Below are 60,948 nucleotides of genomic sequence, written 5' to 3'. Positions count from 1 at the left end.
TTCTCTTTTTTGTTGATGGCATTGTAAGGCTAAAACTGGAGGCATTCCTTTAGTCATTAACTTTTTTTGCCCCCGAAGTTAAACATTTAAATTAGTATTTCTGTATTCATGGCAGTGACAGGTGCTAAGCTTGAGAACAGTGGCTACTTTTGACAGCCAGCATGGGGACACAGACCCAGAAATCATTCGATGACTAAGCGTCCTGGTGCACAGTGAGCTAAAGAGGGGATTTACTGTTTAAACATTAAACATGTTGCTTAGCTATTAAACAATTAGATTGTTCTAAGCCTTAAGAGAAGGAGATCTGTTTGTCATCTAGAATTCTAGATTTCCAGCAAATGTGTCCACCAATGTAATTTGTCAGTGATACCCAGATGACCTCAAACTCAAGTAATAAGAGGAAAAACCGCACAACCCCTCTCTAGGAAGCTCCTCTTGATTTTGCCTGTCTTATGAACAGAGGGGCTCTTTACTTTGATGTAATAGCAGAAATTAACTTCATGGGTTATTAGTCTTCCTGGGTTATATATGCCCCTCTGGAGCTGATGATGGAAACATCACTTAGCCCTCCTGCACCAGTTTATGGCAGCTCCCTTTTTCATCCTTTGGGATTATATTTGATTCTGATGCCCTGCAGTGCCGCTATAACCTCTGTGTTATTTGGTATGAGGCACAAAAGGCTCTCCCAGAGCTTCTTGGCTGAATCTGCTAGAGATGCTTACTCATGGTGAGCAGAGTGCTGTGTACACACCTGCTGGCTGGGGAAAGCCTTAGGAAAAGTCTTTAGGAGAGTGTTCACATGGGTGCAATTACTCTGATACCCAGATTAGCCCTGGCTTTGGGGAGGTGGTTGCCTGTAATCCACAGAAGCAGCCACACATTGCTCCCTCAGGGCTTCACACCAGAATAACTGTGACTGGTGCTGAGTGTGGCCTAAGGAGACCCCAGAAAAGCAGAGTTCACCACTGTGAATTCAGCACTTCATTCACTGTTTTTTTGAAGATTAAAAAAACAGTTATGCTCCTTCCCTTATGTTCTGCTCCTTCCCTTATGTTCTGCATCTATAGCCAGGCAATCTGCTTCTTCTACCACTCCTGGAGTCCTGGAGTTAACATAGTAAGGGCCTTAAAACATCTAACCAAAGTTCAGACCTGCACAGCTAAATTGCTACCATTAAAGTGCCCATATGAGCAAGGTATAATGCCTCTGGTGGACCTGGTTTATGGTCCAGTTGCTAAGCCGTCCTGGAAAAGGTTGTGGAAAAACACATCCTCAATGGACTTTTGATTGCAGGTAATAAATCACTCGATAGATGACATATTCATTCACTAATTAATGGATTTAGAGACAGAGTTATTCAGCCAAGGCCCTGATGACACAACCCTTATAAAATGAGTCTAACCCCTAATGGAACAGATTTTGAGAAATGATTGTTAACATAATGCATGTAGGTGAATGACCAGCCCCCCTCTCAAAGAAAACATCTCTCAGTCAAGCATGTTTGTGTTTTATAATCCTTAAATCTTCAGTAAGGTTACTTGTAAATATGTTAAAAAAAAAAAATCTATGTCACCTCTTTGGTGTCTGTTTTCACTTAACTCTTGGAACATCATGGTTGCATGTACTACAGACAGAGGTTTTCCTTGTGTTGTTGTGATTCCCATACAGCTGCAGATGTCAAGATGAACCATCTCTTTGTCTGATATAGTCCAGAAACTTCTTCCTTTTTCTAATGGAAATACTAGGTGTTTTAACAAATTCAGTTTACTAACACACCAATGTATTTCAGCAAGGTGGTCTGTGTTTAAGTCTCCTGTGCTTTAGGGGAAAATACTTTTGGAGAAAACTGGAAAAAGTCTTTGGCTGATTTGGAGAAGTTACTAGGAAGAAAGGTGAAATTTACACTTTCCTTCTGAACCAGGGACACAGATGACACAATACTATTATATGGACTGTGTCAGGGAAAATATAAGAAGTATGCAAGAGTAAGCTTCTCTGCACAGGGCTAATTTCCATCAAAATAAAGCATCAGCAACAGAATATAACTTTTTTTTTACCTACTGAAAATGTATGTCAAACTAGAACAGCAATGAAAATTAAGGGCAAATATTTATTAATATATTTATGATTTTCCCCCCAATTATTTTGACTTTTTGATCATATTTACTACAGAAGTCCTATAATGTTTCTTGTAGGAGATCCAGTTACTGAAATAGTCACAGTAACAGTTTCTAAAAATGCTTGCTTGATGACAAAGACAGGTCAGAAAATCAAGTATAAAAATACAACTTCATTATTTTTAGGGAATCCTTAAAATATGGCGCTAAATTTATGATACAGAGAAAATTCTATTTTCAGATTGCCTTTTCTTTTCATTGTGAAAGTGAAGTTTTTATAACAGCAATAGATTGATCTTTCCTACTATAAAGATAAAGCTGGATTACTAATCAAAGACAATGTGCAAGCCCGTAACTCAAAGCCATGCCTACAATTAGAAAGTCCTAGCGCTTACTCCAACAAAAGTAAAACTAAACTGTCCTAATATCTGTATGAACCACTCAAGCTACTGTGAATTTGCATGGTGTGACTACCAATGCCTCTCTTCCCCAAAGCACTCTGTGGGTACCCTGGGCAGTCCCTTGCTCTGGCAGCAATTTCCAGTAGTAATCAATAAATGGATTAAAAGGTAAACAAACCGACTCACGTGAATTAGCATCTTGATGTATGAAATAACATGCACTCTGTCACGTGAAATGCTGTTAGCACTGTGTCTGGTAGAACAGACAATGCCTGCGAGCAGAATTAGGGAGATGAAAGTGCACCGGGCGCAGATGGCACAGCACAGCACGGGCAGGGAGGCATCGGTGGGGGCACTGCGGGAAGGTCCTCCACGGATCGGCTGGAATCAGGGAAGTGCGGCGTACGTGCTTTCTGTTTGTGCTGTCATTGAAATGGTGCGGAGCGACCCGACAGAAAATTGTTCTGAAGTGGAAGCAGATGCATTGAGCTGTCAGGTGCAAGGCCATGACGAGACACCACGGCGCCAGCAACACACCTTCACGTCTCCTCTATAGCTCTCCCTGACCCCTCTCCCTTCCTTTCTTGGGCAGTATTGAGGCTCAGAGATGTTTTTCTCCATATAGTGAGGTCCCCAGTCATGGCTTCAGGAGAAGCTGCTTCTTGCACAGATATCTGCAGGGCTGCACACAGTGCGAGCGGCAATGGAGGGGAGTGAAGCTGCTGCTGCTGTCTCATACAGCCTGCCTGGCTGAAGAAGAGATAATAGGAATATCATGTCCTATTCCACTGTCCCAGGCAAAGCTGTGCCTGGATTCAAAATCCTTCTACCCATGGTGAAATCCTCAGCATCTGTGGAACCATTGTGGGTGGCAGTGAAAACAGCATGTGTCAAAACATTGACAGAATCTTCACAAGCACTTCAGTACCTTATACCATGCTGAGCTTCACTGCATCTATTTCAGCTAGGTCCAAAGTCAAATAGGGTCCACTCCCCTGCTGCAGCATTCTATGCAGCAAAAGCAATTCCTGTTCAAATGGTGGATATTCTGATCTATACAATTCATCCATAAAATATGTTCTTTTGGTGTAATAATAGAATATCAACTCCAGTAATCAATCTCAATTCCCATTTCTTTATTCTCCCAGTGTTTTGGGGTCTGTGTCAATGTGTTATTTCCCTTTTTATTACTGGCATGTAAGTCTCCAGCCTCAAGATTGACGACATCTTTCCCTCATTGTTTTTATTTCCATTTACCAACTTCTCATTTTCTTAATAAAAAAAGTTAGCCTATTACCCAGACCCAAGCAGTGTCAGAACCAGAAGGATTTCTGTTGCTTGTGCCCTTTTATTTTTGGAGTGGAGGAGAGTAAGAGGACAATAATGGCAAATATCTGGATGGTGCCCAAGGAAGGGTCCTTTTTCCCAAGTCCAGGAGAAACTTTTTGACTAAAACCTCATGATCTGGGTGCTGAAGCATCTCTCTGTCTCTGCCAGCATGCAGCAGCTGTGTTGTCGTCCCTTAGTGCCTGTAATGAAAAGGGCAGCAATGATGAACATTTTCCATGAGAAGCGACCTTCATCCACTTTTGTGACTCAGCCTTTCCCCACTCAAAGTCTTCCTTCCCCTCTTACAACAAAGTGCAGTTCCTCAGTGTGTTGTTCATAAATTTTCAAACGCTGGTCTGGTGGCTGGTGCACCAGCAGGGCTGTTGCACAATGGTTCAGTTCCCTGCACTACAGTGTATTTCGGCTGTGACTGCTGAATGGGGGTATGAATTCCAGCATAGATCAGGATTCTGAGATGATATTAGAGAAAAAGTTGATGGGACAGCTTGCTCTTGCCAATGCTTTTCATTGACACTGCTGGAGATAATTCTCAGTCCAGTGCAGTATCCTGCAGGTAGATAACTAGAAGGGTTCCTAGGAGAGCAGGTGTTGATGCTTTCATAACTGTATTTCTCAGAAAGGTTTTCTTTATCTGCAGAAAAGGTCATAAAATGAGACATGCTAGTACCATTAATCATAAAATCTTAAGATTTTAAAATTTTAGACTGAATTAAATTTATTATTTATAATAAATAATGCTATGTCCTTCACCTGAGGGTTAGACTTCTCTTCTTATGAATGGTCTGACTGGGACAAGGAGATTCAAAAATGAAAGACCATTTTCTTTTTGTATTCCATTTCCATATAAAGGAAATGTCCTCAGAATTGGCAATATTTATGTGTTTCTCTTATTTCAGACAATCTAATTATGCAAATAAAGAAGATACGAAGATATTGCATTGAGCTAGAGAGTTGGATGGTGTATATACTGGTTTGATATTAAAACATGTTTTCCTGACTGAATTGTAGGTAAAGAACAATTTTTATTAATATCATGTAATAAAATTTGTCATTAAATCCACAGGCTTAGTGCCCTTTTTTCAGGTTCTGAAGGTTAATGACAACTACAGATATTCAGCTAATTGATTCTGAACTTTAACACCCTACAGAAACAGTAGCTACTGATAAATCTGTGGAAAAAATAACTCTTACTTCCTGCTTTAGCTTTATTGGAAGTCAAGAAAGCCATGCTATAGAGGCATGCAGAATGGTGTGCCCTAAAGATTTTATGAGTTTGAGCTTTAGAATACTGCCTTACTCATAAGTGGTGAAGTCATGAGTAAATCACAGGTGAGATTCCATTCTTTCAGGAAATACAGAAACCTGGTGCTCAGCAGTATCTGATGAAATCGGATCCCAGTGCCTTCAGAAACAAGATTTTGCCAATCACATGTTCAATATTTGCAACACACACTCACACATAAATATGTCACCATCATATATTTTTACACACATATATGAGGATATGTGTATGAGAAATCATATATGCTTATACAGTGTGCACTTTTAACTGCCTGAATTATTAGAATGTATATCTCTTAATTTAAAGAAATGGGATTGTGCCATAAAATGCTATCACAAGCTTGAGAGGTGAAAACATATAGACAATACACTATATATTATTTTATATATTAAATACATTATATGCTATATAACTCTATATCATAGATATAACTATATATCATATAGAATATAAAATATTTATATTCTATAATATGGATATACATATATTTGAACATATATATATGTACAGTGTGGGGTCGCTAACTCTACAATTTAAGAGGGTTTTACTCTTAATAATATGAACAGAATGCTGCTTATCATACATGTGATAGAAGCACCTTTTCTTCATTTGGTGATGGTAAAATACATAGGTTCATACACACACATACATATGTAAAAATTACTTTACCAATATATATATAAAAACGTTCGTATGCACACACATATGTACGTACACATTTACACACGTGTATAGATGGATACATGTGTATATATGCATACATATAAAGTCCCAAAATTGCTTTTAGATACATGTATGTAGAGACTATATATGTATCTATAGGCATATCCATGTAGAGTGTGCTAACACTTTAAATTAGTTTATATAAATATGTATATACGTGTATTTACATGACTGCATACACATTTCTTTTAGAGTAATCTGCTGGGAAAGGAACACCCCCCGGCTCTGCCCACACCTGTGCAGCCCCGTTCATCCCTGCAGGTGCCGGGGGCAGGAGCTGTGCCGGGGTGCCTGAGCACCTGGCGGCACTGGGACCTGGGACCTGGGACACGGGACACGGGACACGGGACACGGGACACGGGACACGGGACACGGGACACGGGACCAGCTCCCTCCAGGGCGCTGCACGGCGGCTGCGGGCGGCCGGCCGGACCCGGGGGCGGCGGGGGCGGCGGCCGGGCGGCTGCGGTGGGGCCATCCCACGGCTTGGCCATCCCACGGCTTGGCCATCCCACGGCTTGGCCATCCCACGGCTTGGCCCCGCGGGGGCGGCCCCGGGGGCGGCCCGGCCAGGGGGAGCGGAGCGGCGCGGGCGGCCGGCGGCGCCGGGCCGGGACTCGCCCAGTCACCGGGGAGGAGGCGGGGCCGGCGGGCCGCGGCGGCGGCAGGTGCCCGCGGCGGCGGGGATGGTGGCGGCGGCCGGCGCGGGGCTGTAGGGAGCGGAGCGGGGACGCCATGGGCAGCCGCGGCCGTGCCCCGCGCCCCGCCGCGCCTCGGCTGCCGGTGCCGCTGCTGCTGCCGCTGCTGGCGGCGCTGGCGGCCGGCGCGGCGGAGGCGCGGGCCACCTCGGAAGGGCAGCTGCCCGGCGCCGCGGCGATGGGCACCGGCACCCCTCCGAGCCCCAGCGGCACTGCTTTCGAGGAGACGCGGCTCCACGTCTTCACCCTGGACTACCCCCACGTGCAGATCCCCTTCGAGATCACCCTCTGGATCCTGCTGGCCTCCCTCGCCAAGATCGGTGAGCGGGGCGGTGGGGAGACCCTCCCTCCCCGGCCGTACCTGGCCGCCGCTCGCAGCCGGGCTGGCCGGTCCGTGCGGGGGGCGCGGGGCGAACGGAGGGAGGCGATGCTCCTCGCGGAGCGAGGTGCACGGGCGGGATTTGGCTGGCAGAAGTCGGGGTTCTCTCAGTTAGGAAAGGTGCGGAGGAGGAGAGAGGCGAGCGAACGAACCCCGGGCTACGAGGACCGTAAAGCACGGAGTTCACCCGCTGCGTGACTTTTTCTTGATCGCCCTGCTGTCATTTGAGCACGGTCCTCTTCTTAAAATAACGCCGGGTATAATGACAGTATCAGAACAGAACAACGGATCGATGGGAAGCAAATATTTATGAGGGTAGCGTATGCCTCCTCCTCACTCTGCTTTTCCACCATTCACTTATGTCCCGAGAAAGATATAAGAGACGGCACTGTAAGAGTAATGAAGGGCACCTCTTCCCTCATGTGGAAAACGTTTGCATTGCATAGTTTCACTGCGTTTTGTGCAGCTTATATGTAATTTTTTTAGTTTGCTTCTATGTCCCAAACTGAGAAAGGAGTACAGCATAATAATCTAAAGAATGTCAGGCAATGGTGTGCTAGACAGCTATTTAAAGTCCAGTAGATATCTGTGAATTATGAACTTTGTATCTTCTTACCCAGAAGAAAATGTAAGGAATAAAGCTCTGGGAACAAAATAAATTAGTTTACCTACACTACAGTTGTTTCATTCAGAACTCTCACTTTGCAGCTCAGATTTCCATTAAAAATATCATCGTGCTCATTCTGATATAGCATTTTTATCAAAGTTAAAACTTTTAACCTCTGCTTGTGACATTTAACTAGACTGTCACACTTTGGTTAGTGATCAGGTAATTAGGATTCTGAAAAAACAAAAATTTGTAATCACCTCCTGCCATGGCTAACACTGTAGTAAGGGGCCTGATCATTGACCCAAGTAACTTGGTCTGCCATCATTGCTTCCAGCAGAAATGCTGTGTGCTGTAGCCATAAGCAGGCATATATCCTGATGCATGTATCTTAATGCATTAAAGGCACATGCTTAGTCTTGAGTATGCATTTAGGTGTTTGCAGAATCAGGACAGAGTTAAAATATGATACACTCAAGTATATAATGAACTGTAATAACCAGAAAATAGGGAGTTTGGTAGAGAATTTAGCCCTCTGAGTACTGAAAATTCCTCAGACATCTGAATACAGCAAAATCTGAATACAGCAAAAACTCTTGAGTAAGATAAAACTACTGAAAAAAATGTCTGTTTTATTAAAAGTTACAGGAAAGCTATTTGAGACATTAAATACACATACAGACACAATAATATATAATTTCTGTAAGAATATACATTCTGACTATCATGATACTTTGCTAGTGCATAGGCATCTAAAAAGTTAAAAAAAAAAGAATTGCCTGACTAATTTTCCAGTCTGACTCCAGTAAGTAAGCAAGCAAACAGCATAGGTGAAGAAAGGTGCATATAACTTTTAAATCCTTTCAGTTACACGAAATGAAAGCAAGTGTGGCTAATCTAGGGCATGCTGTTGTCAGTGTGTGTGCGCAGAGCAATGAGGGCCAGATCCAGGAGTGGCCCTAGGTGTGGCAGTGCTCAGCTTCACCACACCTATCTGCAGGCGCCCTGACTCTGGGACTGGAATTAGGAACATCCAGTTCTTGCTCCTGGAGCTCTGTCTGTGCTTCTTTATCCAGTGAGTGCATCAGGTAAACCTTCCCAGGTCAGGCTCCCATCGCTCCTAAGTCACATTCCACATCAAATTTTCACTCATTTGTGCCTTCTTCTCTACTGAAGGTAGCCCAGATAGGCAATTTTGAACCACCAGGATGCTCTGCCATGTCCTACTGGTTACTAGGAGTGAGCCATGTGTCTTGATTCAAAAGGATGGAGATGGATTTCCCAGCCCATCTCACTGCCTGTAGTCCCAAGAGCAGCCCTGTGAGAGAGGAGGCTCTCTGATGCATTCCTCTCCTCATAATTTCCTTCTGGGCAGCACAGGCATCTTGCCCCTGACCTGCCAGGCAGCGTGAAATCCACCTCGAGACTCCCGCACTGCCCAGGAAACTTGGTGCTTAATCTGGCATCACAAATTCCTTTCTGGGGCTAGGCACTGAATGCTTACATTTGGCACTGCCAAGTCTCCAACCTTTATGAACAGAGCCCTAAGGTCTTTTCAGCTGTGAGGAGCTCAGAAGATAGGGTCTTGTGTTATAACAGCTGTCTCCATGCATGAAAGATTCCACAAAAATGCAACTGCAGCATCCAGTTATGAATCTTTTAGCAAATATATTTTCACAGATGTGCAGTCTCACCAGAGCTGAAACATTCCAGCATTTGGTAATTTTTACAGGGATTTACCTGAAAGGTTTGTCTGATCCTGCCTGTGACTATGTCAGTGTAGGTTTGGTTTAGAGGGGGCAAGAAAGACAGCTTGAGAAAGGAAAACTTGAAGTTGTCAAACAGCACTTGAACATTTTGACAAGGGACATTTTGACAAAGACGTTAGGAATATTGTGCTTTTTATTCCAGTATAGGACATGAGCACCATTTGAAATCTAATAAATTGCTTTGAATAGAGTTATGACTACTTATTTCTCACTTTGTGTGTTGATACCATAGAGGTATGTTACTCACATGCTTATGGACTCCATGAGTATATTAGATGGGACCCATTGCACCTGAATATGCTGGAGTCTCTAAGCAGTGAGACTAGTCTACTTAACCCTCATTTTTGCTTAATTTTTATGCTACTAAGCCCACAAAATGTTGAGTAACTGATCCAAGTTTCCATTACTTCTATGTTTAATCTCAAATGCACAATGAGAAGTGTTTCTTCTGGCAGTTAAGCTGATATCCTTCCAACTCTGCTCTCCTAAAAGAAGTACTCATCTCAGTGGCATTTCTAGTATCAGAAAGCACTGTAATTGACACAGAAAAAAAAAGGAAACATCCTGAACTTGCACTTTAAGCAAGCGTCCTACTGCTGTTTTTGCCATGATTTGTGAAGGGTGTTTACTCAATAAACACCTTCCATGCTGTTGAAGCTGAGTCACTGCATGGTCTGGAGCCCAAGAGCAGACTCAGAGGAGAAGAAAGTAGCTGTAGTCCTGCATTCAATGTGAAAGTCTGAGTATTCCTGTATTGCAGGGGATCTGCTTCTGTGGCTGTGAATCCATCGGAGCAGGCAAGATGTCCCTCATCCGGCAGGGCACCTGCAATGACTTGACCTGCAGTGGATTCTAAATCCTAGCTCTGCCTTCAAATCAGGAACTGTCCCTGGTAACCCTTGAATGCTTTTTGTTTAGGCATGATGTCTTCTAGGAATTTTGATGCTCTTCACATGAATAAAAAGCATATTTAACTTAGTGGGAGCCTTTCCATTACCTTTAAGAATGGAGTCCCAAATCTCTGAGAGGATATGAACTTTCCAGAGTGAATGGAAAAGAAGAAAATATTTTATTATTTGTATTTACAGAAGGCATTTCATTACCATTGCATTAAAACTGGTTGAGATTTTTTTTGTTTTCATCAAAAGCTGTAATTACAAAATTCCCCTCCTCTTGATTTTTTATTGAGGAAATTATTTAAAATTTACTTTTGAAGGGTTTAAAAAAACTTTTGGCAAAAGCTATTTACTTTGGGGAAACTTCCTGACCTTTTATTGGAATTGTATTTCTGCCACTGCAGAAATTAAGATAAATCATAAAATGTTTATATGGAAGCAGCTGAAAAGTGAAGAGTCAAGTCTCCAACTGCAAATTCTTGGTTTTTCCAGGATCATTACTTCTACCAGTGTAGAACATTGGTGATTCTGGTTTCGAAGAATGGCAGTGAATTTGGCAGTCCTTCCAATGAGTCACATAGGCTGTGTTTCTAATTATTTAAAGCAGTCTGTGTTCATTCAAAAAGGAAAAAAAAATGCAGCTTGAGCTGCTTGCTTTTAAAAATAGCTTTAATAGTTACAGAATATAGAAGTAAAAAGTCAGTAGATTAAAACAGCTTTCCTCTTGCTCCTTCTTAACCATTTGTTTTCCCTAACTATAGGATCAGACTTTCTTTTATCTGGAAAAAAAATCCATGGTGAAAGGAGCATTAACAAAATAGTTGTTACAAGGTACATAACCCTGAAATTGGGACACTGGATGTAAACTTTACCAAGATTACAGTAGTTTAACTGTTTCGACTACAGGTGTGATTTTTACTGAAATAGTTTTACTGAAATAGACCCCCGTTATTACCACACCCAGTGTTTCTGTGCAGCTCTCATTTAAAATAATTCAAATGCTTTTTAGTTAGGCAAGGATTGTGGGATCTTGTGGGTGTGGATTGATTTCTATATAATTATGTGGGCCAAATATAGATAAGGAGGAGTCTGGAAAAGATTGGCATCGCTGGGACCTGGAATGTGACCTTGGTGCGTAAGGTTGATCATTCCATTAGATTGGCCGGAATAAGTTCCTTCAAAACTTTTCCTATTCATTATCAAAATTATCCCTGCAACAGCCAACTTCTATAAGTAATTGAAATATTCAAATCAAAGCTGCATGGCTTTGAGAGTTTTAGTAGGCTAAGGAACATTTAACCAGTAAGTCCACATTTTGAACCTTTTGTAACTCATTTCTTTAGTACATTGCACAGATTTTAATGAGAGAATCCTGACTCTACCACAATTCATATAATACAGAAGAATGAACAGAATAATACAGGCTACAACCTGCTGTCACTTTGTGGAAAACATGTTGATTCTTGTGAAATTAATTTGGAGGCTCCACTAAAATTAACAATTGTATCTATAAATGCTTCTTTATGGTGGTAGGGAAGTGATAATGGGTGACTGGGTGCAGGTCACATGTGCTAGTTCCCCTCACTAGCTTTGAGATTCTGAAAGTAAAAATGAAATTAACGTACTCTTTAAACTCCTTTGTGAAGCTGTCCAGAGAGGAAGCAGCGGTTAGTTAGTATGACGGTTTTTTCTCTATCTAGATGTAATTTTTGCCCTAGAAAATTGTTTGGATTGAGTTTCTGGAGGATTCCATGTTTTAGAAAAATCCCCACAGTTTCAAGAGAGAACTCTTGCACACAGTTAGTCCATCCAGCCTAGCTGTTAAGTGGAATGTGTAGCTATTAATTTGTCTCTCCACCAAATTAACTGAATTAATTATGCTAGCCAATATATTTGCCTTGATGTAGTATGGGTGTCCAGTTAAGTCTTTGCAATGAAAATGAATTTGCCCTGCAATTGCGGTTTGTTTAGTATAGAAATGAAGATAACAGAATCCAGAATAATCTTATGGATTCTATACAAGTAATCATTTCCCTTTCTTGTGTTTGAATTTCCTTTGAAGGCTTTCATCTCTATCACAAGTTGCCCTCAATAGTACCTGAAAGCTGCCTCCTTATTCTGGTTGGATTGCTTCTTGGTGGGATTATTTTTGGAGCAGAGGAGAAGTCCCCACCTGTAATGAACAGTGATGTGTTTTTCTTGTATCTTTTACCGCCCATTGTACTCGACGCTGGATATTTTATGCCAACTCGTCTGTTCTTTGAGAACTTTGGTACCATATTCTGGTATGCTGTGGTGGGCACACTCTGGAATGCCATCGGCATTGGAATTTCCCTTTATGGAATTTGCCAAATCAGTGCTTTTGGTTTGACTGATATCACTTTGCTGCAGAATTTGCTCTTTGGCAGCCTCATTTCAGCTGTGGATCCTGTGGCTGTTTTAGCTGTCTTTGAAAATATCCATGTCAATGAGCAGCTTTATATCCTGGTGTTTGGAGAGTCTTTGCTGAATGATGCTATAACTGTGGTAAGTTACTTGATAAATGACTAATTGATAAAAATGATGAATGATTGTTTACATGCCACTCCATTGTATCTCTTAGTATCTGGTTATTACAGTTTGCTAGTAGAAGTCAAGGAGTGCTAATTTGTTTATCTAATTCTTTAAACTTTAGATCTAGAAACCACAGTAGTCTCACTCTAGTTTCTGTATCTTTGTAAATCTGTTACTTCTGTAATCTGAAACTGTAGGTTTTCCTCACCTGCAGAAATGTTGTTAGACAGGAAGGGGAAAGGGACCAGTGTGGGGTGTCACAGTTTGTTAATGGGGAGGATGGCAAATCACAGAGATGGTGCAGGACCTGGCTGAGGTTAACTTTTTGCATATGCCCATCCAGATGGAACTGCCCTGAAACCACCAATATGTATCCCAGGCTACAGGTGAGATAAGACAGCCACCTGGAGGCAGTAATTTCTAATCATTAACTAGCTGAATTGGAGTTGTGGTGCTGACCTGAGGACAGCAATCTGCAAATTCCATTATCCCCCCCAATGTCCCTCATTTGTACCTGATGACACTATGTCTGGGACATTACTTCCATTTACTAATGCCTTTAAATCCTGCCCATGCCAACCATGTCCTAGCCTGCTTTTGGTTCTGTGAGACATAGAGGTCCAGTTTTTCATATGCTAGAACGATCAGAAAGATTCATGAATTGGGTCTGCACTTTCCTGTCTCTGTCCCTGGCTTCTTATTCCTGTCTCTTTCTATGCACAATTGTCCCTCTGTTTTCCCCTTGTCTTGGACTTGGCCTCACCTGTTTTCCACTTTTCTTGGACTTTGTTTCACCTGCTTGTGAAACAATAACCCATGTATATGTCATCATTTAATCTGAGCCTTGATATTGATAAATTCCTGTGTGTCTGTGGGAAGACGGTATTATTTTTTCACTTAGGCTGCATGCTTTACCTGAATCTGTTGCTATCCAGCCAGTGGAATCGCATCTCCTCTTATGGACTTGCCTTAAAGCCTAGCTTTTCTCCTTAGCTTACAGCTGGAACTGCCTGCCAAAGTGGTGCTTAAGCCAGTCCTGTAAATGAATAGGTGCACATACTGAGTTTCAAAGGGCTTAGCAGTTCAGCCATGGCTGGGTCTGTCTCTAGTCACTCTTAATGGCCACTTATGTGATTAATGTATCCTCATACAAGTTTGGTTTTTTTTTTTTTTTGGTGGGGCAAAAGGATCTGTTTGTTTAAAACTTATTGTTTCATGGATTTTTCCAACCAAAATCACTTTTTTCAATCACAAAGTCAGCCACTGGAGCAGCAGTTAATGCAGCGTGATTTGCAAGGAAAACTGGATCCTGATCACTGGCATATTCACATGGGCTATTTCCCAAAGGCAAATTGCTCTAAACCACCATTTTTGTAGGGGCTGGCATGGCAATTTAATCTGTTGTTTTCCTGTAGGCATCGTTATTGCTTTCTCTGGAGGTTTCCTTATGGCATGCCTGCCCAGATGCCCTAACAGAGGGATGATAATCTGAGGAGTCTGTAGGACCAGTTCAATAATGCACTGGCCTTACATATATTTATGAAGGAGTGAAAGGAATTTAAAGTACCTTTGGTCTTACTTCCTATAGCTTAAAGGTAGCACTTGGACAGAGATCAAGTTGTTTCCACATGCACAGAACTGGTCTGCTAATGGCTCCTTGTTATGTTTTTGCACACCTGCAATCATGTGACTATACCTGAAATGTGACCCAGGCTGTCCCATGGATTCCTGGGGCTGTCCTTAGAGGACATGGCCTTCCCTGCCCTTAGCAGTACTGGTGGGGCAGCCCTTGCTGGGCTACTCAGCTGTGTGCTCTGAGGAGGTGATATTTTGTGCTCTCCCTTCCTCTGCCTCTGGTTTAGAGGGGGAGCTGATAAGACCAGCAACAGGCAGAGCTCAGAACCTTTCAGCTTTCATCTGCTGGAGCCCCTGAGTCCCTCCTGCCCTGGCAAGTGCCTCCAGTGAGATCTGAAGTAGGAAGGGAGTTGAATGCACCTTGCCCATCCATGGAAGCTGCCTAATTCCTTTGGCCACTGCAGTATCAAAAAAACTGGGGCTACACAAATAGGCAGTGCAAAACAGAGTGGCTTTATTAAATGTGCTTTTATTAGAATAGCACTCTCATCTATGCTTTCCTTTTCAGAGAATGTGCTGAACCACACCTTCATTTTGTATACAAAACAAGGTGTGTTTTCTCAGGAATATCAATTCTGCTGCATTTTTCAGATGGTCTTTCATGCCTAATAGTTTTTATGATATGTCTGTGCATTTGAGTTGTTCCTTTTTCCTCACTAGTGGAATTTTGGAGCTTGAATTTGGCTGATGTTTGCCAATTGGATTCTTGACCAGAGTTGGTGCTTTACCAAAAAACTGAGTCAAACATAACTAGCATGGTGATATTAAATTATAAGATCACAGCTGAGTGTTAGCAGTTCAGATTCCAATTCTGGGTTTAAAATCACAAAGAAGGAGTCAGTGTGATTATAATAATATTATTCCCATGTTAGAAAACATTTCAACAGTACTTTGTATTCTGCCTCTGCTGACACTATTATTTTAGAGTGCTTTAAAGTAATTTTGGAATTAAAAACTAATAGCTGAAAACTGATGAAAATAAGCAATTAGTGTTTCAGAGATACTCTGAGAAAAAATGGTTAGTGACTAATTTTGCTTGGTGTGACCTTCACTGAGTTCAGCTGAGGGCTATTGAGTAAATGCAAATCTTGAACTTCAAAAATCCCCCTGTTCTCATACCAAATGCATTAAAAATGTGACCAGAGTTGGTGTTTAACTCACCTGGAAGTTTAGAGAAAGCTCAGTTAAACTGAACTGCTGTAAAAGGAAAGCAAACCGGATTTTGATCTCATTTGCAACAGTGTAAATAAACAGTAGGAATGAGGTCAAAATCATAGTAATGAAATTCCATAGTTGTAGCTGCTGCTTTCACCATGGCTGAGGTATGAAGGAGAACATTGCTTTTCTTCTTTCAATTAATTTATGGCACCAGACTTGAGATTTTTGGGGGTGTCTCCATGTGGAGCAGCAGCCTCCATTCTATTTCCAGGGTGAATACCTTGCTGTGAGGATGAGGTAACATTATGGAAAGGCTTGGATAGAGGAAAATTCTGTGCTTTGTTACAAGCACCTTGCCGTTCCATTACTTTCGACACTTGCTTTGTATATATTTATATAGGTACTTTTTAAAATGTAAAAAGTACTAATTAAAACTCCAGTTAAAGAAAATAATCAGCTTCCCTAATATGTACCAAAAGTTAGTATTCTACCTGGGCAAATTCTGTCAGTGCCTTAGAGAAAAACAAAACTCTAGGATCATCCCAAGTTTCAACAAGTGACTCAGGGAAACTCCCTGCACACAACACAAGTCAACAGTATTTTTTCATCAGTCTGCGATTCATGGAGTCCTGGAAGTCTGTGGATTGAGAGGTCCTTGTAAAGTGACCAGCAAAGGCACTCCTGCTGTCAGTAGGTTTAATTCTTGTATACTTGTCTTCATGCAAATCCACAAGGTCCACAAATCAAAACAGGTACAAAAACAGCGGAGCCTATGACATTGCCTTCCTGTCCTGCACAGTACATAGTAACGAGGAATGGGGCAAAAAGCCTGGGAGTCTGCCCCAGAGCAGCAAGGTAAAGGGGTTTGCTCAGATGAAAAAGGACACTTCTCCCAAGTGGACTCATTCTGAGAGCATCATTTTTACCAAATAAATAGTTCATAATCCTTCTCTTATTGTATTTGCTGCTTTGTAATGAAAATTACTGGTGACTATTCTAGTTGTAGTTTAACCTTCTATTTTCTCGCTTGCTCTGGAATATATTTTTTCTTTTCTTCTTCAGTTCTTTCCTTTCACTTAGCCCAAAGGACCCATAATAAGCCGTGCCTTTGCATAAACTTTTAGTTCTGTAAGACCTATCCAGTTTTGACTAAGAAGTGCTGAACAACTTATATTCTGTCATGTGAGAGAGAACAAGACTGCAAACATGAGAAATCCTTCCACAGCCACTACTCAAACACCTACTTCGTTGGCACAATGCAAGTACTGATAAAACATTGTTCTCTCAAATAGCATTCCTGGTAGGGAAACCTGTTTCTCTAAAGAAAGAAAGCAGAGGTTTAACTCCTGCCTGCTGTCTAATAGGCCTGGTCTTCAATGGCTTAGCCTGTGAGCCCACTGTGATAGGAATTGGTGCCTGTGACCAAAGTTTGCTCTGTGCGAGGGGACAGTGTGGCTGTCATGGTACTGCAGGGCTGGGAGCACAAATGCAGCACCAGGGAATACTTAAATCTCCCAAGTAAGTCTGCAGATGAGGCAACCCTTTAAGGTTTCTTTAAGAGTAACTGAGTCAATTGGTTTCTGTTTTGGAGTAACTAGAACACTGGATACTAGAGAAATGTGGACTTTATATTGTACTGTTCCCTGTATATAACAAAAAGGGTCTCTGGCTAAGAAAATGTGATAATCTCATTGACCTGGTTTGTTTTGGATGGTGGTTATAAACACTTCAAAAATTAAACTGAGCAAACACATGGCAACAGGTTTTTTAATGACAATGAAATCCAAATCTCTAGAATTACTCAATATTTTGAACAGTCTTTAAACCGCTGGATTCCTAAGGGCCAATAATTTTGAGAAATAGTGCTGGCTTCAAGAATACCACGTTTCTTTTACTCCTTGAGGTGGTCACTGTCCATGCCCAGCCCCCTCTACACCCTCTCCTTCCCCAATAGTCTAGATGAATCTGTGGTCTATTTCAGTACTCTACCTCTCAGTGTCATGTAGATCAAACACATTTGAAAATAACCTGATTTTTCACTGATTATGAAACTGTTTTTTTTTTTTTTCTCCTTCCATTTTATTTCTTTTAATCTGGGGAAAATCTGAAATGGACATTTGTGGAGAAATTAGAAGCTCTGTAAATAAATTAATTTAAAGAAGAATTAGATAGACCTATAATTCCTGGTCCCCAGAATAGCAAGGGGTTAGGAAATCTATCCCATTTGCAAAAATGGGAGTAATCATATTTATCTGTTTTTGTGTATCTCCCTGGTATATATGGATGACAAATAATATTCCAGAGATAAATAACAGCATATCTAAAAAGTGAATTCAAGGTAGACAGAAAAATTCAAAGTTCAACATTTAAGCAGAGGAGCATAATGACTTGAAGGGAAATTAAGAAGAGTTCCAAAAGATAATGTGCTTTCTTTTTCCTCATAGGTCCTGTACAATTTGTTCAAGTCTTTCTGCCAGATGCGCACAATTAAGGTTATTGACATATTCGCTGGGATTGCTAACTTCTTTATAGTGGGGATCGGTGGAGTACTGATTGGAATCCTTTTGGGATTTGTAGCAGCCTTTACCACCCGTTTCACCCATAAAATCCGAGTGATTGAGCCACTCTTTGTCTTCCTGTACAGTTACTTGTCCTACATAACAGCTGAAATGTTTCATCTCTCGGGCATCATGGCGTAAGTAACCCAAACTTCAGTAATCATAGCATCCAAGTAAGAATGCCAAAGGAAATTGGAGAGAGGATCAGATTTTGCAAACCTTGCCATGTGGCATTGTTCCACAGTGCATGGCAGAATTGCTGGCTTGAGGATTTCCGGCCTCTTCCCTCCCTCTTCCACCCCATTCTCTGCTTGCCACCACACCAGCTGTGTCACTAAAACTGCTCATGGCATAACATCATAAGCTATATCTTTGAAATGTTCCAAGTTAAAAATATTCACTTGCATTTTCAGTGGGCTTATTTTTAACCAAGGTCACTTTGGTGACCTGTGTCCTCATGTGACCCTTCAACTAGTCACAAGGGCAAGGGTGAGGAGTGACCCACAGTGATGTAGGGGCAGTGGTGGCAGGGAGGCAGTGGGAGTGGTAGCAGGGAACTTCATGAGCAGGCTTCACTTTCCATGCCAATATATTGTGAAACTATGTTTAATGGTCATGTGAGTTGCCTGTCAGTACCTTTCAATGAAGATAATGTATATATCATTAAGGCAAACTCCTGCTGGATTACAAGCACAATAAGGATTGGGTGAATGTAAAATTTGCAGTCCTGTGGTGATATAATCCTGTAGTTCAGTGTCTTGATATGTGTGCCTGTGTGTTACAATGTTCTCTGTACACATCATTATGTATAAAATAATATTTTTCTTCCCACTTCCAGCAGATAAAAATATTTTCACTTCTGGTTTCCCACTCCTGGTCTTCAGTAAAAAGAGAGCACAGCCTCTCTCTTCATTCTGTTTATACTGTAACAACTTCAACATTAGAAAGAGCCTTTATGACATTTGATATACTTAAATATTTTGCTCTGGTTCCAAGTAATATTTTTAAAGGCCAACTTTCTTTAATGACTTTGTATTGTTCTAGTGGCAAATATGAGTCATTCAGGCATTAGGAGCAGAGCTTTTTTTGTAAGCTCAGATGTTACTGCTGAGTATCACTAATACTTGATAATACCTCACCTGACTATTAAGGTTTAGGCAACTGAAGATAGGTTTATTATCAGTCATTCCAGTATAAGGTGTTCTGGGGCCAGGAAATGATTTCCAAGGAAACTTACAAGTGATGATTTCAGCAGTATAAAAATAGAAATATGCCATGAAAGAATAGGGGTTGGTACTTTAGTGTAAGTAAAGAGCTAAAGATTGCATGGGTTTCTTTCTCTGATATGAGCCTAAATAAAGCAACATATGCATCCACTTCAACCGAGTTCATAAATGTGCCATCTCTTTTCATAGCTTCTATTCATAGCATTTGTGTGGTTTCTAGTTTCCTCCACCTCTTAAGCCAAATGCCCTTGCCATCCTATGATCAAATACTTACAGGGTTTCTAAATCAAAAACGTGTGGCTAAACTGTAGATGGAAAAGGTTGTGGCAGTGTTTATGAAAATACTGATTAGGACCGGCTGCATCCAGGACACGACAGAAAGGACATGGTGGGGCTGCTGGTGGGTCAGTGGACCCACCACATGCCAGCGCCTGCCACCAGCACACCAGTGCTTCCCACAGCACTTACAACCTACTCATTTTCGTTTGTGCAGTGGCCCCTGAATGGGTGCAAAACAGAAGAGGAAACACAAAGTATTTTTGCCTTCAAACAGCGCAATTAAAAATGAGTTATCTTTGAAATGTTCTGTCTGGTTTTGGCTCTAAGCATACTTTGTAATCCCTGACAGAACTGTGTGCAGCAGCAACACCCTGGCTGAGACAGAAGGGCTCTCTGCTGCTGTGTAGGTTCTCAGCTGCTGTAAGCCATAAACCCTGTCTCCTCCCAGCAGTGCTGCTGAGAGCCTTGGAGCTCCTGCAATCTCTGCATCCTCTTGGAGTAAATCTGCCCTGCTTTTTTCACATTTCATTGGCCTTTGAACTACAGAGAGTAATTTGCTCTGTTTCACAGTGCAAAAACATGCGCCAGTGTTGAGCTCCCCGTCATTTTCTGCAGTGACTGACTTGTAAGGATTGCTTGGGTCTGACTTAAAAGTCAGTCCTCCTTTGAGCATGCAGTTGGATCAAATGACCTTGGAGTGTCCCTTACAACCCAGATTGTTCATTTATTAATTGCTTCTGTGGCCATTTACAGTTCGGCCTAGGAGGAATAATTGCCTGGTTCTCCCTCTTTTCACCCATGTCCACATGAGTCTGTTTAACTACTGATTCCCACTTCTTTCATAACCAGGTTTGTAAAGATACTCAGTGAGACCTTGTGGTTACATGCTGTACCATACTTTAGGGGAAGGACATGAGCAGGAACGTACAGTGTTACCAAATAAATAACATACTTACACAGATTGCCTCATTTCTGGGCAAGTAGGAATTCACTGGCAGAGGAATAGAAGGGAATGAAAGGCACTTGTCCCTTTTCAGATAAGTTTGTGTACTCATTCTAAGGACAAACGATTCTTGAGACGTCCATAAATAACCCCTGCACCAGGTTACTTGGCTGAAAGAGTGAAGGGACTGAACCATGTCCCTGTGAGCTGCAGTGAGAAAATCCTCTTTGGAAGGAGAGGAAAGAGCTTCTACTGTAACTAGAACTAGGCATGAATGAGGATCACAGGTGTAAAACATAGAGATGTGAATCTGAACTTTATTCTCTTGGTTCCATTTCTAATTATAATGCTGCTTTTTTTGCGTACTAATTTCTCATAAAGGCTGTGAAGCAGCAGAATTATTAATATAGGTTTCTCTTTTTTTTTCCTGCAACAATGAATTAGCAGGCTTGAAAGGAGCAAACATTGAAACTACTGTAAATTTAGTAGGTCAAGGAAACTTGAGGATTGAACCCAGTGGCCTACTTTATTGCAGTCCTGACAGAAACTGTACTGTTTATACAGTGAGACTTTTATTCTTCAGAAGTACAGAATGTTGCAGGTTAATTGCAACGAAGTGCTTTTCCCTTCCCCTTCTTGACCAAGGCAACTACTCAGGTCACAGAACTGGAAGCCAGAATGTAGATGAGAAATGTAAAAGAAAACAAATCTAAGCTTTGGCTTTGATTATCATGACAGTAAAAATGTAGTTTGTGAAGAACTTATTACAATAATGTACATAAAATCTTGCATAAAGACATTGATTTTATATTAAATTCTAACTATATCCCCACACAATTTTCAAATGAAAGAGAATTCAACTGATGTTTTTTGTAACGTAAACAAGTACGCTAAAGAGATACCTGATTCACAGTGAGCAGTGATTAGCTGTGGAATATTACTTACCTGAAGGGTAACAAATCATATACAGCTCTGTTTATTATAGCATTGAACCAACTCCTCAGTAGCTTGACACTAATTGAATGAATGCAAAATGTGACTGCAAATAAGAGTGTTGTCCCTTTAAATTCTGGTGGCTAAGCATGGTGGGTGTTTTAAGTTACAGCTTGCAAGGATTCTGATTAATCTGGTGACAGATTCTTATCAGACATCTATTTACAGTGTCTCCATTACCTCAGGTTCCAAAAACAAACCACGTCCAGAGCATGCTTCCCTGCTCCTCATGCTGCAGGGCTTTCCTAAATTGCTATAATCATGAAAATGATTTATTTTAAGAAGGTAATAAATAGTACTGAGTGTTTCATTGTGCCTTTGATGCAGACCTGACAGTCTTAATGCTTCAGAGTACTAAGCTGCTGCTTTGGGACTCTGAAATGACTGTGGGCCTGGAAAGGGCTGTTTTGCAGCCTGGCCACTGCCTTCTTGCTCTTTTTCATTTGCTGCCCCTGCACTTGCCAGCTCCACTGCATGTGCCATCGGCTGGAGTAGCTGGGATGCATCTGACTTGTTACACTTGTGCAGATAAGCAGTGTACACACAGGAGAGCTGTCACAACCCATGGCATAGCCTGAGATGTTTGTAGGTGTGGCAGTGCAGCCTATGGCTTGTGAAGAGCTGGTTTGTCACTGATTGTGAGACTTTTGGAGGGTCAAAGTGTCAAGTAGATTTGAGAAGATTTGTGCATGTACTTTTGTGGTTGATCATCAGAACTATCTGCAAACTGAGGAACCTAGGAGTGTTTGAGAGCTTCTGGGCTTGAGTGTATGTCTTGACTAGGTTGCTACTTCTTGTCAGGACAAAATCCTTGCATGGCCCAGGTCCTCTCCCATTTTCTTCCTCAGGCACGTAAGTTTGTAGGATATGTTGTAAGTCCCCAGTCTGGGCAACTCTTAGATCAGAACAAGTAGGACAGCTGTGAAAAGCATCATCAGTTTGTCAGTATTGGCAAAAATGTAGGACTTGTGTTGTCCCAACCACATGCTCAGAGTAGAAACTTCACCTTAACTACTGAGAGTTTCAGGGACAAAGTTTGCATGCTTATGAAATCAACGTTATATCTTCCACAGTGGACCCTGTGTTACCAGGATGAGCTCTGCTTCCCATGCAGCCTGCTACCCGTGGGCCACAGAGGATCTTTCTGTCCAAGACTGTGGTGAATCAGCTGACAATGAGGAGAGGGCTGACGATTACATCAGTACTAAATACAGATGGGGGTCTGGGATATTCTTAGTGAGGCTTTTCTTCTTCTAAGCCTTGGAGTTTGCTTTGGGTTGGAGCTAGTTTTGCATGGCATTGGACATTTTATTTTGTGCTGACTAGATCTGCTTCTCTGTCGCTGAGTATAGGTGGACAAAAATGCAGGGTGAAGTCCAGGTTAGGTGCACTATTCTGGCTGTATTTGTAAGCCACTCTTTGCCCCATCAGACTGCATTTGCTCCCTTCTTCCTTGGGTTTTATTCACTTTGCTGTATCTTAAAGGCCTCTGCTGCTTGGGAGAGGTTAGCAGAGTACAGTGTGTCCTTTCCCAGTGTTCACATGTCCTACCAGACTTTTCCCTCAGAAGTGTTGTTCCCCAGCCACTTTGGGGATGTAGATGTGGCTCCATGTAAGAGAAGGAAACTTCTGGACAAAACTAACTTTAACTAATCAGAAGAAATGTGTTCAGAGTCTGCCAGTGACTGTAACCTGAGCCGCTGCTATGGACTCCCTCTTGCAAAATGCTAAGAAAGTTCACTATATGAAGGTCCTTTTGAAGTTACTGCTGCTTCTGGGATTCCTCCTGCTTTGCAAAATTTTTAAAAATCCCTTATTTAGAAAAAAGAACCCAGGCTTGCATGTTCAAAATGTCAGTGAGGTTTTTCTGAGCTCTGCCCCCGTCTGCCTTTCCACTTACACTCACATTCAGGGATGTTTGGTTCAGAGTGCTTCAGAGATGGAGCTCGTGGTTTGAGGCAGGACATACTCAGCAGAAGAATTTCTGCAGTGAGGTCTCCACAAAACTTGGGAGATTTAAAGAGAAATTTTCAGAGATGCTAGCAAACCTGCCCTCCTCCTCCATGAGAGGGAGAAGTGTAGAGATTTCAGCATGAAGAAATATCCCCCATGTTAACAAGTAATTATAAACTGAAAGCCTTGTGTAACTGGGATAAATAACTGTAGACAAGTTGGCTGAATTCAGAAAGACAATGTAAATACATCCCTCTCTGTGTTTGGATTTGGTGTGCATGGTTTGAATGAGAACCCATACATGGATAGGTGTAACGTTTTTAACTGGGAAATCAGAGCAGATGTTTCCCTAGAAAGCAGAACCAGGAATGACTGCTGTTTCACAATGTATCTTGCCTTAGTTGCCCACCCTGATAATTTCTAGTCAACTCAAACTGCTTCCCTACACTGAGACACCACCTTGAGGTTATCCTCCAGCCAGCTCTGCTAAGTACTCTTAAACTTGCAAGTGTGTAGCTGAGTGATCCTCCGCCATCCCTGTACTGTGGACAGCCATACTGAGCAAGTGATGTACAACCGGTATTGTCATTCTTTGCTTTTTCAGAGGATTAACAAACAGTTTACTAACACAGAAAATGGACTTGTGGACTTATTTAGAGTTTGCCTTTTCTCTCATGTATCAGCTGAGATGCCCGTTTCATTCATTTGTAGGTGCTTTAAGTCTGATTTCTGCTGGTGTTTTTCTCCTATTTACCCCTATGTGCAGGCAGAGCAGGCCCAAATTGGTGAAGGATGACAAATTGTCTGTAGCCTTGCTGCTTACTTGGCTTGGAAAGAGGAGCTGGCTACTGTCACTGCCATTGAGATGGGACAGCTGCTGGTAGGGAAGGAGGGAAGTCCTGTCCCACCCCAGGACATGCAGTTTCCACCCTGTCTGGTGTCCTTCAGCAGCAAGCGATGCAGCAACTCCTGTTTTCCAAGGCTGTCCCAGTCTCTTCTCATCTCTGCCCCTTTCAAAACACAGAGTTGGAATGACCTCTGCACAGATTATGTACATTTAGTATGTGAAAAAAGTCTCCATATACTGATGTCTTCTCAGAAAACTTTCCATTGCAGAAAAAATAATCTTGTGCCCAAAATTGTAGGTTAACCAAGCCTATAAATTTGAGATTGGTTATGGAATAAATTATGCTTTGCATTTTAAAGAGAACTATGGAAAAATGAATAATATTATATAGATAAGAGAGAGGCTAAAAAAACCATAAAGCCAATGAAATATGGGATAATGTTTGCCTTTCAGGATTACAGCTTGTGCTATGACCATGAATAAATACGTGGAGGAAAATGTTTCTCAGAAATCCTACACAACAATAAAATATTTCATGAAGATGCTGAGCAGTGTCAGTGAGACCTTAATCTTCATCTTCATGGGTGTGTCTACAGTTGGGAAGAATCATGAGTGGAACTGGGCCTTTGTTAGCTTCACCCTCCTCTTCTGTTTAATCTGGAGGGCACTGGGTAAGCAAGTCTCAGACTGTGGGTCAGTATTCTTTGCAAGTGAAATGTTTTACCTCTTGTCAAGTAGAGAATGCCAAAACTTAGACAGAGAGTTTTGTAGAATGTTTTTTTAATTAGTAATATGTCCTATTTCACAGGGTCAGATCCCACCTTTCCCCAAAATCAAATCTAAAAATCAATTTTGCCTGGACTCTTCCCATCTACAGTGAGAGGCAGTCTCCTTGTTAATCACAATACAATACAATATTTAAGTAAAAGTTTATTTGCAAATAAGCAAATTTTGCTAAAAAGAATTAGCAATATATACAGCAATTTAAAAGGTTGTGGGTTTTTTTTTGTGCTTTTTGTTTGGTTGGTTGTTTTGCTTTGTTTTTGGTTTTTGTTTTTTTTTTTTTAATTTATGTTTGTTTACTAGCTTTGGGATTTTCCCAGTCATTGACATAAATAGAATCAAACTAGGAAATGCTGTAATAGAAGGGTTCAGGTATGTATTGTAAAGAAAAAGCTTCTGTAAGAAACTACTTGATCCCTCCTGAGTTTACAGTACTAGGTCTTTTTCTTTTACCTGGAGAGCTAAGTGCAGGGCAGGCTGGTAGGTCTTAAACCTGCTCCTGTCCCCAGCTTTGTATGTAATGATTCATTCCCTCCATGTATAAAGGTGGGTCGTGCTCTAATCTGCAACCTTTCATCCAGATCCCAAGTCTCCTTCCAGAGCAGGAATCTGGACTATTTTCCTACTGCACATGCAACCCCACAGTTAATACTTTATGCTGAAAAGCAGCCAAAGAGCCTGACTGCCACCCAGCTCTTGCCCCCTGTGCTTGCTCCCTTCACCTGCCTTTATATCTTTACTCCAGTCTGCCAGCTCCCTGGAGCCTTTTTCCATGGTACATCAGCATGCACTGGTATCTTCTCCCCCCATCTCCAGTCCTTTATTCCTTCCTGTCTGTGTGAGTGAAATTGAGTGAATAGGAGTTTGCAGGGTTCAAAGCACAGATTGATGGAGGGGACAAGCCAAAGTGTTCAAAATCACCTAAAATCCTATTAAAAGGCAATTCGGAGTCTTGATCTATCCTGACACAGAGAATTATTGCTGTTCTAGAGGTGCAGTCTAGCAGGTAGCTGTCTTACAGAGATCTATTAGCTGCTTCAGGTCCTAAATCCAGCTGACCTGAGGTTTTTAGCTCACTAAATATGTTTAAGATGATGTTCCTTAGGCTTTTTAATTTAGTATTATGGTGTTTCCAAGCTGCTAAGTAATATTGCATTTCTTCAGTAATATATATTGTAGAAGCAAATAAAAGATGAGAAGCAAATAGAAGTGTTTTTAAACAAATATTAGCATCATGGGCTACTTCTGTGTAATTTAAGTTCCCTTTTTTTCCCCTCCTCTTTGTATTTCTGTTTTTTCCCTCAGGTGTTTTTGTTCTGACTCAGATCATTAATGTATTCCGGACAATACCTCTCACTTTTAAGGACCAATTTATTATCGCCTATGGAGGTCTCCGAGGAGCAATTTGTTTTTCACTTGTATTTCTGCTTCCTCCTGCTGTGTTTCCCAGGAAGAAATTGTTCATCACTGCTGTTATCGTGGTGATATTCTTCACCGTTTTCATTCAGGTAGTACCTTTCCTCTCCTGGACTTCTTCTTTCTCAGACAGGTTATAAATAAGCCATGGGTAGAAAAACAAATGTTCAAACTTACTGTAAAGAACATACTTGAAGGTACTCTCCATCGTCATAGTAGAAAAATATGCAATGCATACCACAGACAGGTAGCAAAAGTATGCCAGATATTAAGGACTTATGCTAGCATATAAGTAGTATTAAGTATTTAAGACTAGTGAGGTTGGAATAGAGATAAAAGATAATCTGGGTACAGTTCCAACATTAATTCCTTTTTTAGAATGTTTAAACTTGTGTTTACTCAGGAGTCCAGTGTTGGATATAATGCACAATGAGCAGGGAAAGATACTGAGGGCTCAGACAGGTGGAGTCTGGGTGTTAGGAAGTGATGCTGCAAACCAGCTGGACATCCTTAAAAAAGCACCAGGTGTGTGGAAGGATGTGAAGAACTTGTCTCTGGTGATCACCTGGCCATGGAGGCCTGGTCAGAGTGACCAAGAGACTGAAACCTGGAAAAAAAGGAGGCCAAGCCCATCAAAGAAACATATCAGACTGGTCAGTATCCAGAGCAGTGAGAGAGATGTGAGTGACGATTAATGAAATTTCAGATCAGTGCGGAAAAATTTTGTTACTCTGCCTTTTACATGGATAAAGATGCTGTGGGAATCAAGTATCTGTGCTCATGCTTGGGAAAAGTGGCACAGTGGAGGTCAGTTAGTTGGCTTTAGCTGTGAAAACTGATTTTGAAAGACAGAATAATTTAAAATATGGAGTAAATGGAACGTGCTGTGAGATGCAATATGATTTATCAAAGGAGAACCTGGCTGGTATCATTCTTTTATAAGGCAATTTATTTTCTAGTGTAATCTCATTCAACTGGACTTTTGTAAAACCTTTGGGGAGTGGGCTACAGAGGAGATTTTTAGTGTAGCTACTCATTAAACTGAGGTTTAGATTGATGTTAGGGTGAGTGTAAAGTGAATGAGGAAGGAGGTGGCAGTTTCTCCTTCAAATGGTAATAGAAGCAAATATTCCTTTGGGTCCAAAAGGATCTCTGGGGGACTCTAGACCAACCCTGTGCTCGAAGCTGGGCCACCTTCAAAGCTAGATCATGTTACTCAGGGCCATGTCAAGCTGAGTTCTGAATATGCCTATGGATGGAGATACCCCAGCCTCTCTGGGCACCTGCTCAAATGTTCAACCACCCTGGCCAGATGACAGGCTGAGGAGATACTAGTAAAGGAATTCCTCGAGGATACGTTAATACTCTTGTTAATTGACCATGGCACATAAGTGTAGGAGTTTTTGTTACTGATGTTTCTTGATGACAGACTTTGAGAAGTGTTCTCAGGGTGACAGTGAGAAAGAGTATCCTGTAGAAAGAACTGAGGGCCAATATGAAAGGAACAGAATGAAACTGAACAGTAATGTGCAAATGTGTCTTTGCTAGGACATTCTTACTAGGAATTTCTCTTGTGAAATGGGAACCTTTCATTTGGAAAAAATAGAAAGGGAAAAAGATGCAGGTGTGCTAGTTGGTAATGGGGTAGATTTTAAGCCAACACTGCAGTGGGGACAGAAGAAAGGCAAATCTGATCTTAGGACATACTGAGGCAGGTATTTCCATCAGAGCATAGTGGCATGTTCTAGAGTGATCACAGGACTGGCAAGCCTGTCATGTGAAAGGAGACCAGGATGCCTTGGCCTTAGCAAGATGAAGGAGAAAAGGGACTATAATTACTGTTTATATGAGGGAGTGAACACTGTTTAAACTAAAAAGACAAATATTGGCACAAGAACAAAGTGGTACACAGTGACCATGATGCAATTAAGAAGCAGCTTTCTAATTATCAGAACAATAAGGTACAGGATGAGTGTTCCATTATGACCAATGGGGCAAAGAAACCTAACTACTTTTAAGATAAAGCTTGCTTCATTTACGAAAAGAAATGTGACCTGGTTGTCTGTTGTAGGGACTGATCTCAACACCACAGGAGATTCATTCCTCTCCTCTGTGCCAGTGTGTCTATACAAGTAAACAAATTATCACAGTTCTTCCACAAATAATTGTTCAAAACCATTATATTGTTCAGGGAGAGCCAAAACTTTTTGTTCTTTCTCTGAGGATAGCCAGGCAAGGACACATATTTACAAAAAAACCTTAACATCATGATCTTAAATAACAATAATTGTACTGTTTACGTACTTTTGAATACCTATTTTGGAAGTAATCACTAAAAAAGAGGACTTTACATGTTCATTTTTAAATTATAGGGAATCAGTTTATGAACTCATGTTTTTCTAACACAACAAAACTGAAAAAAGTTTATAATTACTATGGGTGGGATAGGTGATGTATTCCTGATAGGTTCTGTTAAGTTGACCCTCTTGGACCTCTCAGCTCTAGGGTGCCCCTTTTTTCCTTCTGTTTCTTTAGTGGAGTCTGAGCTGACAAAGGCTTCATAGCTAAGTGCAACACCTGCTAATCAAAACAGTAAATTCACTTTTATAATTATTGTGTTCTTTTTTTCTCCACAGGGAATAACAATTCGCCCACTAGTGGAGTTTCTTGATGTCAAAAGGTCAAATAAAAAGCAGCCTGCTGTCAGTGAAGAAATTTACAACAGGGTATGTTGCAGCTTCAGTACCATAGGTGAAACCATTGTATAGATGAAATTCCCAGTCCCATTCAGAAAAACAAGTATTCAGCATATGGTAGTATGGAGAGGTTGTATTCGATTTCTTTTTGATAGCTGTTATATGCACAATAATTGTAAAGCTTATATTTAAATTTTGGCAATTATCAAAATTATTATGTATCATTATTTTGGAATCTTAATTTTCTTAATTGTTCAGTTGTTGAAGTAAATTAGTTTATTCCACACATGAGATACATGTTATTTTATAATTTGGCTACATCAGGAAACCTTTGGCTTTATTTGATTATATCATACTGCATTTGAGTGAATCTAATTAAACAAATGCAAACTTCCCTTAAACACACTCTTAGGCTTACTTAATTCTTACATCCCCAGCCTTTTTATGGATTTATGTTTGGTACGTGTGTCTCCAATTGTTGCAGATTATTAGCCATGCATCTTCTTGAACATATTTCTCCTTGCAGAATACCTGAGGCAAGTGGTTTGAAATTTCAAATCCGAGGAATAATAAGGGCGACATTCAGGAAAGAAGCCAATCTAGGCATCTAAAAGTCTGTCCTTTTAGAAGTTATCCCCTGGACATATCTACCAGGGTTTTCCCCTGAGACTGATAGCCCTGCTCTGGTTCCTGAATTAAAAGCAAACAAGTTGCTTCTCGGATCAAGTGAGACCTTAGCTGAACTGATTCAGTTTTTCATAATTCATAATAGACTCAGGAAGAGTGTGTTTCTAATATTAGGTGAACAGGAGGCTTTAAGATCAGGCTAGACCACAAATTCCTAAAATAGGAGCTCAGGACCTAATCTGGCTCTCAGTTCTGTCTGTGCATCCTGAGGGGCTGGTGCTGATGTGGGGAGCTTCTATCCACTGAGACTCTCTTCTCCACAAAGTCATACTTGCTTCCCTGTCAGGCCTGGGGAAGTTCCAGGCATAACACTGAGTGGTTAGGGAATTTCAAATAAGTGAAAGTACAGGAAAAACATTCAATTTGAGGCAGGAGCTGAGCAAGATTGTCATTGAAGAAATTAGCAACTAACTTCTGTCCTTTTGGAAGGCTGTGAGCTAATGAAGATCCAGGGGGAAAAACAGATTCTGTCTTTTAGATTGGTTTGGACTGCATTTGGTAAAACTGAAGCCTTGTCCTGAGTTGTGACTAGATGTTTCTGTTTTAAAGTAAGTTGGAAATTAATAAGGTCTAAGGACAAGCCAAGTGATGTCTGTAAGTTAATGTAATGAACCAATGTTTTCTTTTAGTTCTTTGACCACGTGAAGACTGGAATTGAAGATGTGTGTGGACACTGGGGTCACAACTTCTGGAGAGATAAGTAAGAGTGGCATTTAAAACTCTTTGTTACACAAGAGAGGCTGAAATGGCTTGGCAGCAACAAACAAAGGCTGTTGGGCATCATATTCATTTTCAGCATTTATTCTTGAAATCAGATGGTTGTTTTTAGAACATGTGGGTTTCAAAGGGAAAGCAGCAAAACAATGTCTTTTACTAAACCACAAACAAGTAAAACAGAATCTCCAGCTGGGAAGAAAGGCAGCTTTCTGATCTCAGGGTGAAGTACAGTGCCTTCTGAGGGTGCATGTTTCTGACTGTTGCAGAGCATTTCCTGTGTGTCTGCTGAGCCTTTCATCCCACCCAGCTGTCCTCCCGCAAATTGTATTTCTTAGGGGAGTTAAGTGATGGTTTAGTTTCCTATTTGATGGGAAACATACAAAAGTTATTGGATTTCCTCTAGAAAGATCAAGGCAGCAGCTGGAATGAGATACATGGAGAGATCCTAATGGCAGGCAGTTCCACAGTTCTTGATAGTATTGCTTAAGTCTTAGTATTGGTTAAGAAGATTACCCCTGGCAATACCTGGGTAATTCATATTTTTACTTTATCTGCTGAATCATCATCATCATCATTAGGCTGGATCTAATTGCTTTTGCACCCAAATTCTTTAGACCCAAAGCATGGGCACTGCTCAGCACCCTCTAGTCACTGCTCCAACAAGAATTTGAGTGTTTTATATAAGGAGAGAATAGCACCAGTAAGAGTGACTGAGGGGAGCCCTCTCCAAATGACTTGGGGGCAACACGTGGGGGACACTTTCCTGACAAATGTGTGACATGGGTACAACTTTTCTTTACTCAGCCTGGTTCTCCTCCAGCATGTGTGAGATATTTAATAAAAAGATTAGAGAGCAAAGGAGAGTCCCACCTCTTCATGACCTTCACACCCAAATTCAAGAATAATTTCAGAATGTCTGGAGGGCAAAATATTTTCTGACAAACAAAATCAACACCAGCTGTAATCAATATTTTTTCTCTAAGCATTCAAGAGGGTGCAGTTGCTTTAGAGAAAACAAGAACTTCTAAAGTTTTACAAAAGCAGGCTAAAATTTCAAAAAAAAAGCAGTCGATGCAAATTTTGACCTTTTATTTGTTATTACAGTAAATATTTAATGTTCTCTTTGTCTTGATGAAAATGGAGAATTAAAAATATTATTTTCTAATAACACAGAATACCTAAAAGTTTAAAGTTCCTGCTAGGGAGACGGTCCATTAAGATATTAACCAAAACACAGGTTAAGACCACCTATCTGAAGTAAAGATGAAATTGTCTTAGGTTACTCAGCATTAGTTTGTTAACATGAAAAGACACATTCCCAGACAATAAAGTCCTTTAAAATGTCACTAACTACAATATATTGGCTTTCTTTAACTATACACAGTGAAAATTAACTGGTTGGGCTGGTTTCCCTCATGTACAGGTTTAAGAAGTTTGACAATAAATACCTGCGAAGACTTCTAATCCGCGAGAACCAGCCCAAATCCAGCATTGTTTCTTTATACAAGAAGCTAGAAATCAAGCATGCCATTGAGATGGCAGAGAGTGGAATGATAAGCAAGGTCCCATCGTCTGTGTCCCTCAGGTAAGTAAGTGATGACAGCATGGCCAAGCATCTCAGCTGGGTCACGAAATTTGTTTCATAGCCCGGGCTGTAGGTAGGATAATCACTTGGACGTAGGATACTTTGTGTCCTAATGTCACAGGAGCAGTAAGAGGATGCGAAACAAGAGCCATCTGCTTGTAGCTTCCCATGAACTGCTTGGTGAGCTGTGCTCTTCCGGAGTGTGCAGTTTTCCTGGGACAGCTGCTCACTGGAACATTGATCTGCCATATAGAGTGGAGGTGGACTTGGACATGTGCCTGCCTGTCTGCTGAAAATAGCTACCAGGGAAGCCTGAGGGGCATTTTGAAAAGTACCTAAATAAAATTTACAAATTATTGTAATTTATAGCACATTTTGGATATTGAGTTTTGTGTCTTACCACGGACTCAAATGAAATCAAGATTTCGTTTCTACATGTTACATTTTCACCTATTACTTAGTTGTTTTTAAATGTTGTTTCCCCCCCACAAAGAAAATAATTCAAATGTAATTCCTGACCATAAAAATAACGCCGTTCTTCTCTCTCCCTCCCTTTCTGTCTCCCTCTCCCCTATATTCCTTTTTCTCATTCTGCCACAGTGACTATCATGAAGGAAAGATAAAGCCCCTTTCTCCTGCTGAAATGGAAAACATGCGAGAAATATTAACAAAGAATCTCTACCAAATACGACATCGAGTAAGGATGAACTTTTGCCTACTTAAATATCCCACTGCTCTTTGAATGCACTCATTATCTTCCTAACACATCTTTGAGCTAGAACATCTACTCTATCATGTAGCAACAAATAATGCTCGTATTTACTTGTTGCCTTGAATCCATGTCCTGTCATATGTATAGTAGCATAATCACATTCCTTTGTGAAAATACTTACTTGATCTTATACTATTGATAAGGCTTAATGCTTTTGTCTTATTACCTCCAATATACCTACAGTATTAAAGGAGGATCAAAGTGCCAATTCAACCCAACATTGTCTACTTGTATCAGTATATTGGTCACTTCGTGGTACGGGATTAGATTTCCTGTTTGCCTCCAGCTGTAAAGTTGTTTGTATAAAGAGCAGAGATGACGAGCTGGAAAAATACTGAAATAAAAGCAAAAGGACATTTCACATTTATCCTCCTGTGGCTAAGTAGTTTGAATGCCTGAGCTCTTGGAAAACATTCAAAAATTGAGAAAGCTTCAGCTTGCTGGAGGTAAAAATGACTTCCCTCTAGGGGACTCATCACTTTCAAATATGCGTCCTCTATTGCCATACTGAGCAAGCTACTACAGTGTGGGGGTAAGCACAGTATTAAGCCAGCTTCTTCCATTTTCTCTTTCATTATGAATATCAGCAGGTTAAAAACCCAAAACCAACAAAAGAAACAGGTGATTGTGAAGCAGACGAATAAAAACATTGCATAATTATTCTTCTTGTTCTTAATCATCTACAATATGATCTTGTTCAGAAGGGTTTATGAAGCTTAAAGCAAAAACCCTGTTTTGCCCTGTTCACATAGTCCGACACATGTGACATCATGCTTTCCAGGCTGTGATCACTGCTTCTATATTTCAGACAATGTCCTACAACCGACATAGCCTGGCTGCAGATGCAAATGAAAAGCAGGCCAAAGAAATTCTGATCCGTCGCCGGCACAGCCTTAGGGAGAGCCTGAGGAAAACAAACAGCCTGTCAAGGGAAAGACCGGTACTTGCAATTTGTGGTGTTTTTTTTTCTTTTTGTTTTGTTTTGTTTTGTTTGTTTGTTTTTTAATTTTAGTTTTTATGAAAACAGCTTTTCGTAGCTAGTTGTCATGCAGAGAAAACAATCCTACAACATGCAGAAAAAGAATTATGAGTTTGTAAGACAACTGCACATGCACACATGAGCCCCTTAATTTGTGTTGACACCTTCAGCAAAGATTCAGTCTTGTAGAATGTGATATGGGAGTGGGATCAGCTGCCATAACTTTGCCTCAGAGAAGCTGAACAGGCTCTGTACACAATGTAGGGATGATCAGTATTGTCCATCAGTATTTTGATGAAGTGTGGTTGATCGAGGTTAAAAATGACTTTGAGACAGAGAAGCTACTTAAAATATGCTCCAAAATATGGGGTAGGACTTTTGATCACAGGTAGGACTTTTGATCAGAGTGAGCTTTTCACTTGAAAAATGTTGTATTCTCTTTAGTATTCATAAAGTCAGGCCCTCAGATTTTGACAAAGATTAAGAAAACTCCTTCAACTTACAAGGTTTGCTGTGACATGATAATATCTGGCTCTCTGAGGCAATCCTGCAATTGTAGACTTCCAACCATATTGGAATGGAGCACAGTAATTAAGCAGGGAAGCTGATCCTGCAAATCATATCAGGTATCAAGGAAATTAGCCATCCTATAAATATGTGTTTTCATGTTACAGGAATACTTAGTGACTGTTTTCTTCATTGATATAGTTGCCCTTCAGCAGCTAAGGCTGGAATAATGTCTCCAAAAGGGCTGTATCTCATAGGTGATTATTACCAGAGCTACTGTGATATTGATTTTGAATAAGACTGTTCCTGAATGATTTTTTTTTCCCTCTCAGCCACAGTTACCTATGTTATCTTTGTCATAAAACTAAATTATTTACTGTGTGGAATAGTGAGGAGACTATTTGGGGACTTTTAGGGCAGGGAGAGAAAAAGGGTGTCTGATAACTTTTTAAAACACGCAGGCTATAATTTTAAGGATAATTATCCTTGGATAAATCCTCTACAGAGGGAAGAGGAGAAAGCGGAAAAGAATAAAAATCCAAAGAGGAAAAATCTCTAAGGGAAAATAAATTTCCTTTCAGGTTCCCTTTGGGTCTGCCACAAGAAATGGTATGAGCAGATGAGAGCTGGTAGTCTGTAAAGTTTTTAAAAATCTTTGTAGCAAATGTAAGAAAGGATGTCCTTGAGAGACTTTTGAATTTTAAGAAAGGCAACTTGTTCTGGAAAGTACCTCTCATGTTCCAGGAAGTATGAAGCGTGGTCTGCTCCCAGGGCCTAAAGCTTAGTCTGGGGAAACAAGGATTATATGCCCTGAACTGGTAAATGGTCATGCTGGTGCCTAACTTCCTCATCAACTTCAGTGTGACTAGTCAACTGTATAAAGTCATTTATATGTATAAAGCACTTGCAGAATCAGAATACAGAGTAGTTCTTGAGCCCAAGCTTCAGTCTCAACCAAATTGTTGCAGCTGACTAATAAAAGGTTTTAAACAAGTTTTAAACATGGAGCTGCATGAAATGGCATGCTGGCAGCGTTTGCCTTCCTTAGGAAAACCTTTGCAGGCAAGGTTGAGGTTAGAGACAATACATTTATTAACTCTGATCTCAGAGGGCAAATCACTAGGCTTTCATTTGATTAAGCTTCTTGAGATTGCTCAGTCTTTACCTTACTTAGCACAGATTTCAGCCAGCAATCAGCACTGAGTGTGTAGTAAAAGATCACAAATTAGCTAATCCCAAACTGCTCTCCAGCCCTTTAGCTACATAAACTTGTTCAAGCCTCAGTTGTGTATCTTAACATACATTATGCAGGTATGCTAATCTGCAGTGACTTAAAATGTTTTGTTTTTCCTTACACACAGGCTGCAGCAAATACAAAAAGATTCCTTTCACTTCCTAAAAACACTAAACTTCCAGAGAAACTGCGAGTGAGAAATAAAACATCTTCCAGAGGTAATGAAATTTCCCTGCTTTTTTTTACTGTGCTGCAGTAATTTTGCTTACATGGAAGGAAAGTTTTTCCAGGGATGATGCAGAGAAATCAGCATATTAGTGCATTTAAAGCAGTAGGTCCTAAAGCAAAAATTTGAGTGTAGAGAAATGCTGTGGACAGCAGGTTTTGTGGGGCTTTCTCACTTCCTATTCCATACCGGCATAGTCCTCCCAGCACATCTCCTTGTGTCAGCAAGCAGCAGCCTGCAACACTTCTGCATCAGTAACACTGCCATGGCTCATTCTCCTCATCTTTATTGCATAAAGACCAGATATCCCTCCTGGATTATGAGCCTATTTGGTTTTTTTCTCTCTGGGGTCAGGTAGAGGACGCTGCTCTGAGAACCAAAGCAGAGAGGGCAATGAGGACATTAGGTCTAGTTTATTGTTCTCATGAAGAAATGCTGTGGTTTACAACCAAATCATTATTTTTTCCCCTGCCTAAACTCACAAATGTTTTATATTGGAGTTCTTGAATTCTAACAAAAAAAATATCTTTAGGAGCACAACTATTTGGTGTGAAAACTTTGCCCAATTCTATATGTTGCTTTTGATTGTTACTGGTTTCATTACCACGCTTAGACCTTACTTGGGAGCATTTCCTTTCACAAGAAGCTGTCATCAAAATCTCTAGCTGGGAAGAAGAAATCTCTGCAAAGTTGCTAAAATTTCTTGATCTCCACCCCAATTAGTTTTCCACTATTCCAAATTAATTTAACAATAGACTGTGTTTTTGTCTGTTAATAATTATATCTTTGCCCTCCTGAATGTTGGATGCCTTTTATTCTGTAGTTAGTCTGCAGAGGTCACCTACTGTCACCTAGAATTAAAGAGAAAATGTGCCTCCAGATTATTCAATTGTCAAAAAATATATTATTTGACATATTTAGAAGGGAAAAAGCCTGAAAACACAGTCTGATGAAGACCTTCCTTGATATATAATTATCTGGGTGAATGGACAATTACATGGTGATCTATTTTGTTGACCCCTTCCTCACCTTTTTAAAAGAAATAACATGAAGGCCCCTAATCTAAGTTGCTCTTATGACAGTTGCACAATACACAGTTGTTTACTTTGATATATTTAAAACATCATATCTGATTTAAGTCTAAGAACAAATCTGAGGCATTTGTAAACTATTGTTAAAATTATTATTGAATGACTCAAGTGTGCAAGCTTTGATGAAGATGTTAACTCATTTTAAAGAAGTCTGCTGGGAAAAAACAGTTGTACATCTATACATCCAGACAATCTCCAGCTTGGTTTACCTGGCAATGGTCTTTTAAGAGCATTCCCTAAACAATTATGCCAGCTTTCCCTAGAGCAACCTGCTGTGAGTGGGAGGAAGAGTCTGCACCACTTGAAACCTACAAGATTTGCCCTGTAGATTCCATTTCATGTCTTACATTCAGGCATATTAAGGACGGGATATTTCCACCCATCTGTACATTGACCTTGAGAGATCCTTTTCCTGATAGAGTATTGGTGCTCCTTTCCCAAAGTCAAGTTTCTAGAGCTCCTGTACTCCTAAGAGGCTCTGCAAATGCCTCTCAGTTTAGATTTCATGAGAAGTGAGGCTGAGAAATCTAATTTTTGTATCCTGCTTGGATGTAAGCAGGGGCTAGACCCCAAACTCAGAAAGAGACATTTTTTCTGTCCAAAGAACTGGAAATTTCCGAGGACTGGGGAAATGTCACCTCAATCAAGGGAACACTTGGCAATCAAGGAACAGCTGAGTGAGGCCCTTCTAAAAATCAGTTTTGAGGGGAGGGATGTTTTTAAGTCAAATCTGTCCTCTATCTTGGCACAGTTAAGAGGCTGTTACTGGGTCTAATCAGAAAGCACTGGATATAGGAAACAGGGTGAAACTTTATCCTGTGGCTGCAAGGGCTCAGTGTGATGTTACTCAAAAGTTCCTGAAACCATTATATTCTGCACCTAACATTATACTTTTGTTTTTAATTGACAGTGGGTGACAGCAGTGACTCTGAGTTGGATGCTGCTACCACAGTTCTCAATCTAAGACCCAGAGCAGGGAAAATCCTGAGAGAGCAGAGACTGAGACAACAGAGGCCACTACCTGAGTTTAGGGTGGAGTGGAAGAATGAAGTTGATGGGAGCCAGGATGGACGAGGAGAGCAGCAGGACCCAAGCACCTTGCCTCAGCCTTCCATTGGGTTCAGGCAGCCACTGCTGACGAGACCAAGATTTGGCACTTTGAGCAGGGAAGATCTGACTGCAGACCATGGGTCAGCAAGACCTATGCCACCACCACGGTTAGTTAGGCAGGCATCACAAGGGGAAAGGCCAAGGAGTAAGCCTGAGAACCAGCCATACTGAACATAGCCAAAGGAGAACTATTGCTAATAAACCATGGACGTATTGAATTAGGATTCTAAACCATCTGATCAGACTATGGGATCCATTAAAATAACAAAACAAGCCTCAGTCTGGGTCTAACCACTTCCATTTGAGTTAAGTCAACTCCATTAACTAAATGAAAGGAATACTGGAGCAATTGCAAAGCTAAAGACATAAAAAAAATATCTCTTTTATAAGTAACTTATGTCAATGCTTTAATTTAATTACCTTATTTCCACTGTTAAGATAGTATGGAAATGTGCCTTATCATATCATCTCTCATGGAACCAAGTCATGAAGGTTCAATACCCAGTTTTCCATTGGAAATCATTGTTGAAAGTCCAGTGATGAATGGATTCTTAAAAAAAAAAAAAACAAACCCACCCAAACTTCTGTATCATTTCAGATTTTATTTATAATCAATAATACTTGTTTTAACCAGAGGTTTAATATGAGTAACACTGAAAATTGCACAATGCACCTATAATATAGACTTTTAAAGAAGAATAAATATATTCCTGAAGCCTAGTTTGTTCGAAGACTTCTGATGCAGAAAAAGAGGAAGAAGAGAAGAAACAAGCTGTAGGGGCAGAATTGCAAATACAGCTTATAAAAAGGACTTGCAACAGAGACAAGACCTGAATAGCTTGAATTTTTACTTTCTGAATTTTTGGCAATATGTTACCTTTGAAAGGTACGAAGAATCACCAAAGAAAAACTGAATTACCATGGCTTTCATTAATGTCAGCAAGAACTGAGGGCACTTAGCAGGATACCAGAAGGTCTAAAAAGAGAGAACTTCAAGTGGATAAATAATGTTCTGAATCAAAATTGCTTTTTTGCACCTTAGTTACTTGGTTGCAATGTAACGCCAACACAGCAGTAGAGTAGTTGCAGAGCACTGCACGTAGACAAAGCGAGCAGTCTCCTGTTTGGGTCAGGGACCACTGAGACTCAAGAAAGCTCATTCACTCATGCTTGTGACCCTGGTTAATTTGTTTTACTTTTTGTTTCCTCATCTGGAAAAGGGGAAAGATAATCTTTTCTTTGTCTGAGCTATGCACTCCAAGGAACAAAAATGTTCCATCTAATTTGTTTTTTACGGAAGAGTAGCACAGTGGGGCCCTGGAATCAGTTGAAGTAATTGTGCACCTTAATAACATGAACTTCTTGATCCTAGCGTCAATGGCTGCCATTTGAGGGCATATGGGAGGGGAAGGTGCATTAAAATAAATGATACTTAACTGTAGCTCTCAGGAATTGCACTTTCTGTCCCACTTAATCTAAGTACTGAGCTTGCTTTAGCACAGATACACATTTCAGTACAATGCAGAAATAATTTTCATTCTACTTGTTACAAGATTGATAGCTTTCATTGAAGAATGTACACTGTGAAATCATAACTTTTCTCTTTCATTAGCACATTTCTAAATCTGTGGGCAATAAGATTAAATTTTTTAATTTAAGCTTGTTTTGAAAAAACTATTAAAAATCAGAGTTTCCTTTTAAAATCACAAGGTAGATTTCTTTCAAATGTTTGTGGGTGGGGGTTGATAAATGGGAATGTAAGACTTTCCTTCTTCTAACAGCATTTCCAAAATATTTATTTCATGTATGTATTTGAGATATCAAACCTTCCTAAACTCTTTCCTTGGCACAGATCCTTCAGTGTTTTTCCTCTGTTTCAGCTATGGAAGTTTCTGCTGTGTGGCAAATGCAAAGTCTAAGCTGCAGAGGAATGCCTGTGTGAACCCCATAAACCTCAGTCAAATGTTCATGGCTATTCTCAACAAATGATTTTTGTGGAAATCAATATTTAGCTGTCCTTTAACGATCATCTCCTGTTTAGAACTAAAATTGGGTTCAAACAAAGCCAGAAAGTTTTAAAAACAAATTCAAATTTTTCTTTCAACAGGAAAGTACTTTCATCTGTAAAATTGTCAGGCAATGCTCTGTCACTGCATTATTTGGACCATGTTTGAATAAGAAAAAAGCTTCAAGTTTTGATTTCAGTTTTGAGACAACATCCTCCTTACAGATCAGACTGTTTAGATTAGGTGTTTTATATTAGGCCTATCTGAAATCTGACCAAATAAATAAATATGAAATGTTGCACATCAACATTTAGTTTACTCTCTGTGGAGTTTTCTCATTCATATGCTGACAATGACCAAGCACTTGGCTTCTATCTGGGGAGAGCTGCCTTTCATTTTCTTTTTTCAAACAGTTGTTATTTTTTGTGGCACAATTTTAAATAATGGATGCAGGTTTCAGGAACCTTACTGCTATGCTGGTTGCCCATTAATGCAAGACATGTTCAGATCGTTGGTGCTTAATGTGGTGCCCCATAGTACTAGCACATCACATTGAGAGTTGTTTTTATGAGATATGGTCTTAAGCTCTTGGTGCTCGAAAACATGAAAGCTTTGGACTATTCCAAAGCACTTTGAAATCCACAGAATAAAAGCATCAAGGCACATCTCCAGCATGGTCACGCTGTGAAGCAGAATTGCAGATCTCCTGGGACTCTGTCCTTGTGAGTACTCTCTGCTTTCCTCACTGCTGCTCATCCCACCCTTTTCGGGCTCTTTTCCACTACTGCTGAATCAGAACCTCATCGTGTCTGGGAACTGATTTCCTGGGTACTCTCCTTTTCAGTAGCAATGACAGCAGCAGGTGACACAGTCATTTTTCCAGGTAGCCCTTCTCATTCAACTCTTACTCTGGTTTGGGTCAGAGGTTTGCCTTTCTATTTTTCTTTTTTTATTTTTTTTTTCTCCCCTGTAAGGGAAAAAAAGTTAGATAGCACTTTTTTTGAGCCTGCAGAGGAGACACCTACTTCATGTTTTATCAACGAGACTTTGTCTACTGGAGAATGAAATGCCCAATAAATCTGTCCTCGAGCACCATCTGATGGGGAAAGTCATGTATTGACTGAGGATGTGTTTCTCGCTTTTTCAAGGGAACCAGATCTTCTGCAGTGACTGGGAAACTTGCCAAAGCCACACACAGATATTTTGTTTCCAGATGGACTCCCCAGTACACTCTGTGGTACAGATATTTTAATGCATTTTTGATGAAGAAAGCCCAGTTTTAGGGACAGTAGGAAAATACAGTTCCACTCTGAATTGGGTTTTTCTGAGGATTTCCCCTTCAGCTCCTTGTGCTCCAGCAGGGGAGGAGGTAGAGCCCAGGAAGGAGGGAGGGGTGGGAGAAAGGTGTTTTACTTTTCATTATCCTGCTGATTGTGCAGGATAACTTGGGGAGTTAATCTCCCCAAGTTTAGTATCTTCTGCTCATGACAGTAATCAGTGAGTGGTCTCTCCCTGTCCTTATCTCAACCCACGAGCCTTTCACTGCATTTTCTCTCCCCTGTCCAGCTGCAGAGGGGAATGATAGAGTGGCTTTGGCGGGTACCTGATATCCAGTCAGGGTCAACCCCCCCATAACTGGTATGTTTATAAAGGAGCTCTTCAAAAGTACACAGCCTACCCCAAAAGGAAAAAAAATCTCACATTTGTTTTATCTTTTAAAAGCAACAAAATCAGTACATATCATATGCTACTTGCTGTTTTACAGAAATAAATGACTGTATTGTGTAAACAGACTTTTCAACATCAGCTGATCAAAATGGTCAGAAAAGTCACTTTTACCAAAGGGAAAATTTTGAAAGGCAAAGACCAAAAAAAGCCAACAAACCAAACCAAAACCCAACACTTCCTACAGGCCCAAGAAAACCAACCCAAAATAAAGTAATAGCAAGCAAGAGAAAAATCTTAATTTGCAGTGGTTTGCTGCCAGAAACTGTTTTCCTATAAGTCCATATTCAGATCTGGTTTGTCTTCTACAGACACTACAACCAGATTCAAGAAACTGCTGAGTAATTCAGTAGCTTGCCCACTAGACTGTAGCCAAAATTAGCTGCAACTGCTTCTCCCTTAACTTAAAAGGGGGAATCACATCTTTGTATTTGCAGGAATGTCATTGAACCTGCACTCTCTGAACTTGCATGGTCATGGCAAATAAGAGGCAACACAAGGGGTGCAAATGTGGTCTCCAGGTATGAGGAACAGTAGCTTTAAGGACTTCATCTCAAAATTGCTGATTCTCCATTTTATTTTATTCCTTCTTTTTCATTCACTGCCAAGCCACTTTCTGGTTGAATCCTTGGTTCCTGTGCCCTTTATGAGAAATGTAGACATATTTAAATTATTTTAACCACAGACTGAGGAAAAGAAATAAAGCATCTGCACTTCCTATTGACTTGAACACTTCTATTTTATGCTGTAGCTTCAGCAGAGGAAGATAGGAAAAACACCACAGTGACAAAATGATACATGTGGAATGTCACTTCGTTTTATTTCTAGTCCTTAAAGAAAAAAAAGTAGTGCAATTTTTCTGTACCTGTACAGAAATGTTTCTGTGGCACCTCAGAAATAATTTTGGCCTACAAGTAAAAAACTTCCATAAAATGTGCAACATGTCCCCAAGACCACAAGCTTCCACACATTTTTCGACTGTGAGTTTTCTATAATCAATATTCAGGCACCTGTACGTATTAGGATAGATGTTTACAGAAGTCAGATTAAATCAGTGCAACAACTTAGAAGAATAAATGTTATGTCCTATAATTAACAAGTATTGGAAAAGTAACTAAATCATTCATATATATTAATTTTTGAAGCTTTCTTTCAACCCTTTTCCTTAACCCTTTGCTAGAGATGCAAAACAGAAGTCCTTACTTACAAAGGGGTGGTTTCAGGTAAAGAAAAAACTATTTAAAAGATGGAAAGAAAGAAAATAGGAAATTTAGAGCAATAATGTTTTGGGCATCTACCAAGAAAGGCAAGAGAAGATAAGAGACTTGAAAATTACTCAAGTTTCTAGGGAGAAATGAAACACAGATTATTGTAATAAAGAACTCTGAGGATATGTACTGAAATCACAGTAAGACACTGTGATTATGTCAATATTTCAAACTGAAACAATTCAGAGTTCTATACATGAATTCCTATGGTGCTGCCTCTGGAATCACTGAGGTTTCAACAAATATTTGAATGCTAGGAGGCAGTGGAAAAGGTAAAGAAGAAAATGAAAATAAAAAATGCAGAACACCATCTATGACTCACCTGAAGCAGGAAGAGTGTTTGCACTGATGTGTTCAAGGAGGTAACCAAATTGCACAATCTCTCCCCCTACCCTGCAACCCAACACTTTTCTACAGTTGACTTTGTACTTTCATCAGGTAATATAATGAAGATCATATGGAACATTATCAGTATAGAATACATTTTTTCTGTGTTTCACATGAAATATAAACAGTGGTGACTGGCAAGTCATGAGCTTGAACAGTAAATAGCACAGGAGTGCCGCAACTCTCTGTACAGCTCTGAGAGTAACTTCTCATCAGTTAAGCTATGCACACAAATGAAGACTGAAATACCAACAAAAACCATTTTTCTCTTGTCACTGACATGTCACTTATGCCTGAGATGAGAGAGGATACATTAATCCCGATCCATGAACTACTGCTAACTGCTCCAGCACACCTTTACAGTCACTTAAGAGAATTAAGAAGGAAATTTATTCTTAACATGATCGTAGAAAAATTGCACAGGAAATATAAACAAGTAATTTATAATGAAGTTTCTCAGTACAAGTCATTACTAAACAGAAGCCACCAGTTCAAATTTCAATAAAACTTAAATTCAGTCTCAGTTCCAGTTGGGATGGCCTTGTATTATTTTAAAATTAGGTCTTCTAGTACATGAAGTTAGCACATACCCAATTCTGTTACTTGGGAAAGACCAGGAATCAGCAGGCATTGCATGATTACCCCGAAGTGCCTAATCACGGTCTGTAGAAAGTTTTGTAGACAAAATATGCTACAAAAAATCATATAAGCAAACACCCTGTTATATAAGCTACTGTCACAGCAGACAAAAGCCAATAGACTGCAGCATAAGAAATTAAGGCCAAACATACTGCAAATTCTCCTTCTGATGAAATAACAAAAATTCACCTTTGATTCACCTTTTTAAAACAATCTCTCAATCTATAACACTGTTTCAAAAATGAGCTGCAAGCAAGATTTGTGCGTTTCATGCCATTCTCTTCTCCTGTCCAAAAAGGTTAGAAATCCATTAAAAAAATCACAGCCAGTACAATACAGCAACATCTGCTCCTCTTAGAAATGTATTAGTGGTACCAGTTAGAATAACATTTGCCAAGAGTTAACATCCCTGCAGCAGAAATAATGTATATGTACTTGCTTCTGTGCGAATGTAATGTGCTCTCTTTAAAAATCATGTAATTACTGTACAAGCCTGGCAGGTTAAGATACATCTATGCAATTCAAAATTGTTACTATTGATTTTTTAACTTCCCATTTCCATGGCCACAGTATTTTTGTTTGTTTGCATTCATTATCAGAATAGCGACTAACGCTAGTCCCACTGCTAGGCTTGGAGGGCCACAAGGACTGAACTCCTGAGCAATTCCAGACAGGAGTGGGGCAACAATCCGTCCCACTGATGTCACAGACTGTCCAACACCTAGGAGTGTACCGCTGGCCTCGTTCCCACCAACGCTCAGTTCCAGATCAATGATACACGTACGGCCTATGGTAGTGGAGAAGGCTAAGAATGTGGATGACAAAATGACCATCCATATGCTCGGTGCTGACGCATACAGGAGGATTAGAATGCAGGTGAAAGTGCTGGAGTGCAACAGAAGTCTATATGTGTTGTGCTGATACAGTCTCGTTATTGGTCCGAGCAGACAACCAGCCAGGACTCCAAGTGCACTGCTATAGCTCATTAGGTATCCAGCAAACAAAGGTTTCACCCCGAATCTCTCCTCCAAGGCCAGAGTAAAATTACTATAGTACAGCAGTATAGCAACAGACATCAGGAACCGCACTAAAAATATATCCCACAAATTAGAGCACGCAATTCCTTTAATCTTCCTCAGCACTGTTGCAGCTTGGGTCCATGGAGACTGGAATAAACTGTTGTTTGTTACAGCTGTACTACTTGCTAGTTTCAAGTGAAGTTCATGATTTGCTTTTGCTGAGAAACTGTTTGCTCCCTTGTCTTGGTAATGCTCCCTATTGCCAGTGTTTTTTTCTCTCCAAGGTAACAGCCAGACAAGACCTAGAGAGATCAATAAATTAGTCGATTTCATTCAATTGCATCAACTTTACATGGAAGACATTAGTTTTACTATAACAATTTTAAAAAAGTCTTCAACAATTTTTAAAAAAGTCTTCTTAAATTTCCAAATATTAAGTCTAGTGATATTCACAGAATCAGTTCAATTTTAAATGCAGTGAAAGCAAGACAGGAAAGCACTGAGACGGCGCACTCACACCATATAAACAATTCTAAATGCTAAAGCCAAAATTTTGATTTCCAGTCTTCATCTTTGGGCACATCAAAAATTCCCATTTGTGTCTGAATGCAAAAGCGATATAGGCAAAACAAAGGAGAAGCACCTGGAGGATAACTGTTTTAAAATTCCCTTCCACACAAGTACAAATTCAAAGAGTACTATTGGTATACAAAATATTTATGCCATAGATGTTAAAGACACTGTGAATTCAAGGTATTACAGATGGCATAAAAACAAAAAAGTGAGGACCCAAGAGGCAAAATGTGACTTACAACTTACCACCATTCAGAAGGAAGATGGAAGCACAGATGAAGGACGTTTGGTAAAAGCCACCTTCGAACTCTGCAAGGTAGCCTCCAACAACAGGTCCCAGAATGAAGCCCACACTGGAGGCTGCATTGAAGCGCCCCATTACCAAAGGGCGATCTCTCTCCGACACCAAGTCAGACAGCAGGGCTTTAGAGATGGAAAGTGTGTGCTTGAAAATACCTGCAACAAAATATAAACAAATTAATAAACAGGTATTGCTCTTCAAAAAAGAAGACAGAAAGTATCTCAAGTAACAATGGTCCCAATCTGTATGATTTGTATTTTTGAAATTCCATTAATCACAAATTCTTCAGCGCTAAAGTAAGTGGCTTTGTGGGGTTTAGCCATCTGGTGGGTTAAGCCACAACACTTCAAAATTATTTTCAGGATAAAAATAATGAGAATTCTTGATTTATAGAGACTTTTCCAACATAAGGTTCAGTTGGTGCTGCTGGGTGATGATGCTATGCAGCCATCCACATACCATGATTTCTCCTGTAGTAATTCTCAAACTGAGACAACGGGAAATTTAAGCTGCAAAATGCCAGGTGTCTACTCACCGACAGGGACTCTAGAAATGGCAAACAGGAACACTGTGGTGGATATCCCAAGAAGGAAGTAACCCAGTGCACTGAGAAGAATACAGGCAAGCAGGGAATACCGTCTTCCTACTATATCACTCCAGCAGCCCTTTCACAAAGCAGGAAAGAAAGATTAGCTCTTTCTAACACTAGGCTATGTGCAGTGATCAATCAGTACTTCTAAATTAAATTGAGAAAAGAGATCAAACGACTGTCAACGAAAGCCTAATAAGCTTATTATACAACATTTGTAAGTGCTCAAAATCTGGAAGTCACAAGCAGTGTTCTGCCCTGCTGGCAGTGTACCTGCCAAAACTATGACTCCAGTTAATGTAATGTATTGAGCTTTAAAAAAAAGAAAAAAAAAAAATCTCCCTTTTGAAAAGACAGTCCTGCAACATATACCAGTAGGAGCCTTCAGAAAATTTTACCATAACCAACCACCAATATTTGTTTGCATCACTGGCTGCTATGTATTAGATACTTGTTGAACATCCTAAAAGCAATGATCTTAGCTATGAGGAGTTTGTCATCTGAGGCAAGACAGGTAAGAAGTAGCTATGCAGAGGGCAAACAGAAAACTTGCATTTATGATGCATTTAGCTTGCTTTCCAAAAGGAAATAGGTTCTTTAAGAAAGTTGACAATGGTCTTGCAATTCAAAGAAAATACCACAAAACTATAGCAGGAAATTATCACAGGTGGCCTGCATAATAAACCCTGAAACAGTTTTACTATGGTATATTCTCATAGTATGCTCTCCTCAAAACTAGAAAACTAGTAATGGGGTAATATTAGGATATAAAAATCAAGAGGCAATAGAAAACAAAAACAAACAAACAAACAAAGAGGCAATTATTAATTTAGACCATATAGTGAATTACAAGGCACTGCTCATTAAGCAGGGAAAGCAAACTAGATCACAGGCTAAGAAAACCTGACTAATGAGACTACTTTTTGGACAGGCTACTGCATTGAAGGAAACTGCTTCACTAGCACCACCACTTGAGAAGATAACCCTGTGTAAATGTGACCTGCTCAGTAATGTATCTGAGCCCAAATCTGTATTCTACTTTTTGTCTAAAAACTGTATTCTGTTTGTGTCTGAAAAACCTGGCAATTCCCTATAAATGAAACTGACACAAAAATTGGTTCCTCCAACCAAAATGCTTATATGAACATTTTATGTATTTTCAAAATGTCAAGAAATGCTATTAATAACCCCACCCTTTACTCCCCTACAATCCAAAGAAATACCAATATGCCCTGGAATGCAATCTTAGAACTCACCACAAATGTGCTGGAAAACAGTTGCATTACACCATAGAGAGATCCTAAAACAAACAAAATACCAGTGTTAAAAATTACACTTTTTTAAAATGAAAGCTGCATAAAGTTTTAAATGATGAAAAATGAGAGAAATTCTGGAAATAGTTTATAAGAAGACTGGGAAGAGGGAGCAGGACCAAGGGTGGAGTTTAGCATTTAATCAAGGAAATAGTTTCAGGGAATGACAAAATAAAAAAGAAAAACGTGCTGAAAATTTTTAAAACTATGTAAGGTAAAATGATACTGCTTTATATGGTGTATTAAACAAAACAGATCTTAGCATTTCTAATTCCTTTCTCAGAATTGGAAGAGAATTTCACTACTGGAAGGGACTTTCCACTTGGTGCTTCAGTATCCTACAAGGCACCACAGAAGCCCTGAAGAAAACACAGACCCTACTTTTTAATTTTTGAGGCTAAGAGTTTAGCAGCACTAAATGACAGAAGAAAAGCAACAAAGAGAAGCAGAAAGAGAAGCATCTGCCAGACTTTCATTTACAAGAAAACACCTCAAGCCCCAGTTTTTTCTAAAGTTAAAAATCAAAGCAGACTGTTGAAATGAAAACATATTTCTGATTAGTTGCTGCTTAAAATAATACTGTCAACTCGGTGTGGAACCAGAATTATTTAATAAAAAGTGTTAAATAAAAAAGCAAAATAATAAAACTGAGTAACAGAGCCCATGTCAACGACATAAAGATATAAGGAATATATCATACCACTCCAAACCATAAACAATACCATAATGGGTACTTTAAAACCACAGAATATACCTTATCACTAAATAGTTTAAGATAAAATTCCCAATCTTCAGAATTTATTTGTAAACACTCCTTAAAGTTAATAAGTATTTTGCCAAGACAGCTGTAAGGATTTTAATCAAACTGGGAGCAATCACGGACGTTGGAAACCTTTAAAGAACCAGCTGCAGAAGTACTGTTTGCAAAGTGCAAATAACAATAAAACTAAAAGCAACACCTCTTTCTCCCTAAATTGCTCAGTTGTGAATTCTTGGATGCTGGAAAAGTAGCTTTACAAATGCTACTGCAAGACCTCCTTGTTCTTTCCAAGTGTTCTTTTTCCCAAGCACTTGCTTTTGGCTACTGTCAGTGTGCAAGTTTGGACAGGTCTTTGGGTCTAACACAGTGTGGCTGCCCTAGCAGTTTTACCAGGAAATTGTATTTTTTTTTTTTTTATGCTTTTAGCAAGGAAGAATTATGTTACAATGTCCAATTTGCAGCATGGCATAATCCAGGCCTTATCTTATTCTTTTGTAAATCAAGTACTGCAACTCACCTATGATCCCAGCAACGGTATGACTTGCTCCTAGAGATTTGATATGAAGGTTCATTAAAGGAACAACCATGCTCACCCCAAATAAGTCCTGAAAAGAGGGCAGGCAAAGTTTTAGTAACTTTCACAAAGACAATGGCAACCTGGCTTAATAACTGTCAACATTAAAAAAAAAAATTATCTCCATATCAAGACAAGGTTAAAAGAAATTTTTTCATATTACAAAACACATAAACTGAAAGATAAAAGACTGCCTCACAGAAGAGTTAAACCTATGAAAACATCAATCCTCTCCTCCCACTCCAGACATAGTCCTTCTGAAGATATATATTTAAACATTAAATATTCCTTTAATATATATTAAACTTTACTGTCTAACTAGAAAAGTACTTTGCACCAGTGTTTTAAATTCAAAATGGTCTAATTTCAATCACCTAAAAAATACTTTTTATTTGTGCAAAGAAAATATATATTGAAAAATGGTATTTTTACCCAACCTCAATGGGAAATAAGCTACAGTACATCTAAACCTACTTACAGACTGCCTTTGTGTATAGCTTGAGAAATGTAGTGAAAAGACAGAAATAGGAAAAAGAAAGAAAAAACGCAAAGTATAATTGAAAAACATTTTGTAAGAGGAGGGTAAAGGACACTGCCCATCCTGAGTAGTACAAGGATCTCCTACTTGTTCCTTTTGCTTTATTACCTTTTGTTAAGCTCACCACATTGACCCAGTAGTTCTTTCACTACTACTGCAATCTGGCAAAGTATCCAGTGTCCCTTGGAGAAGATCTATTGGAGCAAGATTACCTTTCATCACTGACTGCTTGAACTGGACTAGACTACCTCAAAGCCTGATTAACTGTAACGAAGTGTATCACTAAGTGAATTCTCACAGTCTGTCATTAATTACTTTTTGATGGTTGAAATTGAGGCTTACAAGGTCAGAATCATTAAATACATTAGCATAAACAAACAGAGCACACCACTTATAAACATCTTCAATAATACAATTTTAGGTGTCATCTGTGAACCTGAAGAGAGGTTCAGTGACCTCGTCCAGGTCATCAATAGAGACATTAAAAAGGACAAGTTTCAGACTAAACCCTGGCAGTACTGGACTGTCATAGGCACGCAGGTAGAGCAAGACCCACTAACTACTATACTCTGATGAGCAGTTATGTCTCATGCATAATTTCTTATGTGGAATGATAGATATTGTACATTTGTCTGGCTACAGGAAGTTTGCCCCATCACACCCTCTAGAAAGACATTCACTTGGTTGATCTCCTTGTGTGCCCCAGCTCAGTGTCAGCATGCTATTACAGCATTTAAAAGTCACTTAAAAGTAGCAAAGCTTGTTCTAATGCACCTTTTACTGGGATATTTGCTCCAGGACACAAAACAAGTGGGTTGCTTCTATTGCCCAACCTAAAAGTAGGTAAGACAGTACCTTGACATTTCACAGTGCAAACTCATACTCATTTTGTATTCATTTTCCAAGTAATCGCTTTTAATTTCAAATTAATTAAATGGCACTTTCCTGAGGCTCATGAATCGCTACAGTATATAAGCCTTCTGTAGTTTACATAGTGTGTTCTTTCAATATAGGGCTTTTTTTTTTTGCTAGAAAAAACATGTTTTTAGTGGGTTTTTTGGTAAGTTTACAGGACCCACGAGTATTTATAGGAAACGGGGAACAGCTCTCTTATAAGCACAAGACAAGACTCAGCTTATAGGGTGCTGCGCTATTCCATGACATTCACAAGACAAAAATCCAAGCCGTGTATCCAACTGCAGGGCTGTCTGCAGGGGTAAAACAGCACAGCCGCTCTACACCACCACCGCTACAAACACCGGAATTCCCAAGGAGCAGCTGGAGCGATGCAGCCCCGCACGCCGCAGCCTCGCACCGGAAAGGAGAGCACTCCCGTTCCGCCCCAGGCCGCGCAGGGCGGGCCCCACGGCCGCCGCCGGCCCGCTTACCAGGAACCCCACGGCGTAGAGGCACCGCACGAAGCGGGAAGACGCGGCCCGGCTCCCCGCGGCCCTCCGGCCTCTGCCATCCTCATCCTCCTCCTCCTCCATGCGGGCTGTGCCGGCGCTGGGCCTGCGCAGTGCCCGCGGCGCGGCGGAAGCGGGGAGGCGGCGGGCCGAGCGGGGGCTGTTGGTTCGTTCGGCTCAATATCCCTCGTATCTTCGTGTCTTCCCTTTTGCGGACGAAGAGGAGGAAGAGTGAGGGTCCCTGCCGGTCTCGGGAGCTGTCGGGATCGCTGCCTCCACCCTCCCGCACACACCGCTGCAGGACTTTGCCCTTCCTGCCTCTCGCGTGTTTGTATTGAGAGTTTTGCAACCCTCGGGGCTGAGGCTCTGGGGCAGGCAGGAGGAGCCAGCTGGAGCCCAGGGGCTTTGGTAACCGATGTGCCATGGGAGCATGGTAATGGATCCCCTGCACCGAAAGATGGCTTTGGGTCCGTGGAGCTCCCATCCTGCCTATCCCTGTGGAAAGCTGCCGTGTCCCAGCGCTGCTGCTGTCCCTCGGCCGTGTCCCGGGCTCAGCCCGCTGCTGCATCGAGAGTTTCTGGCAGCAGTGTTTTCCTGCCTTGGTACATGGCTGACGATGCTGGTACCGAGCTAAGGAAGAAGGGCATGCCTCTTTCTGCTTAGCGCGTTCACTGCCTGTGCTGTGTTTTTGTTAAAAGGGACAGCTGGAATTGTTGAGGACTACTATGTTAAAATGTATTTGTGTCCAAAGAAGTGAAACTTGATTCATAAATCTCTCAGATACGTGTAGCAGCGCGTGGGCCCTTCCTGCAGGCCAAGTTCGGAGAGGCGGGGGACAACTGCCGGGGGTCAGTGCCGGAGAGGCGGAATTCCGCAGGTGGCGGTGGCAACCGAGAGCCGGCTTTCGTGCAGAGAGAGACGCAGTCCGTTTTGTTGAGGCAGAAGGAAATTTATTGGGGGCAGAACGAAGGAGGGGAGGACAGACCCCAACAATATGGCCCCGAACCTCCCAGGACAAGGGGTTTTAAGGGGAACAGAAAGGGGGTGGAGAAAACAGGGGAAACCAATGGGGTGATCGGAATACAAGATTGGCAGGAACGCCATACAATCAGGGGTCATGAGGGGTGGGATCATACAGACAATCAACCAACTGGGGAGCAACAGGCTACAAGACAAAGAAGAACTTTCCAGAACCCATACCAAAAAGGGGAAAGGGAAGGAGGGGACTGAGCCCACTTCCACGCCCCAGGCGAGACCACTCAGCTTTGGGCATGGGGGCACTCAGGCCCGTGGTGGTGTCTTCCGCTCCGCCCATGGGCTGGGCTGATCCAGGCAAGCCAGGGCCACCGTCACACCTCCCCCTTTCTTTTTAAATAAAAGAGAGGTTAAATACTTGACAAATAAAGCTTTAAAGATGGCAAGGCAGACAGCAATAAGGAAAAGGCACAAAACAACCCATAACACAGACTTGACGATCGATGCTGCCCACCCAGAGAGCCCCCAGTCATTCAGGAGATGTCCCCACCAGGTCTCAGTCTCTGTTTTCAAAGTCCCAATCTGGTCCTGCATTTCTCGGATCTTGGAGGCGATGCTTTTGCCGTGGGTGCTGAAGTTAAAACAGCACAAGCCCTCGAAGTCCTCGCACCCATGACCATGGGCAAGGAGGAGGAAGTCGATGGCCGCACGGTTTTGGAGAGTCGCGTGCTTTACAGCCTCCTCGTCTGCGAGGAGCTGGCTCAGGGCCTCTGATGTTAGCCTCGCGTGTTTCCCGAGCCAGCACTCAAGTTTTTCGACATTACTCAAGGCTTTATAAACTGCAACCCACGGGACCAGAATTGAAGCAGCGATCTTCTTGGATCGGGGCCAGGTTACAATTGTATCATTACAATTTTCGTCCAGATTGATAACCTCCCTCTTTTGGCGTGTCAATTGGGCCGAATTTTTCCAATTTAGCAGTTGCTTCTTGTCTGGGGTCAATGTGACCAGTCTCCCGAGGGTGCACGGCCCTCCCCGTAGGTGAGCTGGGATTCCCGCCCAGGCATGGTTACCGCAGATAAGAAAAATCCCCCTCGGCAGGATCTTGGGATGAGCGTTCGAGAAAGCGGGGTTCGGCGCGGTGAAATTACACCACTCCGAGGCACGGTACTTTTTGCTTACGTGAATGTGGGTGAAAGGCATGGGGTATACGTCATCAGGCTCGTGTTCCATACCTTCAGGGAATTTTGGGCTGTACCGGCGCGGGCTGTCAAATTTAACACACAGCTCCGCTTGGGTGGCCCCCAATAGCTCTAATTCTTGGGGCTCCACCATCCCCGACGGAAGGTGGTGGTCGACCCACTCATCCCAGGAGCTCACCGGGTCGGGATACGCACGGTAACTGCCTGAGAAAGGGAACTCACCCTTTTTCAAAGGAATCCCGATGAGGCACGTCGACATCGGGTCCTCCGCCTTGTCCATGCCCAAGCACAGTCCCTCTTGCTTTAGGGACTTGGCCATGGTCGCCCACACGTTCGCTTTTGGTTGGGGGACGATCCAGCTCAGGGTTGTTCCAACGAGGATTGCGGACCAGAGAAGCAGGTGGAATGGCTTCGGGGTGGACATCATGATGGGCTCTCTGGTAGGGGAGCAGATCTGCAACAAAAACGGAGCACATTAAGCTAAGCTCAATAGGGCTTGGGGAATTTGGGGGAGTTCTTCAGGAGGTGTCAGGTCCAAGATGGGGAGGAACTTGTGTAAGGCCAAGAGGCAGAGGTTGGAGTCAGGAGGGATCTCTTCTAAAGAGGGGTTCTTGGCTCGTCTCTTTTTCCGACTCTTCCAGCCAGCCGCCCGGAGTGCTGCCCAGTCTGGTTTCGCCTTCTTCGAGGCAAAGTGGCTCTGTTCTGCTTTGTCCTGGGGGTTCTTTGTCCCCTTCCCGGCCAAATGGGGCTTTACCCACTTACTGGGTATCCATTTCAATCCCGCCGGGGTGGATACACAAGCATAGCCCCGACCCCACGTGACCGGGGGAACGGGCCCTGAATGGAATACTCTGATGGAAGTCACCTGAAATCTAATAAGATTGTTTTAAAAAAATAACCTTACATTACTTCAATAGGGGACAAAATTTTAAACCTTATAAATTCTTAAATAAAGTTTGTAAAATTCTTCTGGGAGACAGATCTAAGACAACTACACTGATTTATTCCAGTAAATGGAATATATTCTTGAATTCCTGCATTGCAAATAGGTGGGGTCAAGACCTCCAAATGTGCAGTTTGTCATGAAATTTAGTGAATCTAACAATGACTTATTTCATTCTGGTTTACCGCTTCAGATCATTAGGGTAACATTCAACAGTCATTTCAACTTTTCATATACAAATTGAGCTAAGTAGAAAAAGTTACAATCCAGTGGTCCAGAACATTTTAAGAGGTACTTGTAAATGAACTTGAGTTTGGAATCTGCTGTTAATCTTAAAGACACTTAAAGTGTAATCTGTCTGAAAAGATCTGCAAATTTAAGGAATATGGAAAGAAACCGCTTAATTGATTCCACCCTCAGAGCTGTAAGTGAATCAGGTGGGTATGTCGGAGAGACTTAGAAAGCATTGATAAAACAGCTTGTTAAAGGAAGGAACTATTTCAGGCATTGTGCCTACTTCTTCCGTTCTGGAGATTTTCATGACAACATAGCTAACGCCACATAGCTTTTTGTGTTTCTTTTAATTAATGTGTAACAGGTAGAATAAATACATCGGGAATGGTTTAGATACTATCGATCATGCTCTGGAGCAGATGGTGGCCAGGATGAGTCCTGTTGACTTAAGTCTCATTTCTGTCATATTACAGTACCCTTACATCACACACATGTCCTCCCTACACACCTCTCATCTGTCAGGTCACCGGACCTGTAGACTCAGTTAGGAACCGGGGCAACTGGACTCCGAGGCCTTTCTACGCAGCTGTGGCTCGCCCTTCGGGGCGGCAGGTGGAAGCCTGGGGAAAGCTGGGCTCCTACGGGAGCTGCGGAGGTCGAAGATCGAAGGCGCTTGCAGGAAATATAGGCAATTCCGAGCTGGGTTGAGGAAGGGTTTATTAAAGGTAGGGCAGGGAGGTCAGGAGCGGGTCGGGGGGAGCTCAGAATGGCGCTGCTCTGTGCTGTGCAGCAGGTTTTAAGGTAACGGAAAAGGGGAGGCGAAACGCAAGACGGCCAATGGGGTACAGAGAACTCATGACTGACAACAAATTAACTCAGTGGGAACACAGAAGGGAAGGGTACAAGATTCAGACAAACCAATCCCTGATAACTCCACATGGGAACAAAGGAGAAGTCTCTAGGACAGAACCATTTATGAAACAGGGTAGGGGAGAGAAGCGGGGCCAGTTGTCAAGCGCGCTGATGCATATTAACTAATCTGGTGTCAAAGGTCCCTGGGAGTGCTTTTTTAGGTCGCTGTGACCAAGAAGCCTACTCAAATCCATGACTTGTCATGGGCTTTGCTGTGGCACCCTGAACCTGAGGCACTCAACTGCGCCAGGGCCACTGCAACATCTCCTCTTTTTTTGTTTAAAAGGACAGAAAGTAGGTACCTAAGGAACACAGCTTTAAAAATGGCTAGACTAATAAGAATTAGGAAAACGCTTAAAAGAATCCATGCAACCGAGGCCGCCCAGCCCGAGAGTCCCCAGCTTTGGAAAAGGTTGCCCCACCAAGTCTCTGTTTCAGTCTTGAGTCCGCCTGGCTGGGACTCGAGTGCTCGGATCTTCAAGGATATGCTTTGACTGTGCATTGTGAAGTTGAAACAACACATTCCTTCGAACTCCTCACACCCGTGCCCATGGACGAGTAAGAGAAAATCAATGGCGGCACGGTTTTGTAAAGTCGCATGTTTAATGGCCTCCTCGTCTGCGAGGAGCTCGCTGAGGGCCTCTGAAGTTAGCCTTGCTGCTTTCCCAGCCAGCATTCTATTTTATTAATGTCTCTCAAGGCTTTGAAAACTGCCACCCAGGGGACCAGGATAGAGGTTGCAATTCTTTATGATCTGGGCCAGGTCACAATGGTGTCGTTACAATTTTCGTCCACATTGATCACATTTCTTTTGGAGTGAGCCAATTTGGTCAAATTGGTCCAATTTAAAAGTTGCCTCTTATCCAGCGTAAAAGTTACGAGCTTCCCCAGGGTGCAGGGCCCTCCTCGCAGGCGAGCTGGGATTCCGGCCCAGGCTCTGTTACCGCAAATAAGAAAAATCCCCTTTGGTAACGCCCTGGGATGAGCTGAGGCACTGGCCTTTTTCAGGGTCGTAAAATTACACCAATTAGTTGGAGAGTATTTTTTGTCTACTTGAATGTGGAAGGCAGGTAGTGGGTGTAAATCAATGGTGCTTCTGGGTCGTAGGTTATATGGGAATCAAAGTTGACGCACAGTGGCACTTGGGTGGACCCCAGTAAATCTAATTCCTGTGGTTCCATTGTCATGGGTGGCAGTTGGGAATTTGCCCACTCATCCCAGGAAGTTACGGGGTTGAGCCAGATGATGAGAGAACCTGCAAATGGGAACTCGCTCTTTTGCAGGGGAATCCCAATGAGGCAGGTTGCCATTGGGTTCTCCGCTCGATCCATCACTAGACAGAGCCCATCCTGGTTTAAGGTCTTCGCTAAGGTGGTCCATACATTCATCCTTGGCTGTGGGACGATGAAACAGCTGGTCAACACAAGGATTGTGGTGAGACAGGTGAGTAGTAGGATGTTGCTATGGGGACTCATCTTCGCTGGGGCACTCGGTACCATCATCGACCTTCAATGAAAAATGTACAAATTAGTAAATTACACAAATTCAAAATCAGGGGAAGGAATATAGGGTCTTTTGCCCATCTCCGTTATAAGGGATAAGACAAGGGGAAGGGTTCTGCCGGGGGTTTAGGGGGTAAACATTCAGCAAAATTGAAAGCAGTCAGTCCCATTAGGGGAGATTCAGTAGGAATCTCGGTTGTCTCTGGCGATTTGTGTTTCTTGTTTTTCCAGCCAATAAAAAGAAGTATGGTCCAGTCAGGTTTCACCTTTTTGGTGGCAAAGTGAACCTTTCTCCCATCTTCTTTTGGGCAGTAAGGTTTCACCCATTTGCTGGTTATCCATTTTGGACCCGCAGGTGTGAAGACACATGCGTAGCCCCGTCCCCAGGTGATAAGGGGAAATGGTCCTTGAATCATCAAAGATTCTGGATCTCGCACCAGCACTGGGGGTCGCTCTTTCAACTTAGAGTTCCTGTTGTTTGCAAAATGCCTGAAAACAGGAGGCAGGGGTTCGTCGATTCAGAAAGTTAATTGTAAAAAGTGCCTTGCTTAGTCTCATTTGGGGTGTATTGACCTCGTGTCCGCCCTTCTGCCACTCCAGCACGGTTTTTAAAGTGCGGTGTGCTCTCTCGATTATTGCCTGTCCCGTGGGGGAGTAAGGAATGCCTGTAACATGGGACACTCCCTACTCATTTACAAACTGCTGGAATTTGGCAGAAGTATATGTAGGTCTGTTGTCTGTTTTAATTTGCCCTGGCACACCAAGATTGGAGAAGGCAAACATGAGGTGTTGAATACAATCCTTGGCCTTTTCCCCAGCGTGGGCTGATGCGTGAATGGCACCAGAAAATGTGTCCACAGACACATGCACATACTTAAGTCTGCCAAACTCTGGGTAGTGTGTCACGTCCGTTTGCCATTCTTGGCAACTCTCTGTCCCTCTCGGGTTCACTCCTGAGAGGTGTGCCGGCAGCTGATCCCTGGAACAGTTTGGGCACGTGAGGATGATCGCGCGAGCTTGATCTTTGGAGATGCCAAACATCCTCACCAAGGCGGTGCTGTTCTGGTGATAAAATTGATGGGATAGCTTTGCTTGCCTGAAAGTGTCTGGCACTTTGGTCGACAGGGCTGCGGCAGCAAGGGAATCTGCTCTCTGATTTCCCTCTGAGATGGGTCCCGGCAGGTCTGTGTGGTATCGAATATGCATTATAAAGTATGGTTGCTTCTGACGGGAGATGGCTCCAGTGAGCCTCAGAAGTAAGTTAAAGACTGCCAAATTGGATGTTTCCTTTAGAGCTGAATTCTCTGCTCTGAGGGCTACGCTGGCAACATACACCGAGTCAGTGACCAAATTGAATGGTTCCTCAAATCTCTCAAAGGCCCTGACCACCGCGGCAAGTTCTGCAACCTGAGGTGATCCAGGGACCACCTCGACATCAGCCTCCCATTGCTGTGTCGCGGGGTTTCTCCAAGTCATCACTGACTTTTGAGAAGCTCCAGAGCCGTCGGTGAAAATGGTCAGTGCGCCTTTGATTGGATTTTTTGAAAGGAACACTTTTTGGATGAGCTGAAAATTGGTGTTAAATAACTTATGTTTTTTGTGGCCTGATTGAATTTTTCCTGTAAAACCCTCCAGAGTGTATTGCAGAGGTTCAGAAAATTGAATCAGAAATTCCAATTCTTCAGCTGCAAAAGGCAGCTGGATCCACATAAAGTCCAGACCTGTGAGGGCCCTCAGTCACAGCCTCGCTTTCCGGATGACCTTTGCGACCAATTCCTGAGTGGTTGTCAAGGTTTTTGCCAACTGATGCGGCAAGAAGACCCATTTGATAATTATCAATGGGTCTTTCAGTGTCACGTCCCACTGATATATCAAACCGTGGGTGAACTGCTTTTCCCCCAGAACTATCAACTGAAAAGGAGGTTTGGGGTCGCACCTGTGGGCCTGCCTCTGTGTCAATGCCTGCTGTACCTTGGCAATGCAGAGGCACGCTTCAGGGGTAAGGGAGCGAGGAGAGTCCAGCTCCCCCTTTCCCCGCAATAAATTAAAAAGTGGTGCAAGCTGTTCCATGGAAATGCCCAGAAGTGGGCGCACCCAATTGGTTGACCCACACAGGCTGTGCAGTTCATGCAGTGTTTTGGGCTCATCGGTGATTACAAGTGATTTTGGGACAATGGTTTGGTCGGTGATGGCGGACCGAGGTACTTGATTGGAGTGGTGTGATGCACTTTATCTGGTCTGATGGTAAACCCAGCTTCAGAAAGTGCAATGGAGACTAGAACCATAGTGACGTTTAACTGCTCTTGGTCTTTTGCACACACAAGGATATCGTCCATGTAATGATAAATGTGCACCCCTGGGGACTGCGCTCTCACCGGCGCCAAAATCTTATTGACGTACCATTGGCATATCGTTGGTGAACTTTTCATGCCTTGCGGCAAGACAGTCCAATGGTACCGGCGCATCAGAGAAGCACAGTTCCACGAGGGCACTGAGAATGCAAATCTTGGGGCGTCTGCAGGATGTAATGAGATGTGAAAAAAGCAGTCCTTTAGGTTGACCACGCACAGCTTCCAATCTCTGGGCAGCATTGCAGCCAATGGCAAGCCTGGCTGGAGGGACCCCATGTCCTCCATGACCGCGTTGATACTCCTCAGGTCATGGAGGAGTCTCCACTCATCTGTGCCTGGCTTCTGCAAGACAAAGATGGGAGAGTTCCACAGGCTGTGAGTTGGTGTGATGTACCCTTTTGCCAGTTGTTCAGCAACAAGGGACTCGAGTGCGTCTAATTTTTCTTCTGCCAGGGGCCACTGCTCAACCCACACGGGATAATCAGTAAGCCAATTCAGTCGTGGGCTGGTGCACTCCTCAGTGACCCCACTTAAAAATCCTGGTGTTGAAGCAGAATGTGAATGTGAGCACCCCATTGGGACAACGAGTCCCTCCCCCAGAGATTGAACGGCACGTCCATGATGTCGGGATGGACGCGCGCTGCCGTGCCTTCTGTGTTGGTGATTTCAATAGGTTGTGCGCTTTATTGTGCCAAAGACTGCCCACCCACTCCCCCAATTGGTAGTGAGGCGGGCCTCAGTGGCCAGCTGCTGGGCCAGACATCACATGATAGGATCGTGACGTCAGCCCCTGTGTCGACCAGACCCCTTACGGATCTGTGTGATCCCTGATGTTGAAGTGTGCAGGTAAGGTAAGGTCTCGACGAGTTGACTCGCTCAGTCCACCGCATGTATAGGTTGGACGAGGAGTCCGTAAAGTCCGGCAATGAGGTCAAATCTGGTGCAAGAGTCAAGTCTGGTGGTTGAGTCTCTGCGGAAGCGACACATATTTTGCCGCGCATCGCCCCTTCGCACTGACTGATTAGTTTTTTGGCTGGAACTCGGTGATGGCAGCAGGATTCCATGGTGTTGGTGTTGGAGTTGGTGCTGGTGTGGGGATGACAGGCAAAAGTGTTTGCCTCTGGGCTGGCGCAACAGGAGGTATGGCGGGTGGAACTTGCCCTGGGAGGGAAGGACTCAGAGAAGAGGAATTAGGCACTGGAAAGGGTGCAGGGCAGTTCCGTGCGAAGTGGCCTAACTGGCCACATCTAAGGCACGTGATAGGGGGTTTTTGGGGAACACGGTTGCTAGGGTTAGGAAAGGTTCTTTGGGTTTGTTTTGAGGGATTGTGTTGAGTAGTGGGAAAGGCTTTGGGGGTAGGATCATGGGTCTTATTGGGGTTCACATCAGTCGTGGCCTTGGAACAGGTGTCGATTAATAGGGAAATGGTGATGGGGGTATCAGGAGGAAGGGAATTTATGATTTGGCGACATTTGGGATTTGCATTGACAGTGGCGGTATTTATTATAACATCTTGCTGTGTGTCCGAATTTTTGAATTGTCTTTCGACCACTGCTGTGAG

At 41.8% G+C, this 60,948-nt stretch overlaps 2 protein-coding genes across 3 annotated transcripts; one reads left to right on the top strand and one right to left on the bottom strand.

Moving 5' to 3' along the window:
- Positions 1-6,504: 6,504 nt before the first annotated feature.
- Positions 6,505-40,483, top strand: SLC9A2 (solute carrier family 9 member A2). 2 transcript variants are annotated; one of them, XM_085054286.1, is made up of 12 exons: positions 6,505-6,891; positions 12,285-12,748; positions 18,013-18,263; positions 24,821-25,038; positions 26,456-26,658; positions 29,203-29,292; positions 30,579-30,649; positions 32,090-32,251; positions 32,852-32,948; positions 33,832-33,963; positions 35,871-35,961; positions 37,971-40,483. In XM_085054286.1, exons 1-12 carry the CDS (start codon positions 6,609-6,611, stop codon positions 38,339-38,341), a joined length of 2,433 nt encoding a protein of 810 aa, XP_084910412.1. In that variant the 5' UTR covers positions 6,505-6,608; the 3' UTR covers positions 38,342-40,483. The 2 variants fall into 2 exon arrangements, with proteins under 2 accessions (XP_084910412.1, XP_084910418.1); XM_085054292.1 differs by lacking the exon at positions 6,505-6,891 and adding an exon at positions 10,984-11,053.
- Positions 40,484-42,696: 2,213 nt separating this feature from the next.
- SLC67A2 (solute carrier family 67 member 2) lies at positions 42,697-51,672 on the bottom strand. The gene is made up of 6 exons (XM_085054275.1): positions 51,251-51,672; positions 49,268-49,355; positions 47,934-47,977; positions 46,624-46,753; positions 46,034-46,243; positions 42,697-45,516 (listed from the first exon to the last, which is right to left on the bottom strand). Exons 1-6 carry the CDS (start codon positions 51,350-51,352, stop codon positions 44,729-44,731), a joined length of 1,362 nt encoding a protein of 453 aa, XP_084910401.1. The 5' UTR covers positions 51,353-51,672; the 3' UTR covers positions 42,697-44,728.
- Positions 51,673-60,948: the final 9,276 nt, after the last annotated feature.

This window comes from Lichenostomus cassidix, chromosome 1 (assembly GCF_008360975.1).
Source record: "Lichenostomus cassidix isolate B80296 chromosome 1, HeHo_3.0, whole genome shotgun sequence".
In the NCBI taxonomy this organism is placed as follows: domain Eukaryota; kingdom Metazoa; phylum Chordata; class Aves; order Passeriformes; family Meliphagidae; genus Lichenostomus; species Lichenostomus cassidix.
Note: the sequence above shows the minus strand (reverse complement) of the source record. Positions and strands in the feature narration are given on the sequence as shown.

Excerpts from the sequence above, each read along its gene's own strand:
- SLC67A2 (XM_085054275.1), bottom strand. The coding sequence starts at position 51,352 with ATGGAGGAGGAGGAGGATGAGGATGGCAGAGGCCGGAGGGCCGCGGGG. Across the intron at positions 49,356-51,250 it reads TCTACGCCGTGGGGTTCCTG|GACTTATTTGGGGTGAGCAT; the intron begins GTAAGCGGGCCG and ends CCCTCTTTTCAG. Across the intron at positions 47,978-49,267 it reads TACCGTTGCTGGGATCATAG|GATCTCTCTATGGTGTAATG; the intron begins GTGAGTTGCAGT and ends TGTTTGTTTTAG.
- SLC9A2 (XM_085054286.1), top strand. The coding sequence starts at position 6,609 with ATGGGCAGCCGCGGCCGTGCCCCGCGCCCCGCCGCGCCTCGGCTGCCG. Across the intron at positions 6,892-12,284 it reads GGCCTCCCTCGCCAAGATCG|GCTTTCATCTCTATCACAAG; the intron begins GTGAGCGGGGCG and ends TTTCCTTTGAAG. Across the intron at positions 32,252-32,851 it reads CCATCGTCTGTGTCCCTCAG|TGACTATCATGAAGGAAAGA; the intron begins GTAAGTAAGTGA and ends ATTCTGCCACAG.